At 33.4% G+C, this 72,089-nt stretch overlaps 3 protein-coding genes across 10 annotated transcripts; 2 read left to right on the top strand and 1 right to left on the bottom strand.

The window, feature by feature from the left end:
- Positions 1 to 34,987: 34,987 nt before the first annotated feature.
- On the top strand, positions 34,988 to 39,633 carry LOC120067768 (uncharacterized). 2 transcript variants are annotated; one of them, XM_039019345.2, is made up of 4 exons: positions 34,988 to 35,288; positions 35,455 to 35,512; positions 36,563 to 37,399; positions 37,679 to 39,633. In XM_039019345.2, the coding sequence occupies exons 2-4, from the start codon at positions 35,507 to 35,509 to the stop codon at positions 39,464 to 39,466; spliced, it is 2,631 nt and encodes an 876-aa protein (XP_038875273.1). In that variant the 5' UTR covers positions 34,988 to 35,288; positions 35,455 to 35,506; the 3' UTR covers positions 39,467 to 39,633. The 2 variants fall into 2 exon arrangements, with proteins under 2 accessions (XP_038875273.1, XP_038875274.1); XM_039019346.2 differs by lacking the exon at positions 35,455 to 35,512 and having other exon boundaries at positions 35,117 to 35,288.
- Positions 39,634 to 41,165: 1,532 nt separating this feature from the next.
- Positions 41,166 to 45,332, top strand: LOC120068322 (dynein beta chain, ciliary protein). 2 transcript variants are annotated; one of them, XM_039020047.2, is made up of 4 exons: positions 41,169 to 41,573; positions 42,597 to 42,721; positions 43,717 to 43,910; positions 44,902 to 45,332. In XM_039020047.2, exons 1-4 carry the CDS (start codon positions 41,420 to 41,422, stop codon positions 45,014 to 45,016), a joined length of 588 nt encoding a protein of 195 aa, XP_038875975.1. In that variant the 5' UTR covers positions 41,169 to 41,419; the 3' UTR covers positions 45,017 to 45,332. The 2 variants fall into 2 exon arrangements, with proteins under 2 accessions (XP_090164375.1, XP_038875975.1); XM_090308249.1 differs by lacking the exon at positions 44,902 to 45,332 and having other exon boundaries at positions 41,166 to 41,573; positions 43,717 to 44,181.
- On the bottom strand, positions 44,850 to 51,436 carry LOC120068320 (mitochondrial thiamine diphosphate carrier 2-like). 6 transcript variants are annotated; one of them, XM_039020042.2, is made up of 8 exons: positions 51,266 to 51,436; positions 50,822 to 50,983; positions 50,087 to 50,203; positions 48,960 to 49,071; positions 47,833 to 47,960; positions 46,815 to 46,967; positions 46,567 to 46,716; positions 44,850 to 45,288 (listed from the first exon to the last, which is right to left on the bottom strand). In XM_039020042.2, the coding sequence occupies exons 2-8, from the start codon at positions 50,957 to 50,959 to the stop codon at positions 45,070 to 45,072; spliced, it is 1,017 nt and encodes a 338-aa protein (XP_038875970.1). In that variant the 5' UTR covers positions 50,960 to 50,983; positions 51,266 to 51,436; the 3' UTR covers positions 44,850 to 45,069. The 6 variants fall into 6 exon arrangements, with proteins under 6 accessions (XP_038875970.1, XP_090164372.1, XP_038875971.1 ...); XM_090308246.1 differs by having other exon boundaries at positions 50,829 to 50,983; positions 51,266 to 51,428; XM_039020043.2 differs by having other exon boundaries at positions 51,087 to 51,415.
- Between the last annotated feature and the right edge of the window lie 20,653 nt (positions 51,437 to 72,089).

Below are 72,089 nucleotides of genomic sequence, written 5' to 3'. Positions count from 1 at the left end.
AGCATATATACTACAAATGATGGGTGGAAGTCTGTTTTCAGATAAATCAAGTCATTTTGTTCACTTGATGTTCCTGCGACTGTTAGCTAACCTTCATGATGCGGGGCGGTATTCATGGGGTGGAGCATGCTTGGCATGGTTGTATAAACAACTATGTAAAGCAACAAGACCTGAGGTTCGAGAGATAGCTGGGCCTCTCATACTTTTGCAACTATGGGCTTGGGATCGATTTCCAACAATGGCTCCACAACTACATCATGTTAATGACACTTGGTTAGTTGGACGAGCCTACGGTTCTCGGTATGTTGTTTTAATTCAATTTAATTTTTATATCACTGATCTAGTTAATTTAAATTCTAAATTATCAATTTAAAAATTTAGGTGGAGAGACAAATTTTGTGTGACTAGGACAGCCACACATGTAGTCAACTAGTATAGATACATGTTTGATTTGCTTCAACCTGAACAGGTACATTACACTAAACCTAATTGATTATTTTATTCACATTTTTATTGTATTTGTCTTTAATATTCTCTAATATAATATTTTGTGTTTCAGGTTATTTGGGAGTCGTACAAAATTATTGTGCATACTTTGCCTAATTTTTGTACGAATGGTCAAAACATATGGCGGACGATGAGTCCTCTCATCTGTTTTCACATTGGTGAGTGGCATATTCCTGACAAGGTGATGAGACAATTCGGTTTTCAGCAGGATATCTCATCGCCTTGTAATACTGAACCCGTACTGCATGATATTGACCTAAGAACTGGTGATTGGTCCGAAAAAGTTGCATATTTGATAATGCGATGGCACTATTGTGCAAGGTTTATTGCAGTGGGGGTTTCTCTTGAACAGTGTGACACAAATGTCACTCCAAAATATATTCATTGGTACAATAATATCACAAGGCGCTACGTCACTCGTCCGGGAGCAGTTGTGGGTCATATGGTAAATGAATGAATATTATCTAATTTTTTAATTTAAATTTATTTTAAATATTGTCTAATTGTTTTATAATTCACAGAGATCGAACAACAGTAGACTCCGTGAGGTTGCGAATGATCCGAACCAGGTTTTTGCTATATGTAGTAACAACCAAAACTATATGGAGAAAATTCATTATATGTACGATATACCTTTTGTTCCTCCACCAGCTCCTAGACGTAGAGGACCTGTTTGGGAAGAGGATGAGTTTGATGAGGTTGCACATAATGTGGAAGAGTTGTCCCCTATGACGCAGACGTAGAGTTCAAACTAATTATGTTAGTCCGATGATGATGATGCCAACATTTGGTTAAGGACATTATGACTCAGAGGCTGGTCCTTCGTCTTCATACGTGCATGGACATGGTCGGGGTCGTGGAGAGCATAATGAATATTTATATTATGAAGCGCCTGCAGAGGTACCAGAGCAACATCAAGAAGAACCCGAGCAACCTTAAGTTCGAAGTCGACGACGACAACCAGCTCGAAATCGACGACGTCCGCCTTGTGGGACACAATGATTTTTGTAATTATTTTTATATAAATGAGATATTTAATTTATATTTTTTATTTTTATGAGTTATTATTATTTTTAATTTATTCTTTTTAGAGTTTAAATAAAATAATAAATATTTTTAGAATTTTTTTTTATAAAATGGAAAATTAAAAAAAAAAGAAAGGATTAGAAAGAAGGTGAAATGTGTAATAATTAAAAAGGAAAAAAAAGGGAAATTTGTACGGTATTCTCGCTCTCTATCAAAATCTCGCTCTCGCTCAAACTCTTGCTGTCTCTCATAATCTCGCTCTCGAATTTGATTAGCTCGTTAGCTCGTTAGCGGCAAAAAAAAGGAGATTCATTAGCTTGTTATTTAGTCAGAATTGCTAAGATGACAGAATCCGTTTGAAAACAACAATATTCTCCTTAAACAAAAAAAAAAAGAAGGTCGAGGGTTCAAAATTCGACCTATCTAGGTCGAATTTTCAACCCTCGACTTCTTTAAAACAACAATATTTTTACAAATAGTTTGAAAACAACAATATTTTCCTAAATAGTTTCTAAAAGTACAATATCCTTTTAATTTTCCCGGCATTTGTGAACCATGCATGTTATCGTCCTCCTCCTTTTCAACCCACACCCCAATTTTTTGTTCTTTCATTTATAAACTCTTTTTTTTCAAACCCTAACCCTAAATTTACCTTTTGCATATGTGTAGATTTGTTCACATAAATAACACGTAAGCATGCACGAACAATTTTATCCATCATTTTAATGGTTAAAGTCTCGATGCTTGTTTTGAAAGAAACGTCACATTTCAAAAGTTGAAATAAAACTTTTCAAAATTCAAAGTATAATCGAGACTAATACATAGTTTATACTTTTTTTTAATATATCATTTATTTATTTCTCTTTTAAATTCTTTTACTTTTCTTCTTTTCTTACCCCTTTTAAATTACTCTTAAAAAAATGGGTAATTGCAACTGGTAGTACTATTTGTGTTAATAAAGAAGTGTCTAGTAACATTTTAAAAGAATTGTAAATATAACAAAATTAAATCATAAACTATGTGGTTGATACTTGATAAACTCTTATTAGTGGTAGACTTTGAGAGCTAAATCTAATTTTGCCGTATCTATAAATTATTGTCCATTGTTGCTTATTAATTTAGATTTGATTGTTATATTTACAACTATCTCTTGAAAAAATACATATGATAAATATATTTATTATTATATGATAAGATACCAACTCTAACAATATTAAAATATCGGTAAAATTATAAATTCGGTCTCTTAAGATTTCAAAATTATGTGTTAGATAATGTCAAAATTTTAATTTAATTGAAACTACGTGTGACATCTTTCATAACGTTGAATATATATCAAATTTGACTAATTAATATGTTGTTTCAAAATTGTTTGTTTTTTTTTTCTTTTTTAGTTTTTGAATTGGATTTTTGATCTCTTAGATTAAATCATTGATACTAGAGAATAAATTTATAAAATAAAAATGGATGATCACTTAAATTAGAAATAAAACCCATTTCTAGTATATTTCTAATTACTATTTAACATTCTTAAAAAAAACTAACTGTTCTTTTGTTTTAAAAAAACTATTTAATCTAAATCTCAATCCTACATTAAGGTTTAAAAAATTAAATGATAAGAAAAAAAAAAACTACCTCAAATAGAAAAATTAGAGATGTGATACCTAACTACTTTTAGTCCTTAAAAAAAAAAAAAAAAAAAAATTAAAAAATAAAAGAAAAGAAAAGAAAAAAAGTGGTACCTGAAGTACAAAAATGTTAGGTGATGCTTACTCCTAAAGCTGAAAAAAAAAAAAAAAAAAAGAAACTTAGAATGTTAAACAATAAAGGAAAAAAACACAAAAATGTGACAATGTTGCTTTACCAAGAAAATCATAAAAAATCAGGGAAAGTGTGTGAATAAAATTACAACGACAACAAAAAAAAAAGAATATAAGAATAAAAGGAAGAGGAGATGTCTAATGAAAATTAAAGATCTATCTCAACTATTTATATAGTAAATTTAGATTTGAAATCATACTTTTTTTTTTAAAAAAAAAATAGATCTGTAGATTTTCTTAAAAAACCTTTTTCCCACGGTTTAACATGAAACATATATTAGTTAAAGATGAGATGTAGTTTTTTTTTAAAAAAAAATTCTTTATTTGGATAGATATTAGCTAGAGATAAAATACTATTAAAAAAAATCATTCTCTTTATTTAAGATGGAGTTAGATATTAGCTAGAGATAAATTGTGATTTTTAAAAATATGTTTTTCAATTTATTTATAATGTGGAGTAAAAATTAGTTAGAGATAAAATGTGTGTGTTTTTTTCTTTTACGTGTGCGGCTAAAAAATAAGAGTAAAATGTGATTTCGAATTTTTTTTTTTTTTTTTTTTTAATGTGAACTAGAGATAAAATGTGGTCTCTTTTTACTTTTATTTTTTAAAATTTGAATTAGAGATAAAAGTTGATCATAAGCTATGAATCACAGATATTTCATGTGAAACAAAGAATCAATATCAGACAGTATCGGATAACGATACTTCTAGATACTTCCCAGATACGTATTTGACATAAGATTTGACGTATCTATACTTTCATATACTTTCCAGATACGTATTTGACACGTAATTTAACGTATCTATTTCTATGCGTATTTCTTTTAAGAAAAAAGACAAGTAACTGATCTAATCTTTTCCAATCTAAAATTAGACAACCTATTTTAAAAGCTCACTACTTGAGTCCAAAACTAAAAGAAAAAAATAATGGACCGAATTCTAGACTAGAATCATCTAATCTCCATCTTCACATTTGAATCCCCACAAAGTCTTCCAAAATATAAACCATTTGGATATCTTCAACAATAAGTTCTTCATTATCATCACACTTCTCTCTTTAATATTATTCTTTTTTTTTTTTTTTGCAATATGAGTCACTTTTCTATAGCATTTTATTAACTATTGTACTTCAACATTTTAGATGTTGCTTTTTTTGTTTTGTATTTCAGTGTTTGTATTCTATTTTGTGCTACTGTTATTAATTTGTATGCTAAATTTATCTATATCCTAGATTTTTTTAAAACAAAAAAATGTATCTTCAACGTATCAGTATCCTCGTTTTTTAGAAATATATATATTAAAAATATATAAAAAAATGACGCATTCTTAGACGTGTCCGTATCTTAGTTTCTTAGAAATTAACGAATCGCCGTATCCGATCGTATCCGTATCGTGTAGCCGTATCTGTGTCTGTGTTTCATAGATCATAGAGATATGATTTTTTTTTTAACGCGTGAATACCAAAAATGTGGATTTTTTTTCTAATTTTTTAATGTGTAAATGTAAAAAATATGAGAAAACATGATTAAAAAAAATTTATTTAATGATTTAAATGTCAAATTATCTAAAATAACCCTACGACGATCATCTAAAAAGTACAAAAGGAAAAATCCAAATTTTTTTCCGTATAGCCCTTTTAGGTTCAATACAATAAAGTAGAGACATGAGTCTCTAACCTTAATAAAAGAAATACAAATTAATTACGGTTCAAATACACTATATTTTTCTTTTTTGTTATGCCCTAAACCAAACTTATTATTATTATTATTATTTTAAATAAAACCTCTTAAACACAAATTTAAAATTTTATTCAATATATAATCTAAATTTAAAGACTTGTTTATTCTAACTCAACCATCAAAGTTTGATATATTACAAACTAAAAAGGCATATCACACAACAAGAAAATCGCATTGCATAGTTCAAACTTGTAATTTAGCATATAATATAGTTTGAAATTAAGAAAAAAAAATCATTTGTTGTTGTTGTTGTTTTTTGGAATTGAAATATGCCTAATTGAAATTGAGAGTATTAAAATAAATTTAATTATGATAACTAGATTTATATGTTAATTAAGTAACGAGTAAAGTCTAGTGATGGAGATTTGAACTCTAACATATTGGTGAAATATACCTACCTTGACCAATCATGTTATATCATTGTTGGCTAAATTATTATTGTTCTTTTAAGTTAATTTACTATTTTCGTTCATGTATATTGCAACATATATATTATATTTGTTATATCAAGATTTACTGTCCATATTTTTACTAGGTTAAAATTCACTTTTAATCCCTAAACTTTTTTAGAAAGGACTATTTAGTCATGAACTTTGATTTATAATGATCTAATTCTCATATTTTAAACTTTGTAATAATTTAATCTTTGAACTTTACTTTATACTAATTTAATCATTGTACTTTAAAATTTGTACATTTATTCCATATCGTAGAAATTAGTATTAAAATTTAATGAAATTTATTGCATAAATACTCCAATAAATAAATTAGAGACTTTTTTTTTTTTTTAAAAAAATACAAGTCTACATAAAAAATAATAAAAATTGACATCTAATTTGATTATTTTTTTTACGTTAGGGACTAGATTGCCACATACTAAAGTTCAAGGATATATCGTTATCAAGTTGAAATATATGGATTAAATCGTTACAGATCAAAGTTCATGACTAAATTGTTACTTTTATGAAAGTTAGGAACCAAAAGCGCTTTTTAACCTAGCTATATCTTAAACATTTGAAATATATGTTAGTGTAGTTTTGTTCGCTGCTCATATTTTCTTTTATTCGTCTTGCTGATTTTCTTGTCTTCAACTTTGCGCCTGTTTTATTTATCTATGACTTGAAATATTCTTTCCTTTTAAGGTGCAAATTTTTTTGGCTTTGTTTTATGTTTTTGGTTGTCGCAATGATTCTCTGCCTTTCTTGCTCTCTTGCCTTTCATGAACTATATATCTAGAGTGCGTTTGGATTACATTTTGGCAATCACTCTAAATAGTTTTTTAAGTGTATTTTAATCAATTTTTTTTATCAAAGGTGTTTAAATAAGCATGATTTTTTTGAAAAACACTTTTTTCTTAAGTCAATCCAAATGAGTCTTTAGTATGTCGAGTTATCCTCTAGGGTAAAGCCGTGTTTTACGAAGCAGAAAGTGATTGTGTTTGAGAGGGTTTTTGGGTTGTCATCTTTGTAAGATTGCTAGCGGTAAGAAATCTGTGATCTTGTTAAAAAGAAAATGTATGACTGATTACTATATATGAGCATGTAAAAGTATTGAAAGGTTGTTCAACTATGTGATGAAAAGAGTGATGAAGGCGCTTTATGTGAGGAAGTATTAAGTTTAGGTGGAGCCTAAACCGAGAAGATCTTTGGAGAAGAAACTTCAAGTTTAGGGGAGCCTAAATTGCTCATTAGAAGTAAACTCGTTGTAAAATCACTTGACTTTACTAATGAAACTCTTTTCAATTAGGTACTTTATCTCTCAAATGTAGGTGTGTTGTTACATCGAATTGGGTTACCACCTTTGTACGTTTACTCTTTATTTATTTTTTTACTTTTCTCTTGTTACTATTTTGTTATTACACTTGTCTGTGACATTATGTTTGACGTGGGAGAACTATTATAGATTCACCTATTTTTTAGTATAAATACTAAAGATTGAATAACTCATGAAGTATAAAGATTAAAAATGATATTATTAACAAATAAAATTTAAACCTAACTTAGTTAATCGATAGTTCAATTCCTTAACTTGCCTTTGTTAGACATGATAATTACTAGTTATTGTCCAACTATTATAAAAGAATGAGGGATTTTTTTTTTTTAAAAAAAAAAAACTAGATAACAAATGAGAAAGGATAAGAAAGTAGAGGGAAAACGTGTTCCTCCATTGGTCATCTTCTAAGTGCTAAAAGTTTCATCTTTCTCTCATTCTTTTCAACTTTGACAAGTGCAATAGTTAGAAAATTGTTTGAGTACCATAGATCTAAACTTGTGTATTTTACCCATTTAGAGGTAATTTTTTATTTTAATTTTTCATTGGGTTTTGTATTAAGATGTGTGTACCTCTAGGTTGTAAAGAAAAGAAATTTGTTAGATATTGAACTAGTGAAAAAGATATGGATTTCTCTAGCCTAGATGGAAAAAAAGGCTCGTATAGGTTTTGTTCTTATATTTTGCTCATTTACTTATTTTATTTGCCTTAACTTGCCTTTGTTAGATGTTCTCACTTGTTGTTGGGGTTGATGCCCTAAAGTCTCGTGTTCTATAGTTTGTAAACAATATGTACAAATGCTTGCGTTATTAATATATGATATTTACTTCACATCTTGTATTTTGCTCATTTACTTATTTTATTTGCTTTATCACAAACCAATAAACATAAAATCCTTGGTTATCTGTATGTGACTCAAGCATGTATGTGGTGACATACAAGTAGATCATGTCTTGAGTGATAACCAAAATGGTCTGTAATATATAGATAAAGGATGGAAACCTTATCTTGGTAATGTTATGGACGCGACCCACTTTGTGGAATGGTCACAAGTGTTGTGACTTGTCATAGATGGTCTGATCCTGATCATTCATGTTGGGGACATGCGAGCGGGGGCGTCCTATACAAAGAATTTGTATAAGACCTAGCCACGAAGTGTAAACGTCTCGTTATATAACACCGTTCATGACAGAGACTTCACTTCACTAGGATGACCATAGGTAACATACCTCAATCCTGAATGAGTTGGGAACTCCTGCCATTGAGGGTGGTTCTTTGATTTGTATGGGTGCGAATGGCCAGGTCGCCGATTCAAACCTACCATTTTGAGGATTCGTCTGATTTGGGAGCTGGAAACTCAGCTACACGAGATGGAATTCACTCCTTCCTCGAGGCAGGGGTAAGTAGATAGATGGCTCTCTTAAGGTCTGATTCCGGGGCTTGAATGGCACCCCTTCTCTTGGCCCGAGAGGTGTTCACACATAGTTGGACTATGTTGTATTGTTCATTAGAGGAATCATGGTACTTAAGGAGTGAGATGTAACTACAGGGGCAAAATGGTAATTTGGCCCAGCTGTACTTACGAGCATTTGTGAAGGGTCATCGTACTCATGATTAGTTATATCTGATGGACACAGAAATATATCTGTGGTAAGAAGAGTTCAACTGTTGGTCTTTAATGGAATGCCTGACAGTTAACGGATGGTGGATCTCGTGGCTAAAGAGTTTAATCAGCTATTCACGTACCGTTGGAGCTTTGAGCCACAGGTCCATTAGGTCCCCTGGGTAGCTTGGATAAAGTCGAGAACCAGTATTTGGGTTAATTTGAAATGTTCAAATTGACAAGAGGAAGTTCGATTATATATGATATAATTGGACTAGTTAATTATATATGATATAATTGGCTAAATGTATGAGATACATTATTTTGGAGGAAATTAGATATAAATATGATTTATATCAAGTAGAGGAGAAAATACTATAGTAGATATGTGATATCAAACTATAGGATATAAATATAATATGATTATATTAATTAATTAATTGGCTAATTATTAGATAATTATGCCAAATTTCACATTTGGACGTGGGTTAGTGGGAATGAGTCAGTTATTGTAACCAATGAAATAAAAATGAAAAGAGTTTTCATTTTTGGCCATTCGTTCAATCGCCCGAAGAGAAAAGCGAGAGCGTGCATTGGTAGAAAGCAAAACGATCGCTTAAGTATTTCGAGAGATTATACGATAGCTTATCGTGCCTAAACGATCGTCTACCTCGCGTCTAAATGATCACACACTGTCGCCTACACGATCGGATAGCTTCTCTAAACGATCGTATAGTGTGCTGATTAGCTAAACGATCGTACGTTCAGTAAATCCTACACGATCGTGTAGCTCTTCTATGCAATAAGCACTTCTACTATACGATAGCGTTGTATTCTCTCCCACTTGCTTATCGCCTACACGACTCGTTTTTCCTTCATCATCTACTAAATTCACTAAAGCCCACCCTTTAGGTTTTCACTCCAAGAGTACCCGGGGCTCATTAGTTGTGGTGTCATCCCCGTTCTGGTCGTGAGTTCGTGTTGATCGTGCTGCTGCAGTCGACGTTCCCTCCGGGCGTTGGTAGATCACTTGGAGGGTTTCCGCTGCATAGGAGTTCTGAAGTTTGAAGATAGTCTTCAACTGGTATGGAACTCTTTTCCTTATGATTTTATCTTGTTAGTAGCATGCCAATAATTAGATTTGTTTGCATAACTGTATGTGTTGAATGTATGATGTTGTATTTCAGTCACGTGAGATCGGAGCAATCCGAACGCGCTCATGGAACTCTCGGTATGAGATCCTTCAACTGGTATCAGAGCCAGGTTCTGATACTCCGATTTCATCTGTTGCAACGAAATGAAATATACATTCATGGTGGGTGCATTTCTACGTTGTTTAATTGTTAAATCTGTTGTGGATGTGCGAGATTAATGGATATTTTCAGGACGATAAACCTCATTTTGATTTAAATCCTTTTACATTTGCGATTGTTTGTAAAGGCCTATGCGTTTTTAGACATTAATAATCGTTATTGAGTCTATATTCAAAGTTTGTTTGAAGTTTTAAGTCATTCGTCAAAGTTCTGGGCAAGCATTGCAGCTCTTCGAGGAAGGAGGCGATCTAGGGTTGATTGCATCGTGCAGAAGATGTTCTACGCGATCGCTGTTGATCGCATCGTAAATATGAAAGAATACACGATCGCTGATGAACGCATCAGTTAAACGATGGGAATTCGATCAAGAGTTGGTCGCATCGAGTTGACGATCGAGTACGCGATCGCTGAGTATCACGTCGTGTAAATGATGAGATACTCGCGAATCACTTGGCACGCGGGCGCGCTAGACAATCATTTAGGTCAGCAGGCTTCATCGCTTAATAACTGACTAAATGATCGCTTAGCATCGCAAGGTAAATCGTTTACCTGGTTGCACGCATCGTATAGACGATGAGATGCTCGCGTATCATTTAAAACGCGTGTGTTAGACGATCATTTAGATCAGCAAGCTTCATCGCTTAGTAACTGACTAAATGATCGCTTAATAAGCAAGGTAAATTGTTTACCTGTCTTTGCGCTACACGATCACATGGACGATCAGGCTTCGTAGCCTCGTCATCGTCTACGTGATTGTTTTCTTATGCTCCTATCGTCTAGTGCGCGCTAAACAATCGTCTACCTATTGGAGTTTACTACACGATGAAGATTTCCTGGTGGTTCAAGACCCGGTTCGCCTATGAACCGATTTGCTCGATGAAAAATGTAATAGATAGGGTTTTTTCATTCCGATTTTTGTAAAGGCTCATCCCGGTCCATTAATTCTTTGAATATTACATGTGATGTATGTTTATTATATGTCATATGATATACACATATAGTAAATCCCACCTCAGGTTATGCAATGGTCATGCATCATCTCTTTATTGTAATTGTTATAATTTAGAGAAACATGTTTTAATTATGTAAGAGCATGCTCATGCATCATATAATATAAGAGTTATATTTATGCATGCATACAAAGCATTGACATGCACCATCTTTATATTATAATTGTTATAGTATAAGGGTGAATGATAGCATGTTTACTAGGTTGTTACACGTTATGTATAGTAATGACCAGATATTGCATGAAACATGACACATAGGTTAATTTATAAATGTTATAAACGCCTCGTTGTGAGCAATGGTTTTAGTTGTTTCTTTTTAAAAGTTAAAGAGAAATTAGAACTAAAAGAAATAAGAAAGACATGCATGCTCACTTAGGTTTAATTCTTGATTTTAAAGTGTTTAAAACTTGGATCACATAGACCTAAGATCACAGTTCTAATACGATTAGCAACCCTAAGGCTTTAATCTTTTAATCAGTTTAATATGATTAAATTGGTTAATAAAAGGTTAAAGTGTATAAAATCTATCTATAAGGGACCTTTTATCTAAGGCGGGTTCTATCTAGGCTGGGGTATTTAAGTTGACGGAAACGTAACACCCCTACCCGAGAACTTACCTGGAAAGGTGAATTAGATAGATTTGATGCATGCATGCAAGTTAAGGATAGTCCATTAAAGTGTTTAAATATGACTACTTGAATTTGTTCATATTTCATAGACAAACGTTGTTTATGAGCAGAGATTAAAAAGACAACTTAGACTAAAATCAGTAGCTGGATTGTCTAGGTTAATGAATCCCTAGGTAGAACATTCAGTGGGAGGTACTTGGGGCATAAGATGCTTCACTTAAACCTTTCATGTTTCTCTTAAATAGTCCACACCGTGAGATCTATCCTTGACCTCGCGGCACCTTTGGCGTGTCCCCCCAACGGATGGTGTTTGGGTAGGTCAATATCAAGGTGGATAGAGAGAATGTTCATAGTAAGTGGGAGCGGGAAGTGCGACATCATATCCCTCGGTCTCCCTCGTTAGGTTGAATAAAGTTATTGCGCATCGTCTCGAGGCACCCTGGAGTGTCCCCTCTAAAGGATGGCAGTTTTGCGCATTTCTTTATTTGATCTCATGTAAGAGAATAAGGTAACTTATTATTTTGTCCTAATCTGTCTTTTCCCTACGGTAAGCGCATTAGGGCGAGACTCTAGCACCGAAAGCGAGGGGTTACACTTACGCATAATAGTTAAAGGTTAACGATTCTGGACCGAAAAATAGTAGCTGTTAGGTTCAGTTCCAAGAGTTGTTTCTGCCTAATGGTTGAGAACTCATCCCAGCGAAGGGGCAACTGATCACCCCACCGGTGGCGTTTGTCCTACCTCACTGGGGCATCATTGCAAAATAGAAGTCTATGACTTAGGGTACTTGAAATTATTTTGCAAAATTGATTAGTTTAAAAGTGGTTTAGCAAAATCTGATAAAGTTTTGTTCGTATTTTTCAGCAACATTTTCAAATGGCAACGGCCACGTTAGCTTTGTTAAGCACTGAAAAACTTACTGGCGATAATTTCGCAACATGGAAACACGTGATTACGACAATTCTAATCATCGAGGATCTCATGTTCGCTCTCACGGAGGCTTGTCCTCCTATTCCAGCTCCAAATGCCGCTCTAAATGTTTGGGAGGCATACGAGCAATAGACAAGGGCAAATGAGAAGGCCCGAGCCTACATCTTGGAAAGTCTTTCTAACATCTTGGCCAAGAAACATGAGCCTATGGTCTCAGCGCGTGCGATCATGGAGTCCCTACGGGGGATGTTTGGACAACCGTCTGAACAGCTTATGCATGAGGCTCTTAAATACATATTCAACTCCAAAATACAATAAGGCACCTCTGTTCGTGAACATGTGCTAAACATGATGGTCCACTTTAATGTGACGGAGTTGAATGGGTCTACCATCGATGAAGGCAGCCAGGTTAGCATAATCCTGCATTCTTTGCGGGAGAGCTTCCTGCATTTTGTTAACAATGTGATTTTTAACAAAGTGAAATATTGTTGGATCTATACCAGCATGCAGCCGAAGAAATCAGGATTCATAAGCATTCTAATTCATTAATTTTGGTTGAAAAGAAACATGTTAAAATAGAGTTTAATGGGTTTCATGAACATATTTTGGCCGAACCAACGAAATCTCCATTTCCAGCTACAAAATCCTTCAAATCCTTGTGTAGACCACCACAAGATCTTCCCTACTATCCTCTTGGCGCTCTAGATTGAGTTGTGGGACTCAAAATAAGTCGGAATCAAAGGGAATATGGAGAAAACTCACTGAAGAAAACCCATTGAAGTACCTTCTTCATCCGAATTTTTCAGCAAAAATTCAGTCGATTCTCCTTTCCTTTCTTCATCCAATCTCTTCAATATATTACAGACTATCATGCAAAGAGATGTGTTGCATGGGATGTGTTCAATTTTATGTCCTAAAACTCGTAGTTTGTAATATCATATTCTTGTTTAATAAAGCTGTTATTGAAAATCTTTAGTAAATTTAAATTCTATATTCATAAATCCAATAAACTAAGGTTTCGAGGCTGTTAAGTTTAAGTTTGAACTTTATGTAGTGACATAAATGTGGATCAAGTTCAAATATATATAGCCAAAATGGTCTATAGTATATGAATAAGGTTGGGTGCCTTATTCTGGGGACACTATGGATGCGGCCCATTTTGTAGTTAGTACAAACGATATGATCCTAAATCGTTCATGCGGAGACATGAAAATGAGGGCATTCTATGTAAAGAGTTTACATAAGACTGAACCATGAAATAGTCACTTTTTACGTTCTAAATGTCGTTTAATGTATAAAACTAACTATTTCGTTAATTGATGACCTAGGTAACTTAATCTTAATCCTGAGTTAATTATGAACTCCTGTTCACTCGGGATTATCCTTAGATCTGCATAGGTGAGGGTAGCTCATTATCGCTGGCCCAATAAACCTCCCATTTCAGGGGTAAGATCATGTGGATAGTTGGGAACATAGGGTACAAGACAAAATTTACTCCTACCCGTTATAGGGATAGTAGATAGGTTGTTCCCTTTAGTACTTAATCCAGGTCTTGAACAAGGGGCCCCACCCTCTCATTGGCTCGAGAGGGGTTCGGTTTCAGATTGATAAGGACTTTTGAAAGTCTACATCAGGGTCAGTCTTTACTTTTAACGGAGGAGCTATAGTATGGCGAAGCACTAAGCAAGGGTGCATCACCGACTCCACTATGGAGGCGGATTAGCGGCTTGCGAAGCTGCTAAGGAAGTCGTCTGGCTTAGGAAGTTCTTGACATGCCTGGAAGTTGTTCCAGATATGTCTAGGCCCATTACTCTCTATTGTGTTAATAGTGGGGCAGTGGCGAACTCCAAGGTTCCAAGGAGTCATAGGCGCGACAAACACATAGAGCTGAAGTATCATCTGATCCGCAAGATAGTGCATCGAGGGGACGTGATCATTGCGCGATTGCTTCGGAGCATAATGTTGTTGATCCATTTACGAAAACTCTCACGACTACAGTGTTTGAAGGTTACCTACGGAGCATGGGTCTATGGGATTGCCCGCAGTTGAACTAGGGCAAGTGGGATATTTTCTTGTACTGGGATTTTATGCCCTAGTTTATTATTTTGTACTGGTTTTTTGTACACCCCACTTCGCTTTAGGACAAGTGGGAAATTGTTGAGGTTGATGCCCTAAAGTCTCGTGTCCTGTAGTTTGTAAACAGTATGTACGAACGCTTGTGTTGTTAATATATGATATTTACTTAGCATCTTGTATTTTGCTCATTTACTTGTTTTATTTTCTTTACCACAAACCAATAAACATAAAATCTCTAGTTTTTTGTATGTGACTCAAGCATGTATGTGGTGACATACAGTGGATCATGTCTTGAGTGATAACCAATATGGTCTGTAGTATATGGATAAAGAAGAGAAACCTTATCTTGGTAACGTTACGGACGCGATCCACTTTGTAAAATGATCATAAGTGTTGTGACTTGTCACAGATTGTCTGATCTTGATCATTCGTATTAGGGACATGCGAGCGAGGGCGTCCTATATAAAGAGTTTGTATAAGACCTGACCATGAAGTGTAAATGTCTTGTTATATAACACCCTTCATGACAAATACTTTACTTTACTTCACTAGGATGACCATAGGTAACATGACCTCAATCCTGAGTGAGTTAGGAACTCCTGCCATTGAGGGTGATCCTTTGATTTGTATGGGTGTGAATGACCAGGTCGCCGATTCAAACCTACCATTTTGGGGATTCGTCTGATTTGGGAGCTGGAACTTAGCTACACAAGATGGAATTCACTCATTCCCCAAGATAGGGGTAAGTAGATAGATGACTCCCTTAAGGGCTGATTCCGGGGGCTTGAACGATGTGGCGTCACACACCTTCTCTTGGCCTAAGAGGTGTTCACACATAGTTGGACTATGTTGTATTGTTCATTAGAGGAATTAGTGGTACTTAAGGAGTGAGATGTAACTACAGGGGCAAAACGATAATTTGGCCCAACTATACTTACGAGCATCTGTGAAGAGTCATCGTACTCATGATTGGTTATATCCGATGGACACAGAAATATATATGTGGTAAGAAAAGTTCAGCTGTTGGTCTTTAGTGGAATGCCTGACAGTTAACGGATGGTGGATCTCGTGGCTAAAGAGTTTAATCAGCTATTCACGTACCGTTAGAGCTTTGAGCCACAGGTTCATTAGGTCCCCTGGGTAGCTTGGATAAAGTCGATAACCAGTATTTGGGTTAATTTGAAATGTTCAAATTGACAAGAGAAAACTCGATTATATATGATATAATTGGACTGGTTAATTATATATGATATAAATGGCTAAATGTATGAGATACATTATTTTGGAGGAAATTAGATATAAGTATGATTTATATCAAGTAGAGGAGAAAATACTATAGTAGATATGTGATATCAAACTATAGGATATAAATATAATATGATTATATTAATTAATTAATTAATTGATTAATTATAAGATAATTATGCCAAATTTCATGTTTGGACGTGGGTTAGTGGGAATGAGTTGGTTATTGTAACCGATGAAATAAAAATGAAAAGAGTTTTCATTTTTGGCCAGTCGTTCAATCGCCCGAAGAGAAAAGTGAGAGCGCACATTGGTAGAAAGTAAAACGATCGCTTAAGCATTTCGAAAAACTATATGATAGCTCCTCGCGCCTAAATGATCGTCTACCTCGTGCCTAAACGATCACACACTATCGCCTACACGATCAGATAGCTTCTCTAAACGATCGTATAGTGTATCGATTTAGCTAAACGATCGTACACCTTTTTCTAAACGATCGTTCAGTAAATCCTACACGATCATGTAGCTCCTCTATGCGATAAGCACTTCTGTTATACGATAGCGTTGTATTCTTTCCCACTTGCTTATCGCCTACACGACTCGTTTTTCCTCCGTCCTCTACCAAATTCACTAAAGCCCACCCTTTTGGTTTTCACTCCGAGAATACTCGGGGCTCATTAGTGGTGGTCTCATTCCCGTTGTGGTTGTGAGTTTGCATTGATCGTGCTGCTACAGTCGACGTTCCCTCCGGGTGTTGGTAGATCACTTGGAGGGTTTGCGTTGCGTAGGAGTTATGAAGTTTGAAGATAGTCTTCAACTGGTATGGAACTCTTTCCCTTATGATTTTATCTTGTTAGTAGCATGCCGATAATTAGATTTGTTTGCATAACTGTATGTGTTGAATGTATAATGTTGTATTTCGGTCACGATGAGATCGGAGCGATCTGAACGCACTCATGGAACTCTCGGTATGAGATCCTTCACTTGTAAGAGAACTTTTCTCTGTAAAATAATCAAGAAGGAGTTTTGGAGAGTAGACGTAGGCACATTGTAGAAGTACTATAAATTTCAGTGTTTTCTTTTCCCTAGACTCATTTTATTTTTTCACTTAGCATATTTTCTAATTTTTAGATTGCATGCTAGGATTGATTTGTTACTTTTCATAACTGTGATATTAGCTATTAACTGTTGGGTTATAGGTCCTAAAACTCGCAGTTTGTAAACTTTAAATATATTTCTATTTACTATAAAGATGTTATTTCAATAAAGTTGTTATTGAACATATAAAATGCATTTATAGATTTCTAAATCCAATAAACTAACGAACCTATGTCTATAACATGAATACTTAAACTTTATATAGAGACATAAAAGATGATCAAGTTTTAGTATATAGCCAAAATGATCTATAAGTATATGGATAGTGTTGAGTACCTTATCTTGGGGACACTATAAATGCAGCCTGCTTTATATACTAATACAAACGATTTGATCCCAAAGTCATTCATATGGAAACATGTGAGTGAGGCATCCTATGCAAAAGATATTTGCATAAGATTGGACCACTAAATAGTCATTTTTCTTTATAACGGTCGTTTATTATCAAAACTGACTATTTCAATTCCATGACCTAAGGTAACTCGATCTCAATCTTGAGCTAAGTATAAACTTCTGTTTATTCGGGATTATCCTTTAATTTTCATAGGTGAGGGTGGCTCAACATCGCCACTCAATAAGCCTCTCATTTTAGGGGTAAGACTAGATAGATACTTGGGAACATAGTCCTACAAGATAGAATTCACTCCTACCCATTTTAAGGTTAGCAGATAGGTTGTTCCCTTATGTACTGACTCCTAATCTTGGACAAATGAGCCCCGCCCTCTCTATGACTGAGAAGAACTCGGTTTATTGGTAAGACCATAAACCAATTGTTCATTAGAGGATCAGTTGAGACTTAAAGAGCAAGATGTTTTATAGGGGTAAAACAATAATTTTGACATAGCTGTAAATACGAATAACTTGTGAATGATCGACTTACTAATTATGGTTAAATCAAGTGGACAGAAATATATCTATAGTGATGAAAGTGCAACTATTGAGCTATAGTGATGTGTCTCGGTAGTTAAAGAATATTGAATAATTTGATTTAAAGAACTTAATCAATTAATCTCAGATCGTTGGAGCTCATGATCTGTAGGCCCATAACGTCCCTTTACTAGCTCGTAAAAGGATTAAACCTTAGAATAACGTGTTGAGAGAACTTGAAATGTTCAAATTCAGTTTAGGGTTTGGATTATTATATTCGATATAATTAATGTTTGATTATCGAATTAAACAAATTGAAGAATTTATAATATTTAAATAAGATTTAAATATGTATATATATATATGTATGTATGAATATGGATTCATATTTAAATTATATATTTTTATAAATTTAATACTTGATATTAAATTAATTATAAATCAATTAAATTATTTAATTAATATTTATTTATTTATTCATTTAAACAAATTAGGTTTTTGAATTTACAAAAACCAATTTTAACATTTTTTTGTTTAAGTTAAGTTAATTTAAATGAATAAATAAAAGAAAATGGATGGAAAGTGGAATTTCCCCACATTTTCCATCCATATACATTAATCAAGCATGCAAGTGGGTTATTAAGTGTCATATTTTGGTTTAATCCAGCTTGCATGATCTAAGTAAATAAATAGAAGTTTTTAATTTGATTAAATTCTTCATGTGAAATTACAATTTTGAGAGAAAACAAGTTTTCTGTCAAAACTTACTCCAAACCAAAATCCATCCCAAAATTCCACCACTCAATCTAAGGTTTAGGATTCGTAATTTTGGATTCCACCACTTAATCTAAGGTTTAGGATTCGTAGAGAAGACTCTTGTGATGGTCTACTTCATAGATTGAAGAAGAAATTCAAGGAGCTTTGGAGCAATCAAGTGAATTCATCAAATGTTGTATTCTTGAAACCCTATTTCTGATATTTTCGTGAACATGCATGATAATCCACTAAAATTGACGGAGTTAAAATGCTTAAGATCCTAATAGCTTCTGTGTGTTGAATGTCAACTCCATCATTAACTTGGTTGTTCGATGTCATTTTCTTGAATTAAAATTGGTATACAACCCTCTTCGACCTTTTTAGTGTTGTCATTAAATTCTACAATTTGCTATTTTTGTAACATAAACATACTAAAAAAATTCGTTTTTTCTTAAATTTTGTTACATGTATTATAATTATTATTATTACTACTATTACTTTGCAAATCTACTGGATTAAAGCGTGGGGTAGGGAATCAAACCTCTGACATCGAGGTTGATAGTACAAGTACTATGTCTATCGTAACTATGCTCATTTTGGCCAAGATCGACTATCGATATTTGAATAAAAAACTATCGACTGTCGATATTTGAATAAAAAACTAACCTTTTCATTTTATATCAAAACTATTAATTCTTTTGGGCCTTTTTTATAGAATCTTGATAAGGATGAACACTGAGATTCTACATAATTTTTCCAAATATCATGTCATCTTTCCAAATTTTGAACAAGATCTTATGTGATATGTCTTTTCAAATTTTCTGCAAATTATGTAATCTTTCTCAAACTTTATATATAATGTTAAATCTTTCTTTCAAATCTTACGCCTCCAAAATTATCTAAAAATTGGTTCACTAATTATCCAAATTGATTCAAATTGGTATGGGTGATTGTAGTATGATTTTAAAATTTTGGGAAAGTTTTTATAAAGATTAAGTAAGAATTGGAAAAATGATATAGAATCTCGATGTTCAACCTGACTGAGATTCCACCAAAAAACTCTAAAAGAATCGATAGTTTGGATATAAAAAGAAAAAAAGGTTATTTTTTATTCAAATCTCAAGGCTCCATCTAAAAAATGTGCTATTTATGAAAGAGGGAAACATTTTGAGGTAATTTCTCACAATTTCCAAAAAAAAAAAAAAAAAAAAAAAAAAAAAAGATACCCACAAAAGTAATATACAAAAGGGAGAAATATCAATTTGTACCCCTAAACGGTGTTGTATCAATTTAAACCTTAAACTTTTGTAAGTTTATCGATTTACACCTTCCATTACATTCTGTTTAGAAAAATATCGTGGGAAACTTATAGATGTATAAATTAGACCTCTAAAATTTCATAAATGAATCAATTTAATTAAACTTTTAGTCATAATTTTCTTTGAAAATCATCCATAGATTTACTTTAATAGTCGATTTTGTAAAATCATCGACATTTAAAAAAGTCTTAGGATGTTTGAGAATTAATACGTGGATGATTTCAAAAGTAATTGTATTGAATAGTTTAAATTGATTGACTTATAAGGTGTTTGGGGTAATGAGATGAGATAAGTTGAAATATGAACCCGACTCATTGTTTGAAAGGTCAACATTGTATGTCACTGACATTTTATATCATGTTCACCAATAGTGTTCTTAGCTCTCATCACCACTAATGTCTTGACCAGCTCCCTCGACCACCTCCGATGGGCAACTCCAGCAACATCCAACCATCATTGTTGATATGCAACTCCGGCGACCTCCGATATGGTCATTCCACCAACTACGATGATCATTATTTTAAATTATTACTACTACAAACTTGGGCTTTGTTGACACACGAGTTTTTTTTTTTTTTTTTTTTTTTTTTGTCAATGCTTGTGACATAAAACCGCCAATAAAATCTTAATTTAAAATTTAAAAATAACTATTAATTGAAAAATACATATACAACATCAATAAATGTTTATATTTAAGTTGACGCACAAATTGTCAACAAAAACACATTTGTTAATATAAAAATATATAAATTCCGTCAAAGTTTTGAATTACCAATTTTTTATTAGTTCATAGTATTGTACATTATTTGTTCTTTATAGTAATATAACATTAATAAAATCACTTTTATCATATAAGAAATCAAACAAGCTTGTATATAAAAATACTTTTGAGAATAAATTGTCAAACACATGAGTATTTTTATTTAAAAAGTTTTTTTTATATAAAAAATGTTTAAATAAAAATGACTTAACTAGAAATGTCACATGCACAAACTTGTAAAATGATTGCTTAAATTTGAAAAATAAAATAAAATGAAATGCATTATCCAAAAGTAAACCCTAAACCTCATTTCCCAAAACTCCCAACAATACATGTGTGTTTAAAAAAATAATAAAATAAAGTGCAATAAATTATTTAAAAAAATATATATGTAGAATTATTGAATAAAAAAGTTTTCAAACTGAAACGCACCTAAAAAATGCATTCTTAGATTTAGATTTCGTTTAATTTTATTGCATAAATGAGTTATTTGATGGTTCATTTATTTATTTGGTGGGAAACGAGTAGTTGGAGAATAACCAGTCAAATTTGGGGTAAAAAGACCAAAATACCCCTTAGAAAGGTCAAACTTTGACCTAGAATAAATAATAAGTCAAAAGGGGGCCAAAAAGTATGAAGCAAAGGCTGCAAGACGTGTCCTATTTAAGTTCTTTTTCACATCAGTTCGAGGTGAATCCAACTTGGGATCACTTAAGGTTTTCCAGAGAGACCGAGAGGCTGCTATTCAGAGAGATTTTTAGAGCCCAATTAAGGAGTTGATTGAAGTTGGATTAAGAAGAAGACGTTGAAGCACTATCGAGAACAAATTGATTGATGGCTAATTCTTTCTTCTCTTTAATCTCTTTATTTATACCTATGTATAACATGTTTAGGGCTCGTATTTTAGACATGAATGGCCAAACTATTTTGTAGTTCTAAGGTTTTATTGATTTCAATATTATTTATGGATGATTCTTCATTATTTCAACTAATAGAATGCATTGTCTTTTTATCATGTTTGCGTTTTTCCAATTGAATGCTTGATCATTGTTTAATTGTTTAAGGCTTTTAAATCTACTTGAGAAAGAGATTTCTAAACAGGAACTAGCATGATAAAATAATGTTGGAGTATGCATGAGAATGATAGGAAAATGTTAGAGGCTAAGAATGAAGAGGTTTAGTGCTAAGTTACTAGTTTTAATTGTATGAAAATAGAATTGGCTTTTAGACATAAGAAAGGATGGAGCTCGAAAGGGGAAACCCAAATCATAGACTTTTTAAGCCTAAGTTAATTAATTGTTTTAATGGAGAGAAAATATTTTGATTCCATAACAATGTTGAATGAGATCAAAACCCTAGGATGTCTTAATCAAGTGATTCCTCAGTTTTAACATTTATTTGCTTTCTTTAATTTTATGTTTACAAAATCCTCCTGTTTCGATTAATTAAATAAAGTTAAGACGATTGCTTAATAGCTAGTCAAATCTAATATCTTATTCCCTAAGGATGATACCCAGTTTATTGGGATTATTTATTACTTCAACGAGTACACTTGCGCATGTCACAAACAAAAATAATCATGATAAAAAACATGTTATTTATGTTTAAAAAAAAATACCAGATATCCTAACATATAAACTCAACACCTAAAACACAGACATATAAACTCAATTCTATACACAAAATAACATATCCTTTATAAAAAGTTAAGAGTTTAATTGACTCAACTTATAAGTTTTACACAATATTGAAATTGAATGAGATGAAAATTTCAACATTTCAATTGATATAACGTCTAAAATTAAGAGTATATATACATTTTCAAACTTTCAATTGTGAATTCGTTTTGTTCAGAAAAAAATTGGAACCCCCATCTCATCCTCTCCTCCTTGGCAACGCTGCATCCCTCACCAAAAGTAAAAGAAAGAGAGGAAAAGAAAAACTGAAGTTCTGAAAATGATAACGTACGACAGCGGTTCCCAGCGTCTAAGCAAGTTCCAGTTATATTGTGACACCTGTCGGGACAAAACAACCAATTAGTCGCCGCTGTTCATGGATGTGTCCAAATCGTACTCATGAGTTCATATGGCAAGTAGCTGCTAAAAAAAAACAATAAAATTAATCTGCTAAAAAATAAAATTTCAATTCAAACTATTAAACGTTTTTTTAAAAAGTAGCTTTAAATTCGTACAAATCAATCTATTTAAATATTTATAATTATTTTGACTTAAATTTAAACTTCAAACTATCTTAATAAAATTATTCTTAATGTAAAATCTTACCAATGTGACAAGAATCAATCGTACAACTTTTAAATGAGTAGATAAAGATAAGTGAGTACGATAAATAAAAACCACTCATATTAATGCAAATTTATGATTATTTATTAAATTTCAAGATTTATTTATAGAATGACGTTAATTTCTTTATGTAAATAAGTCATATATACGTATATAACATTATCGATTCGATTGAAGTTTTAAATTATACAACTCTAATTTATAGTATTTACTGTATTTTTTTAAACTTAAAAAGAAAATACCCAACAAATAATTAACTCGTATGGGTTTAGAGTTATTTTAGTTTTAATTTCGGTTGATGCCAACAAATGATTCAAGTGGTAAAATTATATCTTTTGGAGAAAAATAATTCAAATGTCATGCACTGACAAAGAAAATGGAACATCAGCATGGTGTTAGGCCACTGACACTCTGACGCTTAAATTAATAAAAGATCGAGATGAGTGATAGTAGTAGATAGTAGTCAAGAGTATTTTCAATGTAATTTGGTGAATGGATCCTATAGCTTATGCATGTGTAGTCTTATATAGTGAAAAACTCATAATTGTCCCTCTTTTAATTCATTAAATTTTATACCGCAAACATCTCATAATTGCCCCTCTTTAATTCATAACATTGTTGAGTCATTACTCTTAGGGCGGTTACGACACCACTACGTGAAACAAAAGTTGATACCTCATACTTGTTCGACTTTCCACTAATTTCTTCATGAACCACTACCACTTGCCCTAGTGTATAGATCTAATGGTCCTCTTTGGTACCACTATGTCTTCCACGAGTTTCACCGAGGTCCTTCGTGGTATTACTAGGACCTCTACGATACTATTAGGTCATTTGAAGATGTGCTCCAATGGGTCTTCTCTAGTACTACTAGGATTTCCATGGTATTATTGGGGTCCACAGTAATATCCTTATTTACTATTAGGACCTCCATGGTACTACTACACAAGTCTTCCATGCTACCATTAAGTACTGCTCTACATGGATTCTCTAAGCTACTCCTAAGTTCTGCATGGGTTCCCACTTCTTAGCTCCCCATGGGTGCTACGAGGTTCTCCATAAATCTTTTGAACTTTATCATGTGTTATACCAGTCTACTTAAAGTGATCTTCTAAGGCCATACATTACCACTAAGTTAAGCTCATGTTGGCATATATATATATATATGAAAGATTTACCTAGTGCATTTAAATTATTAATGTTATTATTTTGTTTTAAAAAGTATTGTTATTTATAATTTTAATAAATTCAAAATTAAAGTAATAGCAATTATAAAATTATACAAGTAGACCATAGATGTAAACCGTTCATTATTGTTTTTTTATTTTTAATACAAAAGGAGAGGGAAAATTTGAACCATCAAGTTCTTGGTCTTTACTGTCAGTCGAACGAAACTCTTGTTGACAATAGTTTATTATTGTTAATATTAAGAAAAAGTTTTTTTTTTTAATTTATTTATTATACAATTACATATAACATGCGTGATTTATTAATTTTCTCCCCTTTGAAAACTATCATTAAATAGTTTAAATACTTATTGATTTTCCAAAGCCACATCTCTAATGCCATGCCAACTATAAATTGGGAGAAGAAAGATTTGATCAAAACCATCGATGTATTTAGATTTTACGTATCATTTTCTAAAATCACATTGCACATGCGAAACAAAATTACAAAATAGTAATAAGTATTATTTTGGTCCATGAACTTTGAATCTTGACGGCAGAAATCAAAATAAACACTTTTAAAAGTTCATGTATTAAAATGGATGTTTTGAAAGTTTAGAAACCAAAATAAAACATGATTCAAAGTTTAAGGACCAAAATAAAAATTTAAACCTTAAATAATTAATCAATATAACAATATATTAAATAATTAGATTTAAGTTTAAATCTTATTTCGGTCCCTAAACTTTGAATCTTGCTCTATCTTGATTCATAAACTTTTAAAAATGTCTATTCTAGTCCTTACACTTTTCAAAATTGCTTACTTTGGTCATTGTTATCACAATTCTGTCAACTTTTAAACAAAATGGTGATATGACTCGTATTTTTGGATGATTAGACTACCAAATAAGTTGGTCATGCTAAAAGTTCTAATGTTTCAAATTTGAATTAGGTGGCAAAGTGATTTTCTATAGGAGATCTCAAATGTCATTTGGGTTCAAGATTTTGGCCATTCACTAGGGTACATTGATCGTTGACATTTTATTTCAACTTCATTTTGCTCAACCCATGTTAGATGCAATTTCATCCTTAAAGAGATTTTGTCCTTAAAAGTTAATCGAATTTTTACAACAAGGACCAAAATAAACACTTTAAAAAAGTTTAAAAACTAAAATATATGTTTTCTAAGTTTAAGGACCAAAATAAAACAAAAACAAAAGTTCATGAATCAAAATAGGATTTAAACCTAATATATTAGGAATAATGAAATATGAAAATTTTCAAAAGGTGTAATAATTTTAACTTGTTCTAATAAGTTAATGCTTCATAGATCGTTAAAAGAAAATTGTTCATCACGCATATGATGAAGTATAAGACATGTGCGATATGAAATTGATAAAATTTCAAAAAACAACAATATTATTGTTAAGAATTAGTGCAAACTCAATTGATCATAAGTAATTAAGTTATTTTTTTTTCCTTTTAACTTATGTTATTGGCTTTCATTTAGAAGTTAGTGGTTCAATGATTTAGCAGAATTGATTAAGGGAGAATTTAAAGGTTAGTTTTGTTAGTGGTATGGTTTATGTATTGGTGGTTTTTTTTTTATTCGTCTATAAATATCTCTAATGTTTACACTTCGATCAAATATAGAAATTCAATTGAAGTACTTGAGCATCTGTGTTTTCATCTTTGGTTGTTTTTCGTTAGTTATAGAAATGTTTTGGTTGATATTTTCTATTTTCTATTTTTTATTTTGATATAGTTATTCAATAGTTAATTTAATTTGTAAATTGTTCCAACTTCTTTTTGCAAAACTTGACTTAATTGAAATCAATGCGTTCATTGAAATTTTTACCCTAGTTTTCTATAGACACGGCAAAAATCACGACACCTTTATATATAGAATTTTTTCATATAATATTTCAAAGACCGTCATCTTCAACGATTCTACATCATGATCAATTGGATAATATTTGGGTGCATCCCAAAATGTATCTATATTTGTACATCCATTTTCACCACTCACATAAAAAAAATATTAAAATATTCTAAAAAAGAGCAAAATTTGCCATATGGCAAGTTATGATAGGGTAATTTGGTGGGATGCACAAAAATAGATGTTGTGATGTACCTAAGTATTTTTCTAATCAATCAGAAAGGCAATAATTTCTAAGACAACTTTAAATGCAACGTTATTTTATTATGGTTTCCAAATTTGAAAATATTATGACTTAATTCATCCATTCACGTATATATTTTAATAAATTTAAGTACAAAATGTATAAAATATAAATTGTCATCGTTCAAATGTTTATACTCTAATATGAGCATGGCTCGAATGATATTAAGTTTGTACTATTGACTTCAAGGTAAGAGGTTCAACTTCCACACTCCGATATGTTATTAAAAAGAGGTTAAATTAAAAAAGATGCCCTTAGATTTTGTATTTTGTGTAAAAAAAAAAATGCTTCTAAAACTTATAGAATTTAAAAAATACTCTTAGGGGAAGTTTGGGATAAGGAGTTGGTTATTATAATCCTAGGTTATTATAGTTGGATAGTAATAGTTTATCTTTGGAGGAGTTGGTTATTATAATCCTAGGTTATTATAGTTGGATAGTAATAGTTTATCTTTGGGGTGTAAATTATTTAAGTTTGGGATTATAATAATATGTGTTTAAGGTGTAAACTATTTTAATTTGGGAATAAAATAATAAATATTGTAGCAAAGAATAAAAAAATGATGAAGGTAAAATAGTAAAAACCGTAGCAAATAATAAATACGGTAGTAAATGGGGTTTTGAAATAGTGTTACTGTAACTAATTGGAGACTACACAATTGTATTTAGGTGTAACAAGAGGTGGTTATTATAGTCTTAGATAGTTTTGACCCCAAACATACCCTTAAATTTTTAAAGAGAGTTTAAAAATATCCTTACCATTAATTTTAGATTCAAACAGTTAAAGTTTTGTTTCAAAGATAATCCATGAACTTTCAAAGTTTCAAAAATATCTTTAACTTAAAAAAAATTCAAAAAATATCTTCATAATTAGTATATGAACAAAAATAGTTAATACAACGTTGCAAAAATAATTTTAAAATTAAAAAAAAAAAGTTTATAAGTGCTCATACCATTAATATGGAGACCAATTTGTTTTTTAAGTTTAATTTTCTTAAGTTCGAAAAGAACCAATTTTAAAACTTATATAGATATCCTATTTTTTTTCCACATAGATACACTCATTTTTCTCATAATCATTCAATTCTTAGTTTACACCAATTTTCTCAGCAACCAAAATAAAAAAAAAATAAAATATAAAATCCCACAAAATCTCACAAAATTCTAAAATCAAAATCTCCTCTTAAAATATATCAAAACGATGAATAGTCAACTAAAAAAAATGTAATTGGCTATTAACATAGTTAGTATGTTATTGAATAAGAGATGAGAGAAAAATATGGAAAATGGAGAAGTAAGACAGTAATAACAATATTTGTTCCTATAATAGTAAGAATAATTTTGAAATTTTTTTTTCAAGTTTAAGGAGATTTTTGAAACTTTTGAAAGTTCGGAGGTATTTTTTATATAAAAAAAACTAACGGTTTCCATTTAAAACTAACGGTAGAGGTATTTTTTAACTCATTTTAAAAGTTTAGGGTATTTTTGACATAAAGTACAATGTTTAGGGATATTTTATATAATTTAGCCTTAAAAAGAAAAAACTCACACTTCTTGTTTTGGAAAAAAAAAAAAAACCATCAAAGATAAATAAATAAATAGATCTCACACCCCATTTTTTTAAATCAAAAGAAAAATTATGATTTAAGTTTTTTGAACAAACCACATATAATAACTAATACACATTTGCAAACGGATTACACCTCAACTAAATACAGTAATTATAGTACACACGTTGTATGCAATAATAATATTCAAACTCAAAAGTAAATCATATGGTATAATAATATTTATAAATTGGATAACAAGAACCCCAAGATATTGTAAAAATGTCAATAAGTAGTTGAGAACGCTTCTAATAAGCATTGTCATAAAGACAATTATTCGTTCTGTACGAGTTGCGAGTACGTTAGAATGATCGTTGCAGCAGGATATAACAACTAATTTGGTAGAGTAGCAACCTCGAATATTTGGATCTGACAAAATTCTCATCCAATAAGTGTATCACTATTCATAATTACATTTTGAATTATCATTAATTTTGATGGCAAAATCTGACCAAAAAATTCACGAAGCTTTTTTCACGATGGTAAATTTGTAATTTAAAGGTGGCTTAGATGAGATGGTATGATGGAACATGCAAAAGCGAAAGAGTTGGGCACGAAGCACCAATTTGGTGTCGGTCTCAAATACTTCAATGTCTAAGTATTACTTCATGTGAAGCTTATTTGAAAGAGGTAAGTCAGTTAAACTTATTTAAAAACAAAAGACCGAAATTGTTATTAAACGGGACTTAATCATTTAGTTTTTTGTTTATGATTTTTGAAAATTAAGCTATCCAAATTTCTTCATTTGTTATCTAGTTTTTACCAATAGTTTAAAAACCTAAGTAAAAAATTGAAAGTTAAAAAATGTAGGCCCCGTTTGGTAACTATTTTATTATTTTTTGTTTTGTTTTTGAAAATCAAGCTTATGAACACTACTTCCACCTCCAAATTTATTCTTTTGTTATCTACTTTTCACCCATGGTTAAAACCAAGTCAAATTTTGAGAACAAAAAAAAGTAACTTTGAAAAAGTTATTTTTTAAAAAAAATTGACTAATAATTCAATCATTATATTTAAGAGATATGCAAATTATTGTAAAAAATGTAAATGAAATAAATTATTTTAAAAATAAAATAGTTACTAAACGGAACTAAATTTTTCGGTTTAAAAGAGGTAAGTCTATAATTTTTCCAATCCCTTTTCCTGTTTCAGGTTTGATTCAGGAAGGCAATATGGAGGCAACAGAAAGGGGGAAGTAGACTGGGCCTGCAAATGGAGCAAATTATGCGAAGGCATAGGCCAACCTCAACTGCATGGTCATAGGGCGACCCTGCCTAGGTGGGCAATTAGGCCTAATGATCACCTATTTCCCACATTTCCTAGCCTACTTTAGAATCTTGTTTAGGGTTCTTAGGTTCGTCTCGTGTTGAACCTTTCGATTTTGAATAGAGTTTGACTATCTTTATTTTTATTTATTTTTTATATTATTTTTTATTTTTTAAATCCTTTTCGTAGATTGAAAATTATCCATAACAATTATCATTATTTTTATTAAACAAAATATGGATTATTTTGTATTGAAATTTGATTGTAATTTTTAGACATAAAATTAACATAGTGTAAACTAAAAATAATTTCATAAGTTTTTGTTCTTATGACAAAATATATAATACCAAATAACTTTGATTTGACACGTTTCCTTATTGTTCTATCTGGATTGAGAAAAAATGAAATTGTTATTGGTAGATTAATCGAAATGGTCCAAGACGTAGATTTATCAAGATGGTCTAAAATCAATAGTCTAATGGATATCAATAGTCTAATGGATATGAGGTTCAAGAGACAGATAAAATCTCGAGATGGCAAACCAAGGTCAAAAGCACCTACCTTCAACCAACAACCACTCATAATTGACACATACTCTCTCGTTTGAGGTCGAAGTTAAAAGTTCAAGTCCTCTATTGTACTAAAAAAGTTATTGTTTGACATGAGAAAGTCGATGGTCAAGCTATTGATATTATGTTAATTAGTCTACATATTATGTTTAATGTTTAGCAAACGTATATTGTTTTATTTATTTACTTTGTTAGTTGAGTTGAATTAAATATCTATTCTTAACTCTACGAGTTTAGCATTCATTTGGTACAATGACTATATTATTTAGGACCACATAGTAAAGTGATCTTATATAGATTTGTGTTTGATAACCTAATTCTAAACAAACACTGATATTCGATAAATCGAAACTCAAATGAGACAACCATGGATGTCGATAAACTTAAAAATGTACATATTCTAACAAAAACAATCAAAATGATTTTTTTAAAATCAATTTTGACATTGATTTTTTAAGGCAAATTATACAAAAAATCTATAATATTATAGTCAGAATGAATTTAACTCAACAATAATTGAACAATCTTTCTCACGAGATCGAAGGTTCGATCTCAATCCCCATTGTTGTACTAAAAAAATTTACAATATTCTAGATAAGTATCGATTTCGTAATTAATATTTTAAAAGGATCAAATTTACCTACATACATATTAAAAGTTCTCAATAAAAGCATTAAAAGAAGTTGTTAAACTTTATTGTTTTATTAACATATGTGAACATATTTACACACTGTTTAGACGCTATTTAATACATGATGAAATTCAACTTATCCATTGGCAAAGCCCAAACCGCCCTTCAACAATATTAAATTTTAAAGCAGCAAATTCAAAATCCTATTACAAAAATAATATTTTATATCAATTTCATAATGATTTTGCTTATTTTATAATTTTGAATTTTATTTTTGTTTTCTCCCAAACTTTTTATCATGGATTTCGTTATAAAAATATAGGAATTCTAGTAACAAAAAACATGGTTATATATAATATATGGGTAGTTCCGGTAAACATTAGTTGAAAAGTAAACAACAAAATATAAGAATTTATGAGTGGAAAAAGTGTTTATAAGTTTACTTTTAGAAAATTAAGCCTTCATTTGATAATCTTTTTTTTAAAAAAAAAATTATGTTTAATCATCCGTATTTTTTTACAATGATTTGTATCTTTCTTAAATATAATGGTTGAATTCTTAGCCAAATTCAAAAAAATAAACACAACTTTTTAAAAGCTATTTATTTGTTTTAAAAATTTGACTTGGTTTTTTAAACCAGTGGTGAAAAGTAAATAATAAAAGAATAAATTTAGAGATGAAAGTAACGTCCATAGACTTAATTTTAAAAAACAAAAACAAAAAACAAAATGGTTACCAAACAATGTCTAAATTGTTAGTATGTTTTTTAAATTTATCTTTGTTTTTTTCCAAAATTTCAATCGTGGTTTCCACTTTGTCAATAAAATATTACTTTAATTTCTAGTTATCTTTTTTAATTTTCTGTCACACCCCATCCCAGACCACCCTCTTAGCCTAGAGAAAGGCGTGACTGCAACAATTATTAACCCTTTGGCTGACACTTACTGCCTAATAACTCTTGCGGAATAACTCTGATACCAAAATATAACTTATATACAGCGGAATGTCTTTAGGCCAAAATTTATTAATTCAGAAACATAACATATTTAGAGTCATTACGACACTAGATTCACAAGTCCCAAAACCCAAAAACCGTAGTCCCTATATGAACAACATGTAACACGTATACAATATTAACAGTAACCACCTAAATCGACAGGTTACAAAACTCTTATTCCTTTAGTGGCAGAGCAGATGCAGAGCTATCTTCAGAGGATTTGACTGCTACCGGGGGAAGGGGGGGGGGGGAGGGAAAGAAAACATTTGAAAACGGGTGAGCTTGCGCCCAGTGAGTGAATTAAAAAAGATAATTGATCTCATGCAAAATCTCAATAAGGAGTTTAACTGAGATATAAGCTTCTACAGTACTTGTACTGCAACATAAACATTTTTCAAGCGTAGAACATATAAAGTTGTTTTAATCATAAAACAGTAAAACTATTTCTCAGTTGAGGATAACCCTACTGTGGGTAAAAACAATCCCAACACCAACTATTAGTCAAGAGATAATCCTTTTGCTCAATCTATGACTCTACCTACGTGCACGTGGCCATACTAAGTACCGTCATACCTGAGGCACTTCTATTCAAATACCTTCTCAAACGTCCTTCAGTATCTGATTGGTTTGGTACCTTCTCAAACGTCCTTCAGTACCAATAGATACCTTATCAAAGTCCTTCGGTATCTAGTTGGGTGGATATCTTCTCAAATGTCCTTCGGTATCGTGTTTTAAGTAAAACTAGTCATAAATGACTTTCTATCTTTAAAGCATGTAAAATATATACACATATAAAAACATGGCTTTAAAGGTACTAACGCATGCTGCACATATAAATAGTTTTTTAACAAACTTCTCACTTATGCATGCGTTTAAAACATAATTCATAGCTTGCCTGGAAATCACTTTGTAAAACTAGTTGGTATGAGAATATTGTTCTTTAAAACATACTTTCTATAACACGTTGTAATCAAACATTTAAGCAAATGTTTTAGTCAAAACGTTTTAGCCACTCACCTTGATTGCTTAGGAGCTTTTCACTCTAGTAACTCCATTTTCTACCTCGGGCTCTCTCTTCACTCCTAGAATCTAGATTCAATTTTCAACTTAGATTACTTATAGTTCTAAATCTTATTTTGAGATACTTCCTTCTACAAACATGTTCTAAAATTTCTCAGAAAGCTTAACCTAAATTTTGAGCTCAGAACTTCTCATGGTTTGGCCAAAATCACAGAATCTTCAAGACTGGCCCAAACTGATCCGTCAACCTGATCCTTCTGTCTTATTTTCAGTTTTCAGCCCGATCCCTTCGATTTTTTTTCCTGCAGCCGTACCCTGAAAACTAGACTTTCAGAGCTTTCAAGTGGCTGTGGAATCACTCCAAATGCACGAGTAAATTGGGAGTACTCTTCGTTCCAAGTTGATGCATTCTCTTCAGACCTTACTGTCCAATGCGTCCTCTATGTCTAACGCATGGATTTGGCTCCAACGCAAGGTTTGCTCACTCTCTCACTCTTTTTACGGTATTTCTGAATTATGAACTAAAAATGAAGTCTCATGGCTCTATTTATAGGCTTCCAAACCTTTTCCGGAGTTGACACCACCTACTTGGCTGCATGGCCAAATGTCTCCTTCTTATCCCATCAATATAATGTTGTGGTCATCACAAGCTAAGTGTCTTCTTCCCACGTTGCCAACACATGGGCCTCCAATCTGATGCCACCACCTCAAATTATTAAGGTTTAAGGCTTTCCTCCCAAGAAGACACATGGTTTTGATGATGTTTTCTATGTGACCTCACCCTTGTATGCGTCCAACTCTTGGATGCTCAACGCCTAGTCCATAAACAACGCATAGCCTCTACTCAACGCATAGCAAGCCAATTCACTATCATTACAATTCAACTTAGCCATCGCAAGGAGCTAACCATCACCAACACATAGGGTGATCGTCCATCATCGACGCATGGCTCACTCGCACGGCTTGCTTGGCATGGGTGCATGGTGCTGGCCACCAACGCATAGACGCGCTGCGTAGGCTGGCCACTCGACGCATGGGCGCGTTGACCGCTCAATGTATGGGCGTGCTTGGCCGCATGGGCTGCGTGCGGCACCTTGACGCTTGGTCGGGTGCTTAGGCGCATGGGCGTGCTACTTTGACGCATGGGCGTGCGGCGTGTGCTGGCCATCGCTCGCTCGCTCGCATGGGCGCATGGCATGGGTTGCATGGCAGGGTGCTCACCGCATGGACGTGGCCGCTCGGCAGTGCGCTCAACACACGGGCGTATCCACTCGACGCATGCGTCCGACTGGGGCTGCTCGACGCATGGGCTGCCTTTCCATGCATGCCTCGCCTACTCGTGTGCCTTCCAACGCATCATCATCATTTTCCTTCTTCAGCCGCATGCCATCCCTAATCACTTTTCCAACTATACTTAGCCAAAATTTTCCAAATTTTCCCCAAAAGTCAACCTTCTAAATTTCCTCTTTTCTTCTAATTTCCACTATTTTCTCTACCATTTCACCCTAGTTTCCACATCAACCTACTCATCACACTAAATCTCAATAGGGAACATACTCAAGTAGAAAAATTGGGATTCGGGGTTTACATTTTCAAATTTTGGTTCGATTTTTAAAAACAACAATAGAAAAAGTGGATAACAAAATATAGAATAGATGACTCAAAGTAGTGTTCATGAACTTACTTTTTAAAAACTAAAAAAAAAAAAAAAAAAACCAGGCTCTATTCAGTGTTCATGTGATTTTTGATTTATAGATTTTGAAAATTAAGTCTATAAACACCCATTATACCTATGGTTTTTTACTCTGTTATCTACATTTTATCTATGTTTTAAAAAATCAAGTCACATTTTAAAAATTAAAAAAAGTAAATCCCATTTGGTATACAGTTTTTGAAAATTACTCTATAAACATCCCTTTCACCTCATTTATTTACTTTGTTATCCACTTTTTACCTATGTTTTAAAAACTAAGTCAAATTTTTAAAACTAAAAAGAAATAATAATCGTTTGGTAACTATTTGAATTTTAGTTTTTATATTTTCAAAATTAAGCTTTTAAACAACCATTTTGGCTCTATTTTTCTTGTTTTGTTATCTACTTCTTGCTATTTTTTTTTGAAAACTATAAAAATAGTTTTTCTTGAAATTTAACTAAGAATTCAATTATTATACTCAATAAAGATAAAAACTACGGCAAGAAATTGAGAGAAAACAAATTTAATTTTCAAAAGCTAAATAATTACCAAATGAGGTAGTAGTTTTTAAAAATTTATTTCTTTGAATTTGACAATAATTCAACTATTTTATTTAAGAAATATACAAATCATTATAAAATATCGTAAATAATTATGCTTAATTTTCAATAACCAAAATTCAAAATCAAATAATTGTGGAAGGAGATCAAATTTTAACCTAACTCAATTGATTAAGAAGACATATTCTTTAATTTATCTAGAAGTCAAATATTAAAATCTCTCTCACAATTTTTTTAAACCAAATTAACAATCACCAAAAAGAAAAACCATTCTTCAATACATATAGCCAAAAAAAAAATAAAATAAATTAACACAATATATATGGAGAAAATAGAAACAAAAAGGAGGAAAATATTTAGAAACAAAAACATAAACAAAAAAGGAAAATAGAAAAAAAAAAAGAAGGAAAAAACGTAGTAAATAAAAAGAGTTTATATAAAAAGACAGCAAAAGAAAACCATCCAAATAAACCGAAGCGGGAATCGGGAATCCTACGTGCCACGAGTCACTCACTGCAGTGAAGCAACTCCACTTTGCGCCTTCGATTTATTTCCATTTTTTTAAAAATTATTTCTTAAAAAAAAAATAAAATCACATTAATAAACGACTTTGCTTTCCATTATTTTTTTTTTTGTTATTTTATTATTTTGTTATTTTTTATCTTTTCCCTTTTTATTCTTCCCCCCTCCCCCCAAGTCCTCGATTTTCAACCTCTTCATTAGCAGCATGAAACCGAAACCTCAGCTTTGTTCTTGAAAACCCAGGTACCTATTTTATTTTCTTTTTATTTTCATCTTTTTTTTCTTTAATTAATATCTGTAAAATATACTCTATATATCTATAATCATGTTCATGTTTTTATTTTTTCTTTATTCTTTTCAATCTTCGTAATCGGATGAAGTTCGGGACTTAGTTTTTTCTTTTTTTCAGGTTGCTTTTTTTTCACGTTGGCTTTCGAGTATTTTGCTGCTGTTTTCCATCAATGGAGGTTGAATATTATTATAATTACTTTTTCTTTTGTTCTCCCTTTTATTTTAGGTTCTTTTCTTGTTTGTTTACTCTGCGATTTGTTCGTTTACTAATGTTTATGGTTTTAATGGCTGTAATTTGATGGGATCATGTTGGAATTCTTGTTTTAGGGATGTTGGGGTTTTTCTTTGGGATATTTGTTTTTAATGAAGTTGTTGTAATGTCATTTGTTTAAGTAAGATTTTGTTTGGTTCTTTGGGTTTCTTTGTTTTGGTATGGAAAGTGGATCTGGGTTGAGTTAATTGACTCGATTTTGGAGTTTAATGTTATTATTATTATTAGTATTTTGTTTTGGGTTGGTTTATCAATCTGTTTGTAAGGATTCTTTTGGATTTTTGGGATATTTGGTGATCCTATTCTTGTGAATTTATGTTGATTTTGGCAAGAAAAGTTGCGTTTTGATGAATATTTGTGACATTTTATTGTAAACTCTGTATATGTAATGTATCAGATTGGAGTTGGAGTTTTTATTACAATGTAATTTTTGGACAGCTGAATTATCATGTGTGTGTGTGTGTGTGTTTATTTTTGTTTTTTGGTTATATGTATGTATGTATGTATGTATGTATGTATGTGTGTGTGTGTGTGTGTGTATATATATATATATTTATATTTGTATATTATTTTTTTATGTACATTATATGCTAATAATGTTGGAGAAATTTAAGAATGGAAGTTTAAAATTATTATTTGGAGGCTCCAACTTGTTATTGAAGGTTGGCATTTTGATTGGGAGATTCTAATGCTTTAAAAGTTGTGTAGCTTTTCATGGTTAGAACTCACTTAAATGTGTTACTAATACCGGAGGGACCTTAGTTTTTCTTGTCATCTTGAAATTTCATCTGTTGATTTCTAGAATTTAGTAATGGAATACAGTGCAGAGCTAAGATTGTTTCGAAAATGTGCGAATCTTGCAAGTTTCGGTTAAAATATGTTGAGCCGAAATGGATTTGAAAGTGACAAGATTACAAAAGGCACATTTTGATGCTGAACTGGTTTTCTTTGGCAGATGGATTTGGTCAAAGAAAATTACCAAGACATAGATGGCAATGAGGATGGATCTCCCGAACAGTCGGTTTCTCAGGAAAATTCTGAAGTATGCGATGAATTTTCAGATCCAGAGGTTTCTCCTCGAGTTGGTGAAGAATACCAAGTTGAAGTTCCTCCTCTATTGCTGAAATCAGATATAAACTGGCTTCAGAGTTGCAAGGAGGCAGAAATTCAGGATAGCGGCGTCCATGATTTTTTTGTGGGATTGCCCATCCAGGTAATGTGGATTTCCGAGGAAGCTCATTGGATGGAGCGTAAGCTACGTGAAGATACGGTTGAGAAATGCAACAGAAATGAGGACTTGAAAGCTGAATCATTTAAAGACGAACAGATAGGCGATGGTTCAAAATCAAACATTGAGGCAACTGAAACGACTATAGGTAGTACAATAAAGGTCAGTAAAGCAGAAGATTTAGCTTTGCCAAAAGAAACTGTGCTTGCAACAAATAAAGATCAGAAGGATAATATCAATGGGTGCCATCTAGTTCCCGGTGTCTCGGGTGAGCCTTGGAGTAATATAGAAGAGGCCGGTTTCCTTCTTGGTTTATACATATTTGGGAAAAACCTTGTTTTGGTGAAGAAGTTTGTTGGAAGCAAACAGATGGGGGATATTCTGTCCTTCTACTATGGAAGGTTTTATCGGTCGGAAAAATACCGCCGATGGTCTGAATGTCGGAAAGCTCGAGGCAGAAAATGTATCTATGGACAGAGATTGTTCAAAGGTTGGAGGCAACAGGAATTGGTTTCTCGGTTGCTTCTTCATGTAGCAGAGGATAACAAGAATGCATTAATGGAGGTACTTTTATGCTTTGCGGTCTATTGCCTTTAACTTGCATAGGTCGTTTGCAGTAGCTTGATATAAATTTTTGGGATAAGATTAAACATAAAGACATCTGTTAGAACATCACCACTTTATTCTGCATATAGTATAGAGTTTCTTCAACCATCATCTTAATTGTGATGCATTATTACATTAGAAGCAATCTAATCCGCTTGATTGTTTGTTGCATTTGTATATTCTTTCATTTTTCTCAATGCAAGTATGGTTTCTTAAGAAAAATGATTGCACTGTCAGGTCACAAAATCATTTGGAGATGGGAAATTTTCTTTTGAAGAATATGTGTTTGCTTTAAAGGCAACTGTTGGATTGGAAACTTTTGTGGAGGCCGTGGGAATTGGTAAAGGGAAGCAGGATCTTACGGGCATTTCGATGGATCCAGTAAAGTCAAACCACGTTGCTTCTCTTCGCCCCGAGATACCTATTGGGAAAGCATGTTCTGCCCTTACTCCCCTGGAAATCGTCAACTATCTAACAGGAGATTTCAGGTTGAGCAAAGCCAGATCGAGTGATCTCTTCTGGGAAGCTGTTTGGCCCCGTTTGCTTGCTCGGGGATGGCACTCCGAGCAGCCTGGTAATGGTTTTACTGCTGGTATGAAGCATTCATTGGTCTTTCTTGTCCCGGGTATCAAAAAATTTTCGAGGAGAAAGCTGGTAAGGGGAAACCACTATTTTGATTCAGTCAGTGACGTCCTCGGTAAAGTTGCTTTGGATCCTGGACTACTCGAGCTTGACAATAATGTTGATAAAGGTGGTAAGAGCAACGAAGAAAATGGGTGGACTGATGATTCGAAAGTGGACCAAGAGGAGTTTCCTTCTCAGCAACGCCATTGTTACCTCAAACCAAGAACTCCAGCCAACACTGATGTTGTGAAGTTTACCATCGTAGATACTAGTCTGGCTAACGGAAGTGCATCAAAAGTCCGAGAACTTAGAAGTTTACCAGTTGACTTACTAACCGTTTCTTCATCGAGACCTTATTCCGAAAATAATGTCCTATATTCTTCCGATGAGTCAATGGACAAATCTGATTCTGAAGAGGACCGGCGTTTTCACAAGGCTGAGACTGCTGATACTTCTCAAGCTTTGAGGAGAAACAAGAAACAAAAGGTCTACTCGAATGGACATTATTCTCCATCTGATGTTTCAAAGACAAACCAAGTGCTTCCAGTTAGTTTTGAACCAGATTCTACTGATTCACCTGCAAAAGTTTCGAAGGAACACAGCTCCATGCCGTTGGATAGCACACGATCTCAGAATGGTATTATGCACCCATTTAGCCAAAAATCGAGATTGGAAAATAAGAGGAAACCTACTAATGTTACCAAAAAACGCAGGAAATTAAATACTTTTGGTTCGAAGTGTACGAGTAATATTTCTCTAGCTTCCAAACCAAAAGAGGAGGACGCCTACTGCTCTAAAGATGGTCCCAGTACTAGTAAGAACATCCTGCCTAGTGCAGATCCGTCTCAGGAGAAATCTTCTAGTTCATCTGGATGCAGTCCCATATCTAGCCTTGATGGAAACCCAAAGGATATCAGCCTCAATCAATCTCGTGCCTTAATAGACTTAAACTTGCCAGTTCCTCTCGATGCTGAAACCAACGAACCTGTTATAATGCAAATGAGAGAACGACCTGACCAAACAAGCAAGGAAGCAGACGATCCTAGTGTAGCTAAAACTTCTGAAGTCACCCCAAACATTTCTGATCAGCAACTTCATATGAATTCAAGGAGAGTCAGTAGTCGAAACCGACCCCCGACAACTAGAGCGCTGGAAGCAAGAGCTTTAGGATTGTTGGACGTCAAACAGAAGCGAAAGCATAAAGATCCATTTCTGGAAGGGAACTCGATAACGAGGCCACCACGACGTGCTTGTCCAAAGGTTAGACCTACTGAGAACTTGGGAATTAACATTGAAAAATTCAAGATTGAAGATAGAGCAGTAGTTGTTAGTTCATGTAATAGCAATAGCAACAGTAATAGTAATAGTCATAGTGAGGTGTTACCTAAGCTTGAAACTTAATTCCTGAAAAAGGGTCATAGCATCCTTCAAAACAAGAGATTACTTCTTGATTTGTCATAGTTTATTCTGGTATATATTGATATTACAACACTTGAAGTCCTCTTTTTCTATGCATATCAACAACATTTGGTTAGTCTAATCGAAACTCGTAGCTAAGCTTTCGCTCTCGTGTTCTTGCCGAGTTTCCATGGGATTTGTTGTTGGTAAATTTACATTCTTGTTTATGGTTCCGACTTTATATTGTAGGGTGGATTTCGAAAGGTATGATTGGTTCTATGTTCAAACTGTAAATACCACGAGATGTTTATGGAATATAACTTTTCCTTCTGACTTCAGTTTATGAATGACATTGTCCAATGTATTGATGAGATCTAGTTTGGAATGTCTTTTATGTGTATATTAAGTGAATTCTCTATTTTATAAGTATATTGTAAGAAATGAACTAAATGTTATTTTATTTTTGTTTTAAAAATTTGTCAAGTCACTTTATGTAATGGTTAATTTCGAAAATCTTTTTTTCATTGATTATACAAGCACAATGAAAAATTTAATAAAATAGTAAACACTACTAATTACTTTAAAAAACATAATAAGAAAAAGAAAAGAGTATTCAATAAATTAAAATAACTAATATTGAAGAAATGTTGCGTTAAAAATGAAAAAAAAAAAGGTTGAAAGATGTAATTTATTTATAAAAAAAAAACATTAAAACAAGTCCCAAAATGTAATCCATGTTAAGAAGAAACAAATGAATATTCAAAAATAAAAACGGGATATATACGGATAAATTACATGTTTAGTTAATAAATTATATATTACACATAAAGTTACCTATACACAATTGAAAGTTTAGAAATCTATTAGTCAGGTCTATTTGATCCTTAAACTTTTAAAAATTTCAAATAGATTAATTAACTTTCAAATTTTATTTTCAATAGATTTTGCTCTTTCGATTTTGTGTTTTATAGGTCCCTGAACAATTTCTTTTACAATTAATCAATCTCATAGATACAAATTTAAAATTTTTTAAAATTAACTTACAATTTTATGTATAGTAGATTTGTGAATTTTTAAAAAATTGAAAATTTATAGATTAAGGGCTCGCTTGATTGACTTGAGAAAAAAATATTTTTCAAAAAACTCATTTTTATTTAAACACTTTTGATAAAAATCGATTAAAATACACTTGAAAAACTATTTTGAGTTCAAACACTCTAATTTATTCTCAAATGACTTATTTCTTAAATTAAACATTTGAAAATATATTCTAAACATACTATAGATTTGTAATTATAGAGATCAAAGACATAAACTTGAAAATTTAATAATCATTTGATTTTTGAAAATTAACCTGATAAACAAAAATTAACCTTCATAAATTTTCTATATTTTGTTATATTTTTTAACTAATATTTTAAAAGACCAAGCTATATTTTTAAAACTAAAAAGAAGAGTAGTTTTTAAAACTCATATTTGTTTTGAAAATTTGAGTAAGAACCTAAATATAAATTGAAAAATTGAGAAAAAACCAAACAAAAAATTTAAAAATTAATTACAAAAAAACAAAAAAGTCATTATAAAATGGGTATGAGAAATTAAATTGGCAAATTGACCTATAATCCAATCACAAAGCTTCATTTAGTAAGGTGGGGCCCAAAAAGAGGAGACCTATAAATACATAATGACCACGCCAAGCTCCATTACGTGGAGAATTATCGGATCGGCCACGTTCGCCCTCCCAACGCCCTTTTATTTTTCTCAGAGCGGCTCGAGTTTCGTACTCAGTAAAACCCGAGTCACGACTCACCCGATTCCTCGTTTCTTCTCCATTTCCCCCCTGAAAATTTGTCGTAAAACCCTCCGTCTCGTAGGGTTCTGATCGATTTCGTATGAATCTGAATCTCCGATTCCAGTTCGTTTTGTGAGATCGTTGTTCGTTTCGAAGAAGGAAGGATGGGACAGGCATTTCGTCGAGCGGCTGGAAGAATCAAACCGGCTTCGAGTATCGATTCCACTGCCTCTTCATTGAAAATGGAGAGTGTCGCCGATCGGAAGCCTCCGCCGCGTGTGGCCGAGAAGGCTCGGGAGAGTGGCGCTCTTGATTTCGGTAATTGTAGTTTGTTTAATCGTTTGCTGTGTTTTGAGAATTGAGACCGAAGGTTCTTGAACAAGGAATTGAATGCAGTTTCGTAGAATTCCTATGAGTTGAAATCATCAGATTTCGATAACGAGCTTTAGTTTTTTTGGATAACTTCCTTTCCTTCTGCTTTCTCTTATTAGCTTTGGTTGTTTTTTCATTTCATGCTGTTATTGATTATCTTCCTTAGATAATGTAGCCGCATTTCTCCATAAGGATTTGAGTTTAGAAGTTCATTTACTATTGATCTGATCATCACTTAAATAACTAACTATTCTCGTTATTGTTTATCGCCTTTTGTCACCGTTTTTCTTCTTTCCTTTCTGTTTGTCGGCTTCCGTCTCTCTGAACAGAAATATCTCCTGGTCACTGTTCATTATTGTCTATCCTTGTAGAAATAGAATTATGGACGAGGTTACTGTTTAATGTGAGCATTTCCTTCTGGTTATCGTTTCACGTGATCTTTTTGATCATAAACTTTGAGTTCAGTTGCTTCTCAGATTATAATTTTTATTTTCTTATTATATTATTTCTGTTAGTTGCATTTATGGAGACAAAAGTTGAGAAGTTCTTTGTTCTCTGCTTCTATTGCGTATGTTTTTTGTTAGCTTCCATTGATTTAGGCTTCCAGTGTCTAAGCATGTAAAGAAAGCATAGAGGCCAAGAAAATGCTCTGGATGCTCTTTTCATTTGAATCTTTCTCCTGTTGAACCAAATGGAGTTCGGTAGAATTCCTATGAGTTCTATATAATTGGATTTCGATGACGAGCTTGAGTTTTTTTGGGGAGGTCAATCTGGAAGGGCAATAAACATTGAATTCATGCGGAAATAAAATTAGGAACAGTTGAACAGTAACTTTCTATAATGCATTTAAATCGTAAAACAATGTCCAAAGTCACTCCAAAATCAGTTCGAAATGTTTTTTCCTGACAGGAATTGATTTCATAGGAGGTAATATAACCCAATGCTAACCGCTTTCAGTTGTTCCTTCAGGTGATGTCTCGGAAAGTAATTCTGGAAACGTGCTTGAAGAACGAGATCCCCAATTTGATGCCATGCTTAGCCAAATGGTGGGTCGAATTAGATCAAAGCCTGGAGGAAAACTTGAGATGGGGGAGGTAAGTTTCCTTAAGAAGCTGCCAAATTACACTTGAAATACAAGACATTGAATATAAATTTTAGACTTTCCAACTGTTGTGCATGATCCGATGCTCATTTTTTATTAATAATCTCTAATGTAGGACTCTGGTGTGATCCTACTGATAAATTCATAAAGATTAATATAGATTGTGAGTAAATAACTCTTAAGTAGTCAATCATTTGCTAACTAGTCAATCTTTATCAACTATAGCAAACGCTATTTAAATTTGTGATTTCGAATGCATGTAGGTGTCTTTAATTGTTAGGAGAAAAAGGTCCAAGCTACACTACAGTGATTAAAATAATAATAATAATATTATTAAACTGAATTTGCCTCCTTACTTTAAAGTCTTGGTGGTAGATCACATCAGAAGTATGGAGATTTATTTATCTTATATATATATATATTGGTAAGTTTTTTCTTTGATTTGGAAGAAAATTTTCTAATCCTCCTTGGTCTAAGAAATTTAGGCAAAGAGATCCCTCTTTTCTTTGACTTTCTGGATATCTTCCCATTTCTTCTTTAATCAAAAGTTTGCCCCTTGTATTTGTGCATCTAACTATAGAATACAAATTGCTGTTCATATGATCATTTAGGAAGTCAAAACTAATATATATTGTATTGACCTTTGAAATGGTGATTGGTGTTTTATTCACCAAGTCATGCTCATATGGGTTAATAACTCAATACCTTTTTTAGAGTGATTCTAAAATGGTTAAAATCACTTAATCGTCTAGATTTTAAAAAAAAGTTCTTCAAAACCAATTTTGATATAATAAAAATTGCTTTCAAAACTATAAATTCAAACATTACATTGATTTTGCATGATTAAGTTTGAGTTTCAAAGTGATTTTGAACATGGAAAAAGTGGTTTTAATTAATTAAAAATCACAAAGAAACATTCCCTTACAGTTTTAAAACGAGTTGTTATGAGATGGTTTAGTGATTTGTGTGATTTTGAGAATGTAACAGGCGTCTGTGGTGGAGAGGTATGACAGACCAATGCCAAAGCTAAGAAATACAGATACAAAATCCAGTAAATATGAGGATCGGCCAGCCCCGCCAGGAACTCTAAACGTAGCACAGATGCGCCATATAATTTTACTGCATGAAGGTAAGGCTGATGATCATGATGGCCCAATGGGACTTCACCAAATTGCTGAGAGGTATAATGTTAGTGTCGCTCAAATACAGACCATTTTCCAGTTTCTGTCTTTGCCTCCAGAGGATAGTCTTAGAGAGAAAAAGAAGGATTCTAAATGACTGGTTTTTATTTATTTATCCCTTTTTACCATTGAATTTGGTTTTTCTGTACTAAATCTTGGATGTCATTTTTAACGTGAAGAGTTTTCAGGAATGGACCCTAGAAAACAAACCAAGGGTCGATTGCTTCTAAGAAGAAAAATAAATAAATAGAGGTTTTAAAAATTTTCTAAATGATCTTATTCGGAGGTCTTTAAACTATTTATTCCTTTTAACTTATAAAGGTGTCTAATAGGAGTCTTTAAATATTCAATTTCATGTACTGTCTTTGAATTTTTAATTTCAGGTCCAATCTATAGGCCTATCCGTATTTTTATTTTAAAAAAAGCTTAGTACATAATATTCAATTAATTTTAAAATTTTAATATATCAAATAACTATACACATAAATATTGAAAGTCTTAAAGATTTGGAGAAATATGAGATGAAAATGAACACTGTTTAGGAACTAAACTTCTTCAAAATTTTGATGAATCTTGCGGTGTTTTTGTCTAATAGATCACTCAACAAGACAATAGATTTGGAAAATGAAAAAAAACTAGTCTTTATTTTTTTAAAATAAGATTATACACACTACTTCCACTAAATTTCTTTATTTGTTATCTTACTAATGATTTTGGTTTAAAAAAACCATGTTACATTTTGAGGGAAAAAAATAAGCTTTCAAGATGTGTTTAGAATTTGGCTACAAATTCAATCTTGTACTTAAAAAGTTGCAAATTATTATAAGAATTGTAGATAAAATAGATTTAACTTTTAAAAATAAAAACTAAAAATTAAATAATATCAAACGATTTTTTTTTAAAAAAAAATAGAAAAATAAAATTTAGGTACACCGTACGTGTTAAGTAGCTCATTTTAATCACTTCAGGGTTTATTTTGTGCTTTTGGCAGGATTTCTCTATCTCAAAAGCACCGTCAACTCTACATAACTCAAAATCTAATGGATGTAAAGGGGGAAAAAAAAAAGCCAGAGCCCTCCCTTTTTCTATTGGGGCATTCAATCTAGAGGAAAGAATCAGGTAGAAAAAAGAAAAACGCATAATAATAATAATGTTAGAATCAAGTCAAAATAGATTCAAGCCAATCGGAGGTGATCTCGTAAGCCACAAATGTGACAGCGCCAGCGGGGGCTGCTTTTACTGTAGAGGGAATTATGCCTTTATAAAGCCCCGCAGTTCCTTCACTTTTCAAAATTCGCCTCAAAGCATCAAACATGTTTCTATAAGCATGTTGTTCAACTCTTGCGCCGTATCTTGGATGCCTTTGTAGCCCTTCTATCTGTCAAATTTGCCCAAAAAAGGAGAATTAAATGCTTTCTATCATTAAAATGGTTCAAGACAACACGTCTAGTCTAAAAGAGTAAAAACGTCTCTCAAACTTTTCACAAGGTTGGGATAAATAATTAAAAACGACTAACCAAATCTTTCTAAAAGTGTGCATTTTAAAAGGAATGTTTGAAGTACACTTGGAATCAATTTTAAATGGTTAAAAAGTACAAAATCGAATATGAAAAATAACTAAATTGAATTAGAACTTTCATTGTTGCGTTTAATTAGAGGACTATACAAAAGATTTAAGAAGTATTTTGAATTTTGAATTTTGTGTTTAATAAGTCCTGATGTTCTTCAATAGGTATCTAAATTTTTAATTTTATGTTTCATATGTTCGACTTATTATATACAAAATTAAGAGATTTATTAGACTATTCAACACAAATCAAAAGTTAATTTAACCAAAGATCTAAAAAGTAAATTTGAATATTTTAAAAGCCTCTGAAAAGCACTTAATCTTGTATTCCCAAAATTTTTATGTTAAATTACGTTGAAACTTCAATATACTCTCAGAAAGCACTCAATTTGCATCCAAAAGAAGCACATGGCCAAAATGATTTTTGAGATTGTCTTTTGAAAACAATGCTTTTAATAAACGCATTTTTTTAAAAGAAACATCAATTAAGTTTCTTAAAAATCATTTAAGTATTTTTTTTAGTGTTCATATATTTCAAACCACCTTATAATTATTTAATTAAACATTCTGAAATATCAAGAAATGCTTTTAATGAACTAAGAACATTTTCAAGCCATTTTTATTTAATCCTTTTTGATAAAAATCGTTTAAAATACATATTAAAAGTGTTTCAAAATATATTTCAAGTGGTTGCTAAACACTTCAATTTTTTTTTCTAAAATTACTTATTTTCTAAATTAAACATTTGAAAAGTTGAACCACACACTCCAAATCAACTTTAGTAGTATCGAAAATGCATTTAAAGCTGTAAATTTAAACCTTAAATTGATTTTGAATGATTAAAGATGCATTCCAGAGTGATCTTAAACATAACAAAAGTGATTTTAAAATCACTCCCAACATGTCCTTATGTTTAATAAGGGTAGCTTCAAATCAAAATTCATCTCAAACTCATTTCTAATATACTCTATAGCCAATTTTACCAGTTATGAATCACCTGAAAACCCCATTACATTAACATAATCTTAATCTAAGGTCATACATGGCTAAAATAACAAACCCCATCCAACAGAGAACAAAGATACGTACCTGAAATCTTTTTTTAACCACATCAAGTGGATGGCAAACAAGTTTTGCGCATGTCCCAGCAGCTAATCCACAAAGAAAAAGTTGAAAACTTGAGAGGCCGTCTTCTGTATTACTTGCTCTATAATTTGGGTAGTGGCGGTGGTTCCAGGACTGCAAAAAGATCATTTCAAGGGAAACTATGAGATAAGAACGGACATAAGCGACCAAAAAGAATGCATATCAAAAAAAGAATGGTATAGTAAACTTGCTGTAGTCCATCGCTTGAATGTGTCGTAGGTGCCGAATTGTAGACCCGCATATGGAACAATCTCGACAAGTGTAGGTGACAATCCAGCGTATAGTCCTCGAAACCCCCGGGTTTGGATTATATCAATAAATGCAGACCTCATGGTTGGATATATCTACAAATTTATTCAAACCTCTTAATATGAATCTTTTACTAAAACTGTCAATGCGGATGCAATGAGCATTTGTTGCTATAGATACATTACTAAATTACTAACTAAATTACTGTCAGTGATTCTATTGGAAATTGTAGATTATTGACATAATAAAATAAAGGTCGAACATGGGTATGGAAGACAATTTTTTGTGTTTTTTGTTTAAACAGACTCCAAGGCTTCTTGGCAAAGAGTCATGCAAATAAATGGATTATAAGAAGCTGATTCCCAAATGAAATTGTTAGTATACATTTGTTGAAACCTATCTTCTTCATCCCCTTTCTCTACAAAAGAATGTAATGTACTTCTAATTATACACAGGGTGGACCGATATATTGATTCTTCAAATTACAAAAAGCATAGAGATCCCCAGTTCAGTTCAATGCTTGAAAGGCCAAGTAATACTCAATTTATCTTTTGAAAAGCATAACTGCTTTCAGAACAAAAAATTAGTTGAATCATGTTCTGATAATTCTTTTTCTTGCATGCACAAGTGAAGCCATTCTTCCCATCAAAATCATGCACATTAGCATTAGTCTTTTTTTTTTAAGTTTGAAACATAATAAGTACCATCAAAGTAACTCAAACAAACCAAAACCTTAAGCAAGGACCTTTGAAATCATACTAAAGGGGCCAATCAAAGTAAGTATCCTAAATACAGTTGGTATCTTCTCACTTCATCTAAAATATGGGTATCCCTTGGGGCCCACATTAGCACTAGTCTTTATAAACACAATCATAGTTCTCAAAAACCGTCGTTCCAATAGTAAAAACAACTTCTAGTTGTGACATCAGATAAAATGAGCCATTTTATTAAATTTGATACCTTAGGTTCACCTTGTGAAGCCAGTATTGTTCGAAGAAGATCAAATGGATACGATCCAATGGTTGCTGCACACCCCGCCAGTGCCCCGCTAATATAAGAAAGATATGGGCTTAACTGTTCGTGGGCCTCTGCATTGAAGAAAACCAGACAAGATCGATAAATAAAAACAGAAACAAGTAAATTCTGATTCCCAATCAGCTTTAGCATCTAATATCTAAAGAAAAGAACCTATGTAACCAAACAAAACATGAACTACCCGGTTTCAGGCAAGAGAAATGAGTATCGTTTATCTCATTTAAAAAAGAGAGATCAGTTTAGAGTATCAAGTGAAATTGGAAAAGGAGAGCTCAAATTTTGCTTGAAACCACTTTGAGAAGAATACATTCAACGAGAAGAAAGAAAACGGAAAAAGTTCTAAAAAACATGAACCTCAGGGATGAAGGGAGAAAGCATTTATTTACTCTTCATTTTTACTTCCATTTTTCCAATTTCACTTGATGCTCTAAAATGATCTATCTTTTTTCAATGAGATAATGATACTCAATTTTCTTGCCTGAAACCGGGTAGTTCATGTTTTTGTTTGGTCACATGGGTTCCTTTCTTTAGATATTAGATGCTAAAGCTAAAAACATGTATCTTCCTCTTTTCCATTTTTTAGTGAAGGAAGACGCAGGGATGGAGGAAGGGAGAAAGCATTTATTTATTCTTCATTTTTATTTTATAACTATGGGTGTCTGGCTACTTTAGGGAAAGGTCAGGTGATGGTTTGATCCTCCAACATTTTTATCCCACAGAACTTGAATGGTATTTTACTAGATGGCCACTATGATTTGAACCTCAAAGATAATTAGTTCATAGTTTATATCTTTGACTGGATCAACTCAGGATGGTTGTGAGAGCACCGAACATCCATATCCACCATTAATTCTATCCCCCTAAAACCTTATCCATATCCATATTCCAATCCGGCAATCCCCCCTCCCCCCCTAATTATTATTTCAACCATCTCTACTATATATGTGTGTGGGGGTGGGGATAGGTAAGTAATACAATCGGGAAGAAATATATGCCTTTGACTAGTTTAAGTATACTTAGGCTGTCTATCTGACGTATATTCTAAATAGTACCTGTCTTGGAAGAACCAGCGGCATATGTTTTCAGTCTATGTAAAACGGTAAATTGTATAGCTGTATATGGCATAACCATGAGCAGAGCAGGAACATTACCACGCCAAAAACCCTGCAATAGATAACTCTGAATTAAAGAAAGAAGAAATACTTTTTCTAAGGATACTATTATCGGAAAAAACAAAATCTGGGAAGTATATGACGCCAGTATATCCAGAAGAAAGTTGAATGGAAGTGGAAACTGTCCAAGTAAACAAAAATATTCCACACTACAATTTCCAGGGTTCGTCAGATTCAATGAAAGGGGAAAAGATAGAAACATTCAGAAATTATATTGGTTACTTTAGCCACTAAATACGTGCACGATGCTAGCTTCTGATGTTAAAAGAACAGAGTTGTAGGTAGCATACAACTGAACAGTAGGATTTGAAGCCTTCAAAGGCAATGAATACAAATTAAAAGCTTTAATCAATCAAGTATGACACAGTGTTAGTGTGATTTAACAAGTAATTAGGTTTCAAGGAAACCAAGAATGAAGTAAGCAGTGGATTAAAAATTTTTGGATCAGAAAGTTCTTGTAGATAAGAGTACAGGTTTGGACGAACCTTTTTCCTCCAGATTTTTAATCAAACTTAAGAGTATTACATGTCTTTAAAAGGTATGCCGGATAAGATTTTGAAAAATCCCTGTTTTGTGTGGATTTTTTTCTGCATTAGCTACCAATCAATCTTTATTTAGCAAACCAATTTTCACCCAATCTCCATACTTGCAATTACTTTGTTCCACAGTTCACTGGTTTCATCAAAGAGTTTTCAAGACCCAGCACATACATCAACTCTCCTCTTCCTTGTTCTCAATCCCTATTCCTCCATTATCAGTTATTAAGGAAACTACTTACTTTTCCTCAAGTGACTCTACCCACAAAAAATTCCTCATATCTTTCCAAATGCAGTACTACTTCCTTGCATTACTGACATAATGTAAATATGCAAACAAGAAAGTGCCAATTGCTATTTTTCCTAAACTATATCTTTTCATGAAGGAGACTGGTAATCAAGCTGATCAACACAACACGTTGATTGGAGAATACATATAACATGATTTTTAAACAAGCATAAACAACAAACCGGTAAGCCTTCCTCTCTGAAAATATCCTTTGTTGCTTGGACCATGCCAGTGTATTTTGACGGTCCAGATAAGCTTCTTTGAACCAAGGCCCATGAAGTTGTTGGCTCCAGTTGAACCTACAAAATAACGTGAACATAAGCATTCATCACAGTGCAAGAGAGCATAACTCTCGTAATATAGCAGGCAATGACACAGGAAATTTTACTCCGTAGCAAGCAGGAATGAGGGTCTACCCCTCGCAGAAGAATGCAAAACAAGAAGAAGAAGAAGAAGCTGTCAATAAATGGAATCTACATTAAAGTACTATTGGTGACAGACGACAGTTATATTTATTGCAAAAACCAACTATCCTGAAGTAAAGAAACTATTCCTTCAATGGAAATTCCATGCGTAAAGAGTTCAGTTGGAACAATCAAAATCTTCATATGCACGCCTCAATCCTGCTGTGTAAGAAAAGGCCACAGAAAGACGCTGAACAGAAGAAGTGAAATGAACAACGTCGAAGAAAGAAAAAAGCATGCTATACATTTTGAGAACAGCAACATATTCAAACTTCCAATTAAAACCATAAAACAACCACAAATTCATACAGCATCCCTATTTCTTCCTCGCAGGGGGAGAAGAAAACCCAAAGTTCAACTTCGTTCTTACAGCCAATAACATGAAACCTAAATTCGCGGCTTAGAACGTATTATTCTTCTCTCTTTAATGCAGCAAATGGAACCAAAATCAACCTGAAACCTGATCTTAATCACGTCGAGAGGAGACGTGACCGTCCTCGATACACAACCAGCAATTGCGCCAGCCGTCGAATCGATCATCGCGCGCTTCCATTGTCCTGGCTCCTCCATCGGCGGAGAAACCATAACCATGCCTCCTCAGGCTCGAACTACAACCTAAAACAAGGACGACCTCAACATCAGGTCCAAACAACAAAGAGCTCAAACTTGATAATCCAACGCACAACAACTCCAAGATCAATGCGATACAGAAACGAACCGGTAACCAGAAACAAAATCGAACCGCCACAGAGATTGAAAACAAGCGAAACGAAACCACGATAAATTAAAGAAGGCTCTTGTGTTAGGGGAAAGGTCAATTTCACAGATCATTCAAACTGGCAAACGATGTCGAATAAAAAAATGATTATACAAATGAAAAGTAGAGAGGAAAGAGACCTGAAAGAGGCGGTTGAAATAGTGGAGAATTGAAGAGCCGCCATTGAAGGAAAGAGAAATGTAGAGAGAGAAAGAGAGAGAGGTCTGTACGTGAGAATTGGGAAAGGAGAAAAAAATGCTAGATTGAAGGAGCGACGGGGAGAGATTTTCATGGAGCAAATTTGAGATTCTGTTAATCTGATTTTTATTTATTTATTTTTAATTCAATTGGCATTTTTTTTTGTTGACTAAATTATAAAGATGCCCTCCAACTCAATAGTTTATACAAAAAATACTCTTAAATTTTCAAAAGTTTTGAACCTTAAATTTAAGAAAAAAAAAAAGTTAAAAAAATACTATTATGTTAATTTTGAATGAAAACTTTTGTTTCAAATATATCATTGAACTACAAAAATGCAAAAAATACAACTTTAGAAAATTAAAAAAATACATTTACCTTTTCTATATGACCAGAAATCATGATACCTCGTTGCAAAAATAATTTTATAATTGCAAAAAGTTTAAAATGCTTGTATCGTTAATATGGTTATCAACAAATTTTCAAAATATACCTTTTTAGTCCCTAAAATTTTAAGAATAGATACATTTAGTCCCTAAGATTTCAAAATGTGTTTTTTTTTTAGTCAAGTTTTTAAAAATAGGTTAAAAAGGTCTCTAGAATAATTTATAATTATTATTATTTTAATAATTATATGGCATTTTAAATTAAAAAAATATATTTTAAAAAAATTATCTCTCATCTCTAAAATTAATTAAAAAAAATAGTTTTCTAATTTTAAATTTTGTAAAATAATTTTTAGAAATTTTAAAATAAAAAAATGCTATAGACACAAAATATGTATTTCGTCGCTATAGTTGCGACGTTGTGAATTTCATCGCTTGATATTTGTAAAAGTTATAATTCTTGTAGTGCACGGCTAAAGTTTTTAAGAGTCACCTAGAGAGTCTAGGTCTAAGGGATATGCATCATCTTGTCTAGGGCAAATGGGAGTGTTATGGGTGCTATGCTTTAGTTTATTGTATTGTGTACTTTACTTTATATTGTACTTTGTAATGTACTCTACTTGCTTTAAGACAAGTAGCAGATTGTTGGATTTAGTGTCCTAAATCTCGTGGATCTCGTAGTTTGTTATTTATAAATACAAATTATTTATTTGATAAGAAGTATTTTATTGGACATTACATTGCATTTACTCCATCTAATAAACTAAGATTCAAGGTTATTTAATGTAGCTTGAATTGTATGTGATAGACATATAAATAGATCGTGTTCAAGTAATAACCTAAAAGGTATAGTATATGGATAAGGTTGGGTGCCTTATCCTGGTAACACGGCATATATGACCCATTTTTGTAAATGTTGCAAGAGTTATAAGAGTTATAAACGGTATGATCCATATCGTTCATGTGGAGACATGTGAGTGGAGGTATCCTGTATAAAGAGTTTGTATAAGACCAGATCGCAAAATGATTGGTTTCTTTTTATAACAAAATAGAGTAACATTTCACCAGGATGACCATAGGTGACTTGACCTTAATCCTGAGTGAGTTGTGAACTCTTGTTTTTTTAAAAAAAGTCCTTTGATCTGTATGGGTGAGAGTGGTCAGTCTTGTCGACTTAATAAGCCTACCATATGGGGGAGTTGTCCGAGTAGGAAGCTGGGAACACAGTTGCACAAAATGGAATTTGCTCCTACCTATTTTTAGGGAAAGTAGATGAATTGCTCTCTTAATAACTGATTTCAAGTCTTAAACAATGAGGCTTCACCCTCTCATTGGCTCGAGAAAGGTTAGTTTAAAGTTGTACTATAAACTGTTTGTTCATTAGAGGAATCAGTGGTACTTAAGGAGTTAGATGTAACTTCAGGGGTAAAATGGTAATTTGCTCCAACTATAGCTACGAGTGATTCGTGAAGGGTCGATTTACTGTTGGTATTGGGTTTTATGTCCTAAAAACTCGCAGTTTGTAAAATGATAAACATTTTCTATTATCAATATACTTGTTATTGATCTCATAAATTGTATGAAAGACTAAATCCAATAAATTAAGACCAATGACTATTTTATGAGTACTTGAACTTTATGTGGAGACATAAGAGTGGATCGGGTTCGAGTAAATAGTCAAAATGGTCTATGGTACATGAATGAAGTTGGGTACCTTATTCTGGTAAAACTATTGGATGCGACCTACTCTGTAGTTGTTACAAAGAGTTGTAAAGTGCTACATACTATGTGATCCTAATTCGTACATGTTATGACATGAGGAGTGGGGGCGTCCTATGCAATGAGTTTGCATAAGATCAGGACCAAGAAATAAGTCACTTTTACTTTATAACGCTGTTTACTGTTTAAGACCGACTATTTCACCTATATGACCTAGGTAACTCGATCTTAATCCTAAGCTAACTATGAAGTCTTGTTTATTCGGGATTGCCTTTAGATTTTCATAGTTGAGGGTTGGCTCAACAGCGCCAGCTCAATAAGACTCCCATTTCAAGGTAAGACCGGATAGATAGCTGAGGACATAGGGTGCAAGACGGAGTTCACACCTACCCAATTTAGGGATAGGAGAAAGGTTGTTCTCTCAAGTACTGAATCCAGGTCTTGAACAAGGGGCCCCACCCTCTCACTGAGTTGAGAGAGTTTAGTTTAGTGATTGGATCACAAACCAGTTGTTCATTAGAGGATCAGTGGGGACTTGAGGAATAAGACGTAATCTCAGGGGTAAAATAGATATTTGACCCAGCTGTTATTACGAACAACCCGTGAAGGGTCGACTTGCTGATTATGGTTAAATCATGTGGAGTACAACTATGGGCTTTAGTGGAGTGACCCATTAGTTAATGTATGAGGATTAATTTGGTCTAATGAGTTTAGCCAATTAATCTCGGATCGTTGGAGCCCATGATCTGTAGGTCCGCGAGGTCCCCCTACTAGCCCGTAACGGACTAGTTCTAGAATAGCGTGATAAGTTAATTTGAATCGTTCAAATTAAAATTAAGGGAATTAGTAATTATATGAGATATAATTACATGTTTAATTTTAGAATCAAACGGAATAGGAGAATTTATATATTTAAATATGATTTAAATATATAAAGATGGATATATGTTAAAATTAATTTAATATTTGATATTAAATTAATTACGTTTTATTTAATAATTAATTTATGAAATTAATTAAAATTTCATTTTAAAATCAAAATAGATTTAATAAAATCAAAATTTGATTTTTTGAGATAAAATTGAAAAAGGAAAATAAAACAAACAAAACACATAAAATGGAAAAAGAGGTTTTTCTATTATCCATCATCAAGTAGCTCACTCAAATGGCATTATCATTGCCTTGTCTTCTCCAAGCATGAGCTGCAACTCATGCAACTCTTCTCTTTGTATGTTGATCTACAATATAATGAAGAGATTAGAGTGAAAATCGGGCATGAAATCTATAGAGATTTGAGAGAAAAATTGGTTTGAAGAAAGAGTTCTTCAACTAATTTTATGCGGTGAGCATTTCTCCTTCCACCCTTGATTCAAGCTTGTTTTGAGTCCCACAACTCAATCTAGAGCACCAAGAGAATAGTGGGGAAGATCTTGAGGTGGTCTACAACAAAATTTGGAGAAGATAGCAGCTGGAAGGAGCTTTGAAGAAGTTCTACAAGAGGTATATCTTGAAACTCACTTTTTTCTGCAAAAACATGCTTTATATTTTGCCAAAATTAGTGAATTTGAGTGCTTAGATGATCCTTGTGCTTCCGCTACTGTTGATACAATCTTAAAATTGGTATCAGAGCATCAAATAAGCATTCAATTCAATTTGATTTTGGTTTGGTGGATGTTTTATATGAGAAATATGGAACTGGTGCACTGATATGGTTTTCTGAGTTTTGACTGTTTAATTCTCTTTAATTTCTCATTTAAATTTATAATTGGCTCTTGTTTGATGAGTTTTTATGTGTTAGCAAGAGCCTGTAATTTATTTGGAGTCATTAGAGTCGAAATTAAGATGTAATTGAAGAAACAAGTGAAGGAGGCCGAGTTGCTGTTCCAGTTTTTCAGCTTCTGCTCAGAATTGTTGTTGAGGTTCTAGTTTCTAAACGACCGTCTAGCTCCAGACGCTACACGATGTGAAGAAAAGCTAGACGATCGTATAGCAATGGGCGCTGGTCATTGTGATGTTGAACACTAGACGATCGTGTACCTGCGGGAGCTAAACGATACTTTCAATTGCTATACGATAGCATTAAGCGATCATTTAGCTTTGGCGTGGGAACTAAACGATACGTTGAATTTACTATACGATGGTACTATGCGATCGTTTAGCAACGATGACATGACACGATTGCTCAATGTTGAATTCAGTTTAGCAACGATGCACGTTAAGCGATGAAGTGTTACGTGATAGCTTGAGCGATCGTTTAGAAGCGGAGCTAAGCGATCGTGTAGACGAAGTGCTAAGCGATGCGTTGAATTTTCTATGCGATAGAACTAAACAATCGCTTACCTACGATGCTGAACGACACAATGATGTTCTATACGATGGAGCTAAGCGATCGTTTAGCAATGACAGATACCAAACGATGACATGAAGTGCTAGACGATGGTGTTAAGCGATCGTTTGGTTCTATACAATAGAACTAAGTGATAGTTATGTGATAGCTATACGATAGCTAAGCGATGGAGTTGAGCGATCCTGTAGTTCTATGTGATAGAGCTAAGCGATCGTTTAGCTTCAGCAGACACTAAGCGATCGTGTAGCTTTATGCGATAAAGCTAAACGATCGTTTAGTTGAGCCAAACACTAAGTGATCATGTAGTACTTCCACAACACAAGGCGATGGAGCAAGACGATAATCTTCAGCGTTATACGATTGGCCTTTGAAATATTTTGAGTTGGACCGAGAGTAGCCAGATCGACAAGTTTTCTCAAGGTCCAATCCGGCTCAGCCTTAAAAATGTTTTGGCTTATCCAGTTCAGAATTTGATGGTCCAGTTCAGACTCATCCAGTTTGGTTCAAGATGTTTGGGTTCAGTTTGGAGCTGTTCGAGCAGTTCAAAGGTGATTTTGAAGATGATTTGTAATAGTTTGACTTCCGTTTGCTTGTTTCTGCCAAAACTAAAACTATATCAGTCCGTGTTTAATTATTTATGCATTTGATGTATGTTATAGTAAATAAATCTTGTATATGCATATAGTATGCCATTTAGATTTAAAATCTCACTATAGGAGGCATGTTATATTGCATTGAAAGCTTGTTATAATTGTTATAATATATAGTATGCATGTTAGGGTTTCTTGTATTTAATATAAATGTTATATTAAATTTGAATGCCTCATGTATGTTATGGATGAATAGCATGTCTAAAGTTTTATAAGTTGTTATAAAATTGGGTTAGACATTTAAAATCCATAAACAATAGCTACATGTTCACGTAGGTTGACCATATGTTTTAATTGTTAAAACTTATAAAACCTAGGTTACAAACTCAACCGGTATATAATCCTGTCTAAGGCCGGGGGTACTTAAGTTGACGGGTTACGAAACACCTCCTACCTGAGGATTATGGCCGAATAATTGAGCGTTGGTAACTGGTTTTATGAGCATACGTGAGTGATGTGAGGTAATAAAATGGTCTATCACCTAGACATCGTAGGTTAAAATCCAATTATAAATGTTATACTTGGATAAACCACATAGACTTAGGATTATTTTATTAGCCGAAAAGAACCTAAGTATAAATCTACCCAAAATAGAACACTTCAGTGGCGGCTTAATAACTTCTATATGATAGAGTTATTAGAAAACTTCAGTAGGAGATTAATAACATATATGATATGTTATTTTTAGCTCTCACGTTTCTGAGACTTCACAATCCAGATTTAAGTGGTACTTCATGTCACCCTGGAAGTGGCTTCCCTACAGAAAGTATTTTTAGCTTAAATCTAGATTAGGGTGAATAAAAGGAAGTTGTTCAAACATAAGTCTATTATACGATAAATAGATTTCAACTGCCACGTCTCCACATAGTTTACATCGTGAGATTCATATGACGCTTCGTGTCACCTTAGAAGTGGCCTCTCTATGGAGAATGTTTTGTATGAGTCAATATCAAGGTAAACGGAGGAAGTAGTTCATAGTAAGTGGGTGAAGAATATGTGTCAATATATCCTATGGTCTCCTCCATTAGTCTGAACCGCGAGATTCCTATGTTGCGCCTGCTAGTTAGTTTTAAGCGGCCCTTTGCTAGTCGTTTAGCGACAACTATTCCCATGGAGGGTTGTAATATAGGATTCGGAACAACCCAAGCTTCAGTAAAATGAATAGGGTTTTATAGTTCCATCTTGGATGTTGTCTTCTATTTAGGAGGTAAATTCATACCGTCCTATAGGATCTAAAAATGGCGGGTCACACTTACAAGAATTACTAAGTTGTTAGTAAAGATCTTGACCGAAAACGATAACTAAACGACTATAGGAATAAGAGTTATTCCGGGGATAGTGTTTGGTCAAAATTGTTTGTTTTAGTGAAGGAGTATCTGATTGCCCCATGGTAGCACATATTCTAACTCACTAAAATATCGTTGCAAATAAATAATGGTTATGGGTACATTATTACTTTTTGCTAAAACTTGATTTTGGATTTAGTTACAATTTGCTAATTAGAATTTGTTTGAATTTTATTAGCATTTCGAATTCTAGAATACTCACTTATGATATTATTAACGGTAAAATCAAATCAACAAACAAATTACTAGCGGTTGATTACACCAATAGAGTTTTAACAGAGGATTGTCCTCTTTCTCCCAACTCATCTAAAATTATGAATTATGTAGATGAGAATGTTGAATTCGAACAACAAGATAAATATTATTTACTTGTTATCAAAGCATGTTTAGTGGAAAACGATAAAATCTGGATAATTGATTCAGGTGTTGCTAATCATGTATGTATTATCTCATAGGAAATAAGTTCCTAGAGACAGTTGACGAAGGTGAAACAATCTTTAAGGTAGGGACCGGGGAGATTGTTTCAGCTAAAGCAGTGGGAGATATGAAGTTATTTATAGAAGATAAGTACATTTATTTGAAAAATGTATATTATATTTCTTTTATGAAAAGGAATCTAATATCTGTCTCTTGTTTGCTAGAACAAAATTATAAAGTTTATTTCGAAAATGGTGAAGTGTTCATCAAAATAGGAAATAAACAGATTTGCTATGCAAAATTAGAAAATAACTTGTACATGTTAAAACTAACTGAGGTCAAAGCTGTTTTGAACATAGAGATGTTTAAAACTGCTGGGACTCATAAGAAGAGGAAGATTTCTCCAAATGCCTATCTTTGGCACTTGAGACTGGGTCATATAAATCTCAACAGGATTGAGAGGTTGGTTAAGAACGATCATCTAAACAAGATGGAATATAGTTCATTACCACCATGAGTCCTGTTTTGAGGGTAAAATGACAAAAAGATTTTTTTTTTTCTAGAAAAGGTCTTAGAGCCAAAGAACCTCTAGAGCTGATGCACTCAGACCTTTGTGGGCCTCTAAATATTAGCGCAAGAGGAGGGTATGAATATTTCATCAATTTTGTAGATGGTTATTCCAGGTATGAGTATGTTTACTTAATACGCTAAAAGTCTGAAACTTTTGAAAAGTTCAAAGAGTATAAGGCTGAAGTTGAAACCAATTAGGTAAAAGGATTAAAACCTTCGATCGAATCGAGGTGGTGAGTATATGGACATAGAATTCCAGAACTATTTGATAGAACATGGAATTCAGTCTCAAATCACAGTCCCTGGTACACCCCAGGAGAACGGTGTGGCAGAAAGGAGAAATAAAACCTTATTGGACATGGTTTGTTCCATGATGAGTTACACTCAATTACCAAATTCTTTGTGGGAACACGCAATTGGAACTGTGGTGTATATTTTGAACATAGTTCCCTCGAAAAGCGTTTTTGAAACGCCATACGAGCTCTGGATGGGATGTAAAGGAAATTTATGTCACTTCAGGATTTGGGGTTGTCCAGCACATGTGTTGGTGCAAAATCCTAAAAAGTTGGAACATCGTTCAAAAGTGTACCTATTTATAGGTTACCCAAAGGAAACAAGAAGTGGTTTCTTTTATGATCCTCAGAAAGATAAAGTATTTGTATCGACAAATGCAACCTTCCTAGAGGAAGATTATATAAGGAACCATCAACCTCGTAGTAAGTGATGGGTTGGGAGAGGAGATAGGAAAAATAAATATGCATCTTATGTTATGCGTGATCTCCATGCGTCGATGGTCATGCATATATGCGATGACCATGCGTTCCTGTCACAAGTTTTCTTGCTTTCTCGACAAGTATAATGAGAACGCAAGTTTCTCGAGATGATCCGAGGTCGAACACAGGGACTTGTAACTCAATAATGTTTGTGAAGTAATGCGTTGAGGCGATGAATAAAAGTAAAAAGACAGAAGTTAATGGATTATGCACTACTTCTACTCCTAACTAAACATATTGAGAAATGGAAGTTTAACTATGAGAATTGGTAGAGATGCGGCAACTGTTAACGCGTAATAAGATGCATGAAGAAATAGAATTTTGGAGGGGATAAATTCACCACGGCTTTAAGCTTGGTCGTAAGGGTAATCCTAGCTCGCCACACTAATGCATCGCACACCTCTCGGTGGTCAGCCTCATGCTTATATTTCTATAATGCATGGTTGCGTTGAGCTTAAGATTATTCCTATCTCTAGGAACACTACTTACTTTGCTTAGTGGGTTCCACTATTTACCCTATCGGGTAGTGGTTATAACTACTCAGCTCATAGGCAAGCATTGTGATAGCCTCGCACTAAGTAAAGAGGATTGACTCACTATACTCGCACAACGTACACCTCTCGGTGGGTTGCTACATGCGTCATATCTCTATACTGCATGATTGAGTATGCGATAACTCTTGCAATCTACACTTAACTCACTGCAATGAAAGTAAAATATGATAAAGAAGAAGAAGATGATGAAGATGGTGTTGAAGAAACTAAAGAAATATATTGATTACAAAATGTATTAATGTCTTAAACCAAAATGTAATACAATACAGAGATAAGAAGAAAGATGGAGGGCTAGATGTATGAAATCTTTTTCTTCCATCAGATGTACGTCAAGGCTGTCGGTGGTGTCATGGATGGGTAGTGGAATAGTTTCTCTCAAGCTTTATCTTCGGCGAAACTTCGGTCGTCACTCGAAATGGGCTGTGGAGGTGAAGAATCCTCAAAGAGTGTCTGCTCATGCTCTCATCTGTGATCACAAGAATCTTTCTTAAGGCAGAAACTCGGATGCCTTGAATTGGGCTCTAAGGCTCTATTTATAGAGCTCAAATGCCGACAGCATTGGTGGTCCCGCTCTGAATCACTGCCACTTCTGACGTGGTAGATGAAATGTCAACATCATCTTATCTTTTTTATACTCCCAGGATATGTGTTCATGCTTGTTTCTCCGAAGTACCAACGCATTCCACCCACCTTGCGATCAACCTTCTATCACGGTTATTACTCTGTAGCTGCAACATCCATGCGATGAACTTGTCTTCTTGAAGATCGACGCATGCGATCAACTTTGCGATGGTCTGGGATCAACACATGTGATCGATTTCTGCGATAGCTACAAAAATAGATATTTTGATGTAGAATAATGCATAATATTGGGTTAACAGAGATTTTCAGTGCTGATCGATATAAGCTCACTTTTCACATGAATTCTTAGTATTATCTACGCATATTTTGCTTGTTAGCCTTCATAATTCTAAGTGAAAGGCTATAATAGCTTGTATTTCTACTAGCTATTAAATCACTTTCACCTCTAACCTTGGCAGCAACACCCTCTCAAAATTAGCCACTTATTCTAAGAGATCTTTTCTAAGTTTAATTCTGGCAAGCCTCTGCTCAAAAATTTTTACTCATTTCAAGCAACTTTGCTTTTAGCTTTTTACAATGCATTCGATTAATAAGATTCAAATCTCTGCGATGCATTATTGAATTGGGGTGTTGAACCTGGTTACGCACTTTGTTTTGGCTTGCCCCTACGGGTGTCATGCGGGCATCCAACTTCGGTTACGTGCCATATTCAACTCAACTCTTGTCTTAATTTGGGTTGTGCCAGACAGAGGAGTTGTTCTTATGCATTGATCTTGACCATTTATTTTCGTTTTGGCTTACCTGCACAGGTGTCATGTGAAGTATCCAACTATGGGTAAGTACCTTTCACAACATTAACTCTTATCAGCTTGGGTTTCCCCCTTTGTGCTGATAGTGGAGTTTTTATTATGATATTTTTTTGAAGACATCGCAATGTGATGGACGCATTTGCCCGGACCACTTCCACCCCCAAACTTAGAAAGCAGCAGTGTCCTTGCCAAAAAGCTAAAAACAAACTCGTTCAGGAATGTGGTAAAAGAAATTTGAGCAGAGGCTTACACATAATAAAACTTAGACTGTCAAACCTTGAAGAAGCGATTAAAGTGAGGTGAGCCTTGCGACGTTTAGTTAATGGATGGAGTGAATTATAAGTATCATCATGGGTGCTAATCTTTTAATGCAAAGGTAGACAAGCGGACAAAAGAGAATTTTAGAAGGATAATGCATAAAAGATAACAAAAAAAGAACCTATGAGCAGAATAACAATTACATCAATACTTTAGAATTCATGCGGAGGACATAGCCATGCATTGATTGATGGAGAGGACTCTTCCGTTGAAACCACGCACCGAGAGGAATTATTATTGCACCCACAAGGAGCAAACGCACACCACATCCAAGAAAGCAACTGCAAATCCAAAATGACAATAATCAAATAAATAAACTAAAGTTAACTAGGAAAGCAAAAGTAAAGATAGAGTAGAAGATGTCCCTGGAGAAATTGGAGTGAAGCTACTACAAGGAGTCTTCCATGCAGGAGATTGATCTTGACTGCTTAGGTCAAGAGACTTGTCTTGACCATCGAAGCTTCCAACATTTGTTGGCTGCATGTTGGTTGACATGCTCCTAAGATTGCTTCCAGCTTGTGCGACAGATAGCCTTTCTATCTTGGAGTCAATATTGACTTTTGGCGCATTGCCTTCACTTAAATATTGTTTGCAACTTGGTCACACAAGCTATAATACACCCAAGACTAAAAGGGTGCCTGCGAAAACACAAAACTTAACAAATTATTAGCTGCCAAGTCCCTGACAACGACGCCAAAAACTTGATGGGTTAGAAGAGGAGATAGGAAAAATAAATATGCATATTGTGTTATGCGTGTTCTCCATGCGTCGATGGTCATGCGTTGGACAAGAAAATATACAATATGCGTTTAAGTATGTATGCGATGACCATGTGTTCCTGTCACAAGTTCTTGTCACAAGTTTTCTTGCTTTCCTGTCAAGTATAATGAGAATGCAAGTTTCTCGGGATGATCCGAGGTCGAACACAGGGACTTGTAACTCAATAATGTTTGTGAAGTAATGCGTTGAGGCGATGAATAGAAGTAAAAAAATAGAAGTTAATGGATTATGCACTACTCCTGCTCCTAACTAAATAGATTAAGAAATGGAAGTTTAACTATGAGAATTGGTAAAGATGCGACAACTGTTAACGTGTAATAAGATGCATGAAGAAATAGAATTTTGGAGGGGCTAAATTCATTGTGGCTTTAAGCTTGGTTGTAAGGGTAATCCCAACTCGCCACACTAATGCATCGCACACCTCTTGGTGGTCAGCCTCATGCTTATATTTCTATAACGCATGGTTGCGTTGAGCTTAAGATTATTCCTATCTCTAGGAACACTACTTACTTTGCTTAGTGGATTCCGCTACTTACCCTCTCGGACGGTGGTTATAGCTACTCAGCTCATAGACAAGCATTGCGATAGCTTCGCACTAAGCAAAGAGGATTGACTCACTATACTCGCACAACGTACACCTCTTAGTGGGTTGCTACATGCGTCATATCTCTATGTTACATGATTGAGTATGTGATAACTCTTGCAATCTACACTTAACTCACTGCAATGAAAGTAAAAGATGATAAAGAAAAAGATGATAAAGTAGAAGAAGATAATGAAGATGGTGTTGAAGGAACTAAAGAAATGCATTAATCACAAAATGTATTAATGTCTTAAGTCAAAATGTAATATAATATAGAGATAAGAAGAAAGATGGAGGGTTAGATGTAGGCAATCTCTTGCTTCCATCAGATGTACGTCAAGGCTGCCGGTGGTGCCATGGATGGGTGGTGGAGCAGTCTCTCTCGAGCTCTATCTCCTGTGAAACTCCAGTCGTCACTCGGAATGGGCTTTGGAGGTGAAGAATCCTAAAAGAGTGTTTGCTCATGCTCTCATCCGTGATCATAAGAATCTGCCTTGAGGCAGAAACTCGGATGCCTTTAATTTGGGTTCTAAGGCTCTCTTTATAGAGCTCAAATGCCGATAACATTGGTGGTCCCGCTCTGAATCACTGCCACTTCTGACGTGGTAAGTGAAATGTCAACATCATCTTATCTTTTTGATACTCCCAAAGTATGCGTTCATGCTTGTTTCTCCAAAGTACCAACGCATTCCACCCACCTTGCAATCAACCTTCTATCACGGTTATTACTTTGTAGCTGCAACATCCATGCAATGAACTTTTCTTCTTGAAGATCAACGCATGCGATCGATTCCTACGGTAGCTACAAAAATAGACATTTTGATGCAGAATAACGCATAATATTGGGTTAGCAGAGATTTCCAATGCTGATCGACGCAAGTTCACTTTTCACATGAATTCTTAGTATTATCTACACATATTTTTCTTGTTAGCCTTCATAATTCTAAGTAAAAGGCTACAATAGCTTGTATTTCTACCAACTATCAATAAGCGAGTAATAGAAGAAATGTTCAGAGAAATGACAAATGCATCAACAAGAGTTTTTGATCGAGCAGGTTCTTCAACAAGAGTTGTTGATAGAACAGGTCCGTCAACAAGAGTTGTTGATGATACTGATACTTCAAATCCTTCTCAAGAGCTGAAAATGCCTCATCGTAGTGAGAGGGTTGTGCAATAGCCGGACCAGTACATGGGTTTAACTGAAACTCAAGTCATCATACCAGATGATTGTTTAGAGGATCCATTGTCTTTTAATCAAGCAATGAATGATGTAGACAAAGACCAATGGATTAAAGCCATGGACCTTGAAATGGAATCTATGTATTTCAATTATGTTTGGGATCTTGTAGATTGACCGGAAGAGGTAAAACCCATAGGTTGCAAATGGATCTACAAGAGAAAATGAGACCAAGCTGGTAAGGTACAGATTTACAAAGCTAGACTAGTGGCAAAAGGGTTTACCCAAAGAGAGGGGTTAGATTTTGAAGAAACTTTCTCTCCAGTTGCCATGATAAAGTCTATTAGAATACTCTTATCCATAGCCACATTTTATGATTATGAAATATGGCAAATGGATGTCAAGACAACTTTTCTGAATGGCTATCTTGAAGAGAGTATCTATATGTCTCAACTAGAAGGGTTTATACAACAGGGTAAAGAGCAAAAGGTTTGAAAGCTTAATCGATCCATTTATGGATTAAAACAAGCTTCTAGATCCTGGAATATGAGATTTAACGTTGCGATCAAATCTTATGGCTTTGAACAAAATTTTAACGAACCCTGTGTCTACAAGAAAATCATCAACAAAACTGTCGCTTTTCTGGTGTTATATGTTGATGATATTCTACTAATTGGAAATGAGGTAGAATATCTAGTTGACGTTAAGAGATGACTGACTTCCTAATTCCAACTGAAAGATTTAGGAGAAGCACAATATGTTCTTGGAATCGCAAGAATAGAACATTGACATTATCTCAAGCAACTTATATAGACAAGATGTTGTCTAGATATAAAATACAAAATTCCAAAAAAGGATCTTTACCTTGCAGGCATGGAATTCACCTGTCTAAGGAATAGAGTCCTAAGACACCTCAAGAAGTTGAGGAGATGAATCAAATTCCATATGCATATGTAGTTGGGAGTTTGATGTATGCAATGTTGTGTACTCGTCCCGATATATGCTATGCCGTAGGAATTATCAGTAGATTTCAGTTCAATCCTGGTCATGACCATTGGACTGCTGTTAAAAAAATTCTCAAGTATCTTCAGAGAATGAGAGATTATATGCTCGTGTATGGTCCTAAGGATCTGATCCTTACTGGATACACTGATTCTGACTTTTAGATTGATATTGATTCAAGGAAATCAACTTTGGGGTCAGTATTCACTCTTAATGGAGAGGCAGTTGTGTGGAGAAGCATCAAGCAGAGTTGTATTGTGGACTCCACAATAGAAGCTGAGTATGTAGCTACAAGCCAAGCAGCAAAAGAAGCAGTATGGCTCATAAAGTTCTTGACAGATCTGGAAGTAGTTTCTAATATGCACTTGCCTATCACTCTCTATTGTGACAACAGTGGAATAGTTACAAATTCAAAGGAACCACGAAGCCATAAAAGGGGAAAGCATATCGAATGGAAGTACCATCTCATCAGGGAGATTGTACACAGAGGAGATGTCATTGTCACTCAGATTACTTCCCAAAACAACTTAGCTAATCCATTTACGAACGTTCTTTCGGCTAAAGTGTTAAAGGGTCACCTAGTAGGACTAGGTCTACGAGTTTTATATCATTAGGGTAAGTGGGAGAATTTATGGGTATTGTATTGCCTTAGTTTATTGTATTTGTACATTTTATTCTCTCCATATAAATTCAACATTGTATATATTTGTATACATTGATCCACTAGAGTTTTAATCCAAGTGGGAGTATTGTTGGGTTTTATATCCTAAAAACTCACAGTTTTAAAATGATAAACATTTTCTATTATTAATATACTTGTTATTGATCTCATAAATTGTATGAAAGACTAAATCCAATAAACTAATTAAAATTTTCATTTTAAAATCAAAATAGATTTAATAAAATCAAATTTTAATTTTTTGAGATAAAATTGAAAAAGGAAAATAAAACAAACAAAACACATAAAATGGAAAAATAGGTTTTTCCATTATCCATCATCAAGTAGCTCACTCAAATGGCATTATCATTGTCGTGTCTTCTCCAAGCATGATCTGCAACTCATGCAATTCTTCTCTTTGCATGTTGATTTGCAATATAATGAAGAGATTTGAGTGAAAATCGGGTATGAAATTTATAGAGATTTGAGAAAAAAATTGGTTTGAAGAAAGAGTTCTTTAGCTGATTTTCTACGTGAGCATTTCTCCTTCCACCCTTGATTCAGGCTTGTTTTGAGTCCCATAACTCAATCTAGAGCACCAAGAGAATAGAGGGGAAGATCTTGAGGTGGTCTACAACAAGATTTAGAGAAGATAGCAATTGGTGAAGAAACTTTGAAGAAGTTCTACAAGAGGTAGGTCTTGAAACTCACTTTTTTCTGCAAAAGCATGCTTTATATTTTGCCAAAATTAGTGAATTTGAGTGCTTAGAAGATCCTTGTACTTCCGCTATTGTTGATACAATCCTATAGTTGGTTATATCCGTGGTGGCACAAAAATATATCTACAGTACGAAGAGTGTAGCTGTCGGTCTTTATTAAAGTGACTGACAATTAATAAATATTGATTAATTTAATTAAAGAGTTTAACTAATTAATCTCTATCATTTGAGCTTCTAATCTGTAGGTTTATAAGGTCCCATTGCTAGCTCGTTAAGGATAAAAAAAAAAGGAATAAGTGCTTTAGAATAATTTGAATTTTTCGAATTATTTAAGGGAAATAAGAGCATTGTTTATAGTAATATGATTGATATAATGTATAATGTATTGTGATACATTATAGTATATAGTTAATTATAAATGTGATTTATAATTAAAATTATATAGTATGTGAGAGATAAATATTTGAATAAGATTCACATATCAATTATATGAATGAGATTTATATAAATACTATAGATTAAAATTTAATGTGAATGAAATTCATATTAAAACTATAGGTTATAAGAGATTTGAATTTTAATGTGATTAAAATGTATATTATATGATTGATTAAATAAGAGTTAATTAATTAATCATTTTTATATCAATATAATATAATTAATCTTAACTTCCCAACACAGGGGAGTTATTTTCATGATGGGTAGGGAGTTATTATAACTTCCTTTCCCATTCTTCTTTATATGTGTATTCAAAAGAGAGAAGAGTGGTGGGTTACTACTGTGAAAAAGAACTCTCTTAAGAAAAAATATTCTCTCTAAAAGTTTTCTTTGTTTTCCCCTTCCCTCTCCCAAAACACTAAAGAAATCCCACCATTTCATTCCTTGTTGGAGAATATCAAGGTCACTAAGTGGTATTGTTCACCGAGTTTGCTGTTTGCCGTGTTTGTGAGTTCGAGTAGATTTCTTGCTGTTAGTGAGGAGCAAAAGTTGTGATCTCAAGGAGAGGTTTATACGTGAAAAGAAGTGTTCTACAAGGATGAGTTTTCTCTTCCTCTTCCCTTCTCTAGAAAAGCATTCTTAGAGTTTAAATTGTTTATCTTGGAAAATTTGTATGTTTTCTTCTCTATATTTTGGAGTTTCCAAAATTGAATGTCAATAGTGCGGCGTTCACATGCTTTCACGAGAAATTCAATTCCTCTCCTTGAGATCATTGAAGGAGAGTATATATTCATGGGTAATTCTGCCATGTCAGGAGTACTTGGAAAGGAAGGTTCTTTTAAAATTAACTTTTGGAAAAATTTTATCCTTAAGTAATGTGTTGTATGTACCTTCCTTATGTAGGAACTTACTGCTAGGAAGTTTATTGAATTGGGCTGGGCTTAAAATTGTACTAGAAACTAACATGATTATCCTCACAAAAAACAATAACTTTGTTGGTAAGGGGTACTTAGCTGATGGACTTTTCGTTTTGAACACTATTTGAAGGAACTTTTATACAACCTAAAAAGCTCTGTAGTATAAGAATTAAGGTAAGATACTTTATCTTGGTAACGCTACGGATACGACTCGCTTTGTAGAGGTTTGCAAGTGTTGTAAACTACTACAGATGGTAGATCCTGACCATTCATGTTGAGATGTGCGAGCGGGGGTGTCCTATACAAAGAGTTTGTATAAGACCGGACCACGGGATGACTAGAGTCTGTATATAACGCCATTGTACTAGAGACTTACATCTAACCTAAATGATCAAAGATGATATGACCTCAATCCTGAGTGATTTGGGAACTCTTGCCTTTGAGGGCGGTTCTTTGATTAGTATGGGTGAGAGTGACCCAATTGCCAACTCAACATGCCTACTTTTTTGAGGACTTGTCTGATCTGGGAGCTGGGAACTCAATCCATAAGATGAAATTCACTTCTTTCCTGAAGCAGGGATAAGTAGATAGATTGCTCCATTAAGGGCTGATTCCAGGGCTTGAACATAGTGGCCACAACTTCTTTTTTTTAGAAGAGAGGATTCAGTCATAATAGGACTAAAATTTATCAATGCATCTGAAACACATGAAACTAGTAAATGGTCTGTATGTGTAGAAGCTAAGTTTACAAATGTATAAAGTTACTTGAATTAGTTCATACAGACTTGGTGATTTGAAAAAAATACTATTAATAAAGGTGGAAGAAAATATTGCATCATATTTGTTGATGATTTTTCTAGGTATATTAAATTTTATTTGTTGAAAAAAAAAGATGAGGTAGGTACCATGTTTTTTAAATATAAGGCTGAAGTAGAAAATCAATAAGATAAAAGAATTAAAAGGTTAAGATCAGATAGATGAGGAGAATATAATAATAATTCACTAAAATAATTTTCTGAATTGAATGGAATTATATATGAAACATCTGCACCTTATTCTCCTCAATAGAATGGTATAGTTGAATGAAAAAATAGAATACTAAAAGAAATGATGAATTCTATGTTGGTAAGTTCTGGTTTATTTGATAGTATGTCGATGGAAGCAGTGCTTTAAGTCTATTTTATTATTAATAGGGTATCTCACAAAAAACTGGATAAGACGCCTTACGAACTGCGGAAAGGTTATGCACCTAACCTCAATTACCTGAGGGTATGGGGATGTTTGATTAAGGTATCATATTCTGCTCTCAAGAAACCTACGATAGGGTCTATAACTTTTGATTATGGTTATGCTTGTGTTGCATATAGATTTATGTACTTGACTGATAGATTCATATATGAATATAGAGATGTCGAATCTTTTGAGCATATATTTCCAATGATAACGACAAAAAGTGAATTAGTTAGAACATTTAATTACGAGAATGTATATGTTTCTATGCCTTCTTCGATTAATAGTATGCATGAAACTGAAAAGATTAAAACTTCTGATAGCATGCACGAAATTGATCAATCTAGTATATCCCAAGCCTTTACCTTAGAAGTTCCTTCATGAGTAATAGCAAGTATATCCCAAACCTCCTTTGTTGAAACACGATAATTGATCAATCTGAATATGTTCTTATCCACTCGATTGAAGATTACATTCAGGGCACGAGATTTTCCTAACAATGATTCATCTTCAACCTCTATCCAATCTCTTTCAAGTTTTGGATTGACAACTCCATTCTTATCAACAACTTGAGGAGGAGACCATCTAGTCACAACAGACTTCTATAACTTACTATCAATAAATTTGAGAAAAGCAATCATCTGAGCTTTCCAGTATGAGTAATTCATTCAATCTAAAACAGGAGGATGAGTAGTTGATCCACCTTCTCTGACGACTCCATTGGATACTTAAAGAATTAGCAGTCAACCCGCTCTAATTCTAATTGGAAAATAGAGGATGGATCTACCACAAAATACAATGTCAAGCATGATATCATAAAAATATGTATGACAAGTGGGTAACATGAAAGCAAACAGAAAAATAACGATGATAACTTGTAGAAATACAAGTTATTGTCTCTCAAAAGTTGGAATAATTAGGGTTTTTAATGATAAAATCTCATCATTCTTAGAGAAAATGCATGGAATTACTCAAACACTACTAAACTCATATAAAAGAGTGTTTATTGCTGAAAAGTTGCGTCACTAATGCATAATATTGCGGGATTTCAACAAAGATTCTAAGTGTCGCAGGCACGTCAATGTATGGGCATGTGTCGGAGGGATTTGAACGCAACAAAGGTTCATTGATTCAGGCTATTTGTGTCAAATCACCACTTGCAAGCATGGGCATCTGCAACTAGCGGTGTCTGAAAAAGTGTCTGAGTGTCAGGCGGCTGACCAGGGTATGGAATTTAATGCTGCCCCATCATCAAGCTGATGAAGAACAACGCCTATAAATAGAAGAAATCCCACCAGAAGAAAAGATTAGCTCATTTTGTATAATTTTGAAATTTAGAGACTTAGAGCTGTGCTGCTATGACAAGAACACAAGAAGGAAGAGATCCACCCCCACTGTCAATCAAGGAGTGGAGAAAGCTTAGCTCGAGAGAGAATTTTCTTCCATTTCTTCTACAAGTTGGTTGTACATGAATTTAAATTGAGCCAAAGAGGACAAGAGATTGTACTCTGTGGCTTGACTCTTTTCTTTTCATCTCAATTCTAATTCTCTTCATCTCATTTGATTGAGTATTGATCTTATAAAGACAATCTGTTTCTTTATGAATACACATATTTGATCTACTACACCTCACCACTGTGTATTTCTTGCTTTAGGTTAGATGTATCTATAACTTCATGCATCTGAATCACTTGGTAAAAGCTACTTTAGCTTGAATTATTTGAGAGAGTAAGCAAGCAAACATTAAGTTAAAAACACTTGGTACATCTAGAGATAGAAGCACTAGTGTTTTATTGCATTCTGTGATTAACGCATACATCCTAGAGATAAGAAATTGTATGGCATTCGCATTCAGAAGTGATGAATAGAAAGTAAGCATAAATCTAACGCATTTATAGAGATAAATAAGTAAAGTCATTTCCATCTGCATCACATTCTTGTACGTGTACATTTCACTTAGATCGATGCATACCACTTGCACTGAACACCGTTTTCACACGACCCCTTGTTCTCTACTTGACCTTTTTGTACCTTCTTGCACGCACACAGCAAACTTAGTGTAGATAACTCCTTTCGTATTCATTTAGGATACTTTTACATTAGCTACAATGCAAGTATTGTGTTAGCTTTAATCTAAATCATTGAGTTCGACCTTGGACTTACCAGGAACCTGAATTGGATTTATACTTGGATCTGATTCAGGAAAATTTGAATGCATAAAGAGGAGTGTCACGCGTCCCTTAACGCATCATTCATATTTGCACCCTATTTTTTCAATTTTCTCACACAATACACTCCCAAGCTCGCATCACGAAGTGAATGAACAAACGACACAGAGATTGATCACCTAGTTTGGTGCAAAAACACCTACGTCTAGAGGGCAGTGTGCCCAATAGAACGAAACTTCACTATAAAGAGTTTAGCAATTACAACAAGAATACTTATCAGATAGAATCCCTCTTCAGTGACTTATGTATAGATTCCTCTTCAGGTTTAACTTAGACAGACTCCCTCTTCAGTGACTTATGTATAGATTCCTCTCCAGGTTCAACTTAGGCTCCTCCTAAGTTTGAGCTCCCCTCACTTCCACAATAATGATTCTTCAAGCTTTGCATGTGATTCTCTTAATACAACATACTTAGGCTCCCCCTAAGAGTGAGATCCCTTTACATTCATCATATTTAGGCTCCCCTTAAATATGAATTTTCATCATCTTCAACATACTTAGGCTCCCCCTAAATACAATATCAAATCAAACTCCTTCTGAGTTTTACAATGGCTGCTGAATCAA

This window comes from Benincasa hispida, chromosome 12 (genome assembly GCF_027475165.1).
Source record: "Benincasa hispida cultivar pf3 chromosome 12, pf3_genome.v1.1, whole genome shotgun sequence".
In the NCBI taxonomy this organism is placed as follows: domain Eukaryota; kingdom Viridiplantae; phylum Streptophyta; class Magnoliopsida; order Cucurbitales; family Cucurbitaceae; genus Benincasa; species Benincasa hispida.
Note: the sequence above shows the minus strand (reverse complement) of the source record. Positions and strands in the feature narration are given on the sequence as shown.

Coding starts and splice junctions, on each gene's coding strand:
- LOC120068320 (XM_039020042.2), bottom strand. CDS start 50,959: ATGGTTATGGTTTCTCCGCCGATGGAGGAGCCAGGACAATGGAAGCGC. Junction 50,204..50,821: donor TGATTAAGATCAGGTTTCAG/GTTGATTTTGGT, acceptor GTTATTTTGTAG/GTTCAACTGGAGCCAACAAC. Junction 46,968..47,832: donor CTTCACAAGGTGAACCTAAG/GTATCAAATTTA, acceptor ATAAATTTGTAG/ATATATCCAACCATGAGGTC.
- LOC120067768 (XM_039019345.2), top strand. Junction 37,400..37,678: donor ACAAGAATGCATTAATGGAG/GTACTTTTATGC, acceptor TTGCACTGTCAG/GTCACAAAATCATTTGGAGA.
- LOC120068322 (XM_039020047.2), top strand. CDS start 41,420: ATGGGACAGGCATTTCGTCGAGCGGCTGGAAGAATCAAACCGGCTTCG. Junction 41,574..42,596: donor GAGTGGCGCTCTTGATTTCG/GTAATTGTAGTT, acceptor TTGTTCCTTCAG/GTGATGTCTCGGAAAGTAAT. Junction 42,722..43,716: donor GAAAACTTGAGATGGGGGAG/GTAAGTTTCCTT, acceptor AGAATGTAACAG/GCGTCTGTGGTGGAGAGGTA.